Raw genomic sequence first — 72,089 nt, forward strand, 5'->3', positions numbered from 1 at the left:
ATGTATTTATTATATAAATAATTCGTGTTTATTGTATTGTAGGCAACTAACTTACCAGCTATTAACTTTCCTATAGGTCAGACAAGTGGTCTCCATGAGGCTAAAAAATAACACCCAGGGTCTGTAGATTAAACCACTGTGTGCCAGATAAGCTCTATGTTTCCTTAGTTCCTGAGTTGTTTTGTCCTACTCATGTCTCTATTGCTAGAACTGAAGGCCTGTGAGTTATATATCCCAGACTCTCTTGCCAGTGCTGCCTTGTGTGGTGCTCCAATGGAAGGCACTGATGGGAGTTTAAAGGTAGGAAGAAGGCAGAAGTCATGTTCAGATTTTGATGTCACCTCTTGACGTGTGTGTAGAAGTAGTGTCTCCATGACTCACAGAAGCCCAGCAAGGGCAGTGCTTTACGAATTCTGGAAGCATGGAAAATGACCACCTAGCCAGAGGACATTCAGGGAGGCTTCCTGAGGGGTATGACATGAAGATAATAAAGTACCTATGCTAGAGCAACAGTCAACCTTCAACAACTTCACAAAGGATCAAAACATGAAGACCTGATCTCACTGCATCCTGGAAACTGAACAACATGAACAACATGGACTTCTGGGTAGGGGTGAAACTGCTACCAGGTGAAACTCAGGATGGCTGAAGCTATTTGTAGGGGCTCTGGACCAGTTTCTTCCATCCAACCCCTGGGTTTCTTCAGCCCATGAACAAGAATCCTCTCTGGAAGTGACCTCAAAGTGTCTTTGGGGATTTTTTTTATTCCATTCCTCTTTTATCTCATTCCCTGGGTAGGAGATGCAGGGAGCAGAGCTCCAGTTTTTATTGAATGTTTAGGAATAATGATTAGTCACTGAGAGAGATGTACCATCTCCAGTTAGAGCATTCAACTCCCCAATTTCTACCAGCAGAACTGATTTTGCAAATTGATTCTATTAATTTATCATGATTGAGCACATAATCTATGCTTACGTGGGTCAAGAAAAAGAGCAATGAAAATATGAAGCATCCTCCACTCAAGATGTATAGAGCAGGATGATTTAAAGAGACATAGAGAGGAGCTTATGAAAATTAGATCCATTTTAGTAACATAAATGACATTTAAACTAGCACTAAGTCATGCTTTTGGAATGGAGGGGTGACAGGGCCTTTAAAAAAACGTTTTCCCTCTCAGCTAGGCAAACACACTTGGAATTGGAGAGAATGTCCAATGAATGCTTTGCTGAGGCTCTAGTGTGGTGATGATTAGGTGGTTTCTTTGGTTCATTCAATTTCTCCAAGCACAGCCTTGGCGCATCTCCCATGGACCCTGCGGTCTTAGAGTAAACACTGTGAAAACAATCATAACTCTCCTCCTTTAACCTCCTGTTGTTTCATTTCTTGAGTGCTTTGAAACCAAAATTGTGTCTCCTGCCTCCTCTACCTGTCACATTCTCTAGTAGACACCAGGATTCAGCAAGAAGAGGGAGTTGGAAAGAAAGTGTGACTGTACTAATGTTTGCAGGAAGGTCAAGCTCGGGTTTCTAAACCGGGTGTCAAGTGATCAATTGAGACTTGAAGGATCAACAGGAGTTGTCCAGGTGATCGAGGTGGATGCAATTATCAGAACAAGGATGTGGAGCTGAGGTCATTGCCACTGGGAGGGAGACATCTTGTGGTCCTCTCTAGGAATCACATCTATTCCGTGAAAGCTGAGCATCCACATTTGCCCTACTCGTCGTCAGTGCCCATAACCCTAAACCTCAGGAAACACTTGCTTGTCTGTGTTCCCGTGAGTATGCTCATTTATATGCCAACTGATGAACAGGGCTCTCTTCATCGGTTGGCAGATTCATCTGTTTCATCCCTTTGACACCCCCACATCTATCACATCTCCACCCTTGTATCTTTTTTTTTAATTTGGTTAAATTTTTTATTTGGCCTTTCAAAAGCACAGAATATTATACTTTTTAAAAATAAATTTTATTCTTTTTTTAAAAAAGATTTTATTTATTTATTTGACAGAGAGAGAGACAGCGAGAGAGGGAATACAAGAAGGGGGAGTGGGAGAGGGAGAAGCAGGCTTCCCGCTGAGCAGGGAGCCCAATGTGGGGCTTGATCCCAGGACCCTGGGATCATGTCCTGAGCTGAAGGCAGACACTTAACGACCGAGCCACACAGGTGTCCCAAAATAAATTTTATTCTATGGTGTAAGGTGAGGTACTAAAATAATATATCACAATTGTATCATATCATGACAAAATAACATACACTTCTTAATTTACAATAATTAATCACCAGATTTAATGTTGAGTGAATCCCTCCTTTTTTAGGCTTGAAAAAGGTACAGATTACAAAGTAGATATAATAACTCTAGTTGGCTTTTTTAAAAAATAGATTTTATTTATTTATTTGTGAGAGAGGGAGAGAGAGAGAGAGGGAGATCACAGAGGGAGAGGGAGAGGGAGAAGCAGATTCCCTGGAGAACAGAGACCCTGATGTGGGACTTGATCCCAGGATCCTGAGATCGTGACCTGAGTTGAAGGCAGAAGCTTAACCGACTGAACCACCCAGGCATCCCCACCCACGTTGGCTTTAAGTGAAATTCCATAATTCCTTCCTTTATCATAAGCCATGGAGAATCTCCATCTCCCGCGGGACACAAGTTTTTCTTGACGTGATATTGCTTATAGCCTCAGTGTCGGTGGGATTGTTAGGTCCCTACATAGAAAGGGCTTACTGATCCATTGAAGAGAATCATTTACATGCTCACAGCCAGTGTGTTCCCGATTGCCACCGTCACCTCCACATTTAACAGTACTCTCCAGTATCCAAGAGAGTGAAAACATGATGCAATTCAAGTCAGATCAAGTTGGAGCTCCCATTACTTTGTCAATGGCACCTTTTTGTACTGTTGTCTGGAATGTCTTTTTTTCTTCAATTCCTTTGCCATTTCCTTATCATCTCTGATCTGGACTTGCTTGGGAACCAGTTTCTCTCATTGAGTGTCTCTTGACTGCATCTGCCCACTGGCTGATTCTTACATGAGGGTCATTCAGTCACAAAACTCTTGTTGAACTTGCATTTTGTAGGAGCCAAAGGCAGGCTGCCCCCAAATGTGCCATTTTGGCAAGTGGATTATTTTTTTTCAATAAAAGTGACTTAAGAAGGAATCAGAAGGATACTCAGACCATCTTCTGTTGCCCTGAAAGCAGGAAATAAATCTCCCCGTGTAAGGTACCTGCCCTCTACCAGGAGATAGACATCCTTATCACCAGATATAGAAAATGTCAAGCCATGAAGGTTGTATAAACAATCCTTGTTACTTTTTACTAATTTACTACCCCAGCCCAATCCTGTTTAGAATTCCTTACTAATTGTAACCCCCAAAGTTAAATTTTCTCTGTCCTGTCAATTCCTCACTGATTTATTGTCTCTCTGTCTAAAAAATATAAAAACTGCCTGCCTTGGTTATTTCTTTAGGTCTCAGTTTAATATTGGGCTTTATTTATTATGCATATATTATAAAATTTTGTGTTTTTTTTCTCTTGTTAATCTGTCTTAAGTAAATTTAATTATCAGTCCAGGTAAAAGACCTTGAAGGGTAGAGGGAAAACTATTCCTTCCCTTCAATTTCATGTCAAGCACAGTTCTTGGCACTGGGGATACATCAGTAAAGAAAACAGGCAAGGGGAAGAACAAGATGGTGGAGGAGTAGGAGACCTAAATTTCGTCTGGTCCCAGGAATTCAGCTAGATAGGTATCAAACCATTCTGAACACCTACAAACTCAACAGGAGATCGAAGAAAAGAATAGCAGCAACTTTATGAACAGAAAAGCTACCATTTCTGGAAGGTAGGACGTGTGGAAAAGTGAATCCGAGGCGATATATGGGAAGATAGACCGAGGGGAGAGGGAGCCTCGGTCAGCCAGCTACCGGCAAGTGATAGAGCAGTGGAGCACAAAATTAGAACTTTTTAGAAGTCTGCTCTGCTGAGGGACATTGCTCCAGTGGCTAAGCATGGGGGTGGAATCCTTGCTGGGACAGTGTGGTCTCAGGACCCTCAGGGTCACAGAAAGAATGAGGGTGCTTGAGTGTGGCAGAGCTCCCATGTGTCAGAGCAGGGAAGCCAGCTGCAAAGACAGAGCTGAGGAGTGGGCTCTCAGCTTGGGTTTGCAATAAACCTGATCCACAGGACAGTCAGACCACTACTCTTCCAGCAGGGACCCAACAAGTGGCAGATCCGGGGAGACTCCCCTTCTTCCCCCGGGAGGAGCAGTGTGGGAGTGCACCACAGGAATCTGCTGGGTTTGGAGACTCCAAATGGGGTCGTGTGCCAGAAATAGAAATGCTTGGTCACAGGCCGGGTGAGCATGGAGTGCGGCAAGAGACTGGGGAGACGGGAGTGATTGACTGCTTTTCTCTGGGGGCTCACTGAGGAGTGGGGCCTTAAGTTCTTGGCTCCTCTGGGGAGGAGATTGGGAGGCCGCCATTTTCTTTCTCGTCCTCCAAAGCTATATGGAAAGCTTTCAGGGGACAAAAGCTACCGAGAGCAAACCCGAGCAGATTACCTAGCCTGGTCCCTGATGAGGGCAGTGCAAAGACATCTGAGAACAACTGTGACAGGCCCCTCCCCCAGAAGATCAGCAAGAACAGCCAGCCAAGGCCAAGTTACTGATCAATGAGAACTGCAGACTCCAGCGCTAGGGGAATACAGCACAATCTATTCTCCTCTGGACAAAATGACAAGATGGAAAAAAATCACCTCAAAAAAAAAAAAAAAAAAAAGAGGCAGTACTGACTGCCAGAGACCTAATCAATATGGACATTAGTAAAATGTTGGAACTAGAGTTCAGAATGACGATTATAAAGATACTAGCTGGGCTTGAAAAAAGCACGGAAGATACTAAAGAGTTCCTTTCTGGAGAAATAAAAGAGCTAAAATCTAACCAAGTCAAAATCAAAAAGGCAATTAATGAGGTGCAATCAAAAATGGAGGCTTTAACTGCTAAGATAAATGAGGCAGAAGAAAGAATTAGTGATACAGAAGACCAAATGATGGAGAATAAAGAAGCTGAGAAAAAGAGATAAACAACTACTGGATCATGAGGGCAGATTTGAGAGATAAGTGATACAATAAGATGAAACAGTATTAGAATAACTGAGATCCCAGAAGAAGAAGAAGAAAGAGAGAGAGGGGCAGAAGGTATATTGGAGCAAATTATAGCAGAGAACTTCCCTAATTTGGGAAAGGAAACAGGCATCAAAATCCAGGAGGCACAGAGAACCCCCCTCAAAATCAGTAAAAACAGGTCAACACCCTGACATCTAAGAGTAAAACTCACAAATCCCAGAAACAAAGAAAAAATCCTGAAAGCAGCTCAGGACGAGAGGTCTGTAAACTACAAGGGTAGAAACATTAGATTGGCAACAGACCTATCCACAGAGACCTGGCAGTCCAGAAAGGATTGGCATGATATATTCAGAACACCAAATGAGAAAAATATGCAGCCAAGAATACTATATCCAGCTAGGCTGTCATTGAAAATAGAAGGAGAGATAAAAAGCTTCCAGGACAAACAAAAACTAAAAGAATTTGCAAACACCAAACCAGCCCTACAAGAAATATTGAAAGGGGTCCTCTAAGCAAAGAGATAGCCTAAAAGTAACATAGGCCAGAAAGGAACACAGACAATATACAGTAACAGTCACCTTACAGGCAATACAATGCCACTAAATTCTTATCTTTCAATAGCTACCCTGAATGTAAATGGGATGAGTGCCCCAGTCAAAGGACACAGGGTATCAGATTGGATTAAAAAAAAGACCTATCAGGGCGCCTGGGTGGCTCAGATGGTTAAGCATCTGCCTTCGGCTCAGGTCATGATCCCGGGGTCCTGGGATTGAGTCCCGCATCGGGCTCCCTGCTCCTTGGGAGCCTGCTTCTCCCTCTGCCTCTCTCTCTCTCTCTCTCTCTCTCTCTGTCTCTCATGAATAAATAAATAAAAAGTTTAAAAAAAAAAAGAATAAGAGAAAAACTCGGATCTCTCTGAAAAAATTATAAAAAAAAAAAAAAAGACCCATCAATATGCTTCCTGCAAGAGACTCATTTTACACCCAAAGACACCTCCAGATTGAAAGTGAGGGGGGGGGAAACATTTACCATGCTAATGGACACCAAAAAAAAGCTGGGGTGGCAATCCTTCTATCAGACAAATTGGATTTTAAACCAAAGACTATATAATAAGAGATGAGGAAGGACACTATATCCTACTTAAAGGGTCTATCCAACAAGAAGATCTAACAATTGTAAATATCTATGCCCCTAACATGGGAGCAGCCAATTAATAACAAAAGCAAAGAAACACATTGACAATAATATAATAATAGTGGGGGACTTTAACACCTCCCTCAATGAAATGGAGAGATCATCTAAGCAAAAGATCAACAAGGAAATAAGACTTTAAATACACACTGGACCAAATGGACTTCACAGATATATTCAGAACATTCCATCCCAAAGCAACAGAATACACATTCTTCTCTAGTGCCCATGGAACATTCTCCAGAATAGATCATACCCTGGGTCACAAATCAGGTCTCAATTGGTACCAAAAGATCGGGATCATTCTGTGCATATTTTCAGACCACAATGCTTTGAAATGAGAGCTCAATAACAAGAGGAAAGTCGGAAGGAACTCAAATACATGGAGGCTAAAGAGCTTCTTACTAATGAATGAAAGGGTCAACCAGGAATTAAAGGAGAATTAAAAAATTCATAGAAACAAATGAAAATGAAAACACAACTGTTCAAAATCTTTGGGATGCAGTAAAACCGGTCCTAAGAGGAAAGAATACAGGAATACAAGCCTTTCTCAAGAAACAAGAAAGGTCTCAAATGAGCAACCTAACCCTACACCTAAAGGAGCTGGAGAAAGAACAGCAAATAAAGCCTAAACCCAGCAGGAGAAGAGAAATAATAAAGATCAGAGCAGAAATCAATGAAATAGAAACCAAAAGAACAGTAAAACAGATCAACAAAACTAGGAGCTGGTTCTTTGAAAGAATAAATAAGATTGATAAACCCCTGGTCAGACTTCTCAAAAAGAAAAGAGAACGGACTCAAATAAAATCATGAATGAAAGAGGAGAGATCACAACCAACACCAAAGAAATACAAACAATTATAAGAACATATTATGAGCAACTATCTGCCAGCAAATTAGATAATCTGGAAGAAATGGATGCATTCCTAGCGATGTATCAACTACCAAAACTGAACCAAGAAGAAATAGAAAACCTGAAGAGACCCATAACCACTAAGGAAATGGAAGCAGTCATCAAAAATCTCCCAACAAACAAGAGCCCAGGGCCAGATGGTTTCCCAGGGAATTCCAACAAACATTCAAAGAAGAATTAATACCTATCCTTCTGAAACTGTTTCAAAGAATAGAAATGGAAGGAAAACTTCCAAGCTCATTATATGAGGCCAGCATTACCTTGATCCCAAAACCAGACATAAGACCCCATCAAAAAGGAGAACTACAAACCAATATCCCTGATGAACATGGATGCAAAAATTCGCACTAAATACTAGCCAATAGGATCCAACAGTACATTAAAAGGATTATTCACCACGACCAAGTGGATTTTATTCCTGGGCTGCAAGTTTCATTCAATATCTGCAAATCAATCGATGTGATACAATACATTAATAAAAGAAAGAACAAGAACCATATGATCCTCTCAATAGATGCAGAAAAAGCATTTGACAAAGTACATCATCCTTTCTTGATTAAAACTCTTCACAGTGTAGAGATAGAGGGTAAAGGGTACACACCTCAATATCATAAAAGCCATCTATGAAAAACCCACAGTGAATATCATACTCAATGGGGAAAAAATGAGAGCTTTTCCCCTAAGGTCAGGAACACAGCAGGGATGTCCACTACACCACTGCTGTTCAACATAGTACTAGAAGTCCGAGCCTAAGCAATCAGACAACAAAAAGAAATAAAAGGCATCAGAATCAGCAAAGAAGAAGTGAAACCCTCACTTTTTGCAAATGATATGATACTTTATGTGGAAAACCCAAGACTCCACCCCAAAACTGCTAGAACTCATACAGGAATTCAGTAAAGTGGCAAGATATAAAATCAATGCACAGAAATCAGTTGCATTTCTATACACCAACAATAAGACTGAAGAAAGAGAAATTAGGGAGTTGATCCCATTTCCAATTGCACCCAAAACCCTAAGACACCTAGGAATAAATCTAACCAAAAAGGCAAAGGATCTGTACTCAGAAAACTATAGAATACTCATGAAAGAAATTGAGGAAGACACAAAGAAATGGAAAAACGTTCCATGCTCATGGATTGGAAGAACAAATATTGTGAAGATGTCAATGCTATCTAAAGTAATCTACACATTCAATGCAATCCCTATCAAAATACCATCAACTTTTTCAAAGAAATGGGACAAATAATCCTAAAATTTGAATGGAACCAGAAAAGATCCCAAATAGCAGAGGAATGTTGAAAAAGAAAAGCAAAGCTGGTGGCATCACAATTCCAGACTTCAAGATCTATTACAAAGCTGTAATCATCAAGACAATATGGTACTGGCATAAAAACAGACACATAGATCAATGGAACAGAATCAAGAGCCCAGAAATGGACCCTCAACTCTATGGTCAACTAATCCTCAACAAAGCAGGAAAGAATGTCCAGTGGAGAAAAGACAGTCTCTTCAACAAATGGTGTTGGGAAAATTGGAAAGCCACATGCAGAAGAATGAAACTGGACGATTTCCTTACACCACACATAAAAATAGACTCAAAATGGATGAAAGACCTCAATGTGAGACAGGAATACATCAAAGTCCTTGAGGAGAACACAGGCAGCAACCTCTTCGACCTCAGCCACAGCAACTTCTTCCTAGACACATCGCCAAAGGCAAGAGAAGCAAAGGCAAAAATGAACTATTGGGACTTCATCAAGATAAAAAGCTTTTGCACAGCAAAGGAAACAGTCGACAAAACCAAAAGACAACCAACAGAATGGGAGAAGATATTTGCAAATGACATATCAGATAAAGGGCTAGTATCCAAAATCTATAAAGAACTTATCAAACTCAACACCCAAAGAACAAATAATCCAATCAAGAAATGGGTAGAAGACATGAACAGACATTTCTGCAAAGAAGACATCCAAATGGCCAACAGACACATGAAAAAGTGCTCAACATCGCTCGGCATCAGAGAAATCCAAATCAAAACCTCAATGAGATACCCCCTCACACCAGTCAGAATGGCTAAAATTAACAAGTCAGGAAACAAAAGATGTTGTCGAGGATGCTGACCATCCAAACACTGTTGGTGGGAATGCAAGCTGGTGCAGTCACTCTGGAAAACAATATGGAGGTTTCTCAAAAAGTTGAAAATAGAGCTACCCTGAGACCCAGCAATTGCACTACTGGGAATTTACCCCAAAGATACAAATCTAGTGATTTGAAGGGGCACATGCCCCTCAATGTTCATAGCTGCATTGTCCAAAATAACCAAACTATGGAAAGAGCCCAGATGTCCATCGACAGATGAATGGATAAAGAAGATGTGGTATATATAGACAATGGAATATTATTCAGCCATCAAAAAATTAAATCATTTCATTTGCAAAGACATGGATGGAACTGGAGGGTATTATGCTAAGCAAAATAAGTCAATCAGAGAAAGACAATTATCATATGATCTCACTGATTTGTGGAATTTAAGAGTCAAGGTGGAGGATCACAGGGGAAGAGAGGGAAAAAATGAAACAAGACGAAACCAGAGATGGAGACAAACCATAAGAGATTCTTAATCTCAGGAAATAAACTGAGGGTTGCTGGAGAGGAGGGGTGTGGGGGGAAAGTTGGCTGGGTAATGGACATTGGGGAAGGTATGTGTTGTGGTGAGTGCTGTGTGTTTTGTAAGATTGATGAATCACAGACCTGTACCCCTGAAACAAATAATAAATTATATTTAATAATAATAAAAAACAGTAATATTTTCTGGTACACATTTTTTTCCATAGGAAGTGGTTTCTGAATCCTTGCTTTTGATAACATCAAATGACCTAATTTAGCTGGGGATGATAAATCATTCAGAGTAATTTGGGGGCGGGGAAGATGGCAGAGGAGTAGGGGACCCTTTTCCATCCAGTCCCCGGAATTGAGCTGGCTATCTACCAGGCCACTCTGAACACCCACGAAATCACCCTGAGATGTAAGAAGATAGATCTGGATCTCTACAAACAGAATATCACAAGCAGTTGGTTTTGAGGTAGGAAGCAGGGAGCCATGATTCCAGGGGCAGATATCAGAGGGTAAACAGAAGGGAGAGGGAGCCAGTCGACGGGATCCTACACCGCCAGTGAGTGATAGCCTCCTGTGCTGGGGACAGGGCACAGAGTCACAGACCAGTAGCGTTGGGGAAAGGACTTTAGGGCAGCCCCTTAGTTGGAAACCGGGACTGGCCGGGCAGTGCGTGCAAACTGGGGGCGGCTGGCGGTTTTAGAAGCACAAAGGGCAGAGACGTGCCCCGACCTGGAGGCGAGGACTGGGACTGCTGCTGAGAGGCGCACAAGCCAGGGTGCTGCAGTTTATAGCAGCACAAACAAAACAGAGACAGTGTGGCCTAGAGAGCTCACTAAAGAACAGACTGCTCTCTGCTCTGAGGCAGAGGGTTGGAAATGGTCTCTTCTGCTCTGACTCTCAGAAGAGAAGCAAAAAGCCACCAGGGAAAGCTGCCAGAGAACAAAAGCCCCCCAAAACAGGTTTTCTGTTCTTTTTTCTTTTTTAAATTTTATTTTATTATGTTATGTTAGTCACCATACAATACATCATTAATTTTTGATGTAGTGATCCACAATTCATTGTTTTCATATAACATCCAGTGCTCCATGTAGTACATGCCCTCCTTAATACCCACCACCATGAGAGACTATGGACTCTGAGAAAAAAGCCGACTTTCACTGAGCCCATCCTCCGCCACAGGGCCTAGGACAACTCTGTCCAAACAGGGTTCCCTAAATAACAGTGCAGCAGGTCCCTCCCCCAGAAGACAAGCTGGGAAAACAAGAGGCCAGCAACCCTAAGGTCCCTAGAAAACAGTGCATCTTGCTTGGGTTGTGGTCAATAATTTGGACTCTATACATTCCCTCAACCACCCCTCAACAGAATGACTAAGAGGAGGAAGCCCCAAAATAGGAAAGACTCAGAGATTATGACTTATGCCACAGATTTACAAATGGATTCAGATATAACCAAAATGTTGGAGAGGGAATTCAGGCTAGCAATTGTGAAGACAATATCTAGAATGCAGAAATCAATTAATGGCAACATAGAGTCTCTAAGGGCAGAAATGAAAGGTGAATTGGCAGAATTTAAAAATGATATCAATGAGATCCAATCTAATCTAGATAATCTAACAGCTACGGTAAGTGAGGCAGAAGAATGAATTAGTGATCTAGAAGACCAATTAATAGGCAAGAAGGGAAAAGAGGAGGCTAGGGAAAAACAACACAAAATCCATGAAAATAGCACCAGAGAAATAAGTGACACCATGAAACATTCCAATGTCAGAATTATTGGGATCCCTGAGGGAGTGGAGAGAGAGAGAGGACTAGAAGATATATTTGAGCAAATCATAGCTGAGAACTTCCCTAATTTGGGGCATGAAACAAACATTTGTGTCCTAGAGGCAGAGAGGACCCCTCCTAAGATCAAGGAAAAGAGAACAACACCCCAGCATGTAATAGTAAAACTGGCAAATCTTAGAACCAAGGACACCACCTTAAGGGCAGTTAGGGGGAAGAGATTCCTTACATAGAGAGGGAGGAACATCAGAATAACGTCAGACCCATCCACAGAGGGCTGGCAAGACATATTCAGGGTATTAAAGGAAAAGAACACGCAGCCAAGAGTACTTTATCTGGCAAGGCTGTCATTTAGAATGGATGGAGAGATGCAGAGCTTCCAAGATCAGCAGAAACTGAAAGAATATGTGACCACTAAGCTGGTCCTGCAAGAAATATTAAGGGCTGTTCTATAAAAGGAGAAAGACCCCCAAGAGTGATATGCAACAATTATTTACAGGGACAATCTATAAAAACAAGGTCTTCACGGGCAACATGATGACAATAAATTCATATCTTTCAATAATCACTCTCAATGTGAACAGCCCAAATGCTCCTATATAATGGCACAGAGTTGCAGATTGGATAAAAAGACAGGACCCATCCATATGCTGTCTACAAGAGACTCATTTGGAACCTAAAGATACATCCAGACTGAAAGTGAAGGGATGGAGATCCATCTTCCATGCCAACGGACCTCAAAAGAAAGCTGAGGTAGCAATTCTTATATCAGACAAATTAGATTTTAAACTAAAGACTGTAGTTAGAGACACAGAAGGACACTATATCATTCTTAAAGGGTCTATCCAACAAGAAGATCTAATAATTGTAAATATCTATGCCTCCAACATGGGAGCAGCCATCTACATAAGCCAACTGTTAACCAAAATAGTCATATTGATAAGAATAAGTTAATTGTAGGAGACCTCAACACTACATTCTCAGCAATAGACAGATCATCTAGGCAGAAAATCAACAAAGGAACAAGAGCTTTGAATGACACAAGGGACCAGATGGACCTCATAGATATATATACAGAACATTCCACCATGAAACAACAGAATACTCATTCTCGACACACATGGAACTTTCTCCAGAATAGACCACATACTGGGTCACAAATCAGGTCTCAACCGATACCAAAAGATTGAGATTATTCCCTGCACATTTTCAGACCATAATGCTTTAAAACTGGAACTCAATCACAAGAAAAAATTTGGAAGAAATTCAAGCACTTGGAAGCTAAAGACCACTCTGCTCAAGAATGTTTGGGTCAACCAGGAAATCAAAGAACTTAAACAATTCATGGAAACCAATGAGAATGAAAACACATTGGTCCAAAACCTATGGGATCCTGCAAAGGTGATCCTAGGGGGAACTACATAGCCATCCAAGCCTCACTCAAAAAAATAGAAACATCCCGAATTCACCATCTAAATCTACACCTTAAAGAACTAGAGAAAAAGCAACAAACAATGCCTAAGCCACGCATTAGAAGAGAAATAATTAAGATTAGAGCAGAGATCAATGAATTAGAAACCAGAAACACAGTAGATCAAATCAATGAAACTAGAAGCTGGTTCTTTGAAAGAATTAATAAGATCAATAAACCACTGGCCAGACTTATCCACAAGAAGAGAGAAAGGACCCAAATTAATAAAATTATGAATGAAAGGGGAGAGATCACGACTAACACCAAGGAAATAGAAACAATTATTAGAAATTATTATCAACAACTATATGCCAGTAAGCTGAGCAACCTGGATGAAATGGATGCCTTCCTGGAAACCTACAAATTCCCAAGACTCAAACAGGAAGAAATTGACAGGCTGAATAGGCCAATAACCAGTAACGAAATTGAAGCAGTGATCCAAAACCTCCCAAAAAACAAGAGTCCAGGGCCTGATAGATTCCCTGGGGACTTCTACCAAACATTCAAGGAAGAAATAATACCTATTCTCCTGAAGCTGTTTCCAAAAATAGAAACAGAGGGAAAGCTTCCAGACTCATTTTATGAGGCCAGCATTACCTTAATCCCTAAACCAGGCAAAGACTCCATCAGAAAGGAAAATTTTAGACTGATATCCCTGATGAATATGAATTCCAAAATCCTCAACAAAATCCCAGCTAATAGTATCCAACAATACATTAAAAGGATCATCCACCACGACCAAGTGGGATTTATCCCCAGGATGCCAGGACGGTTCAACATTCGCAAATCAATCAATGTGATAGAACACATAAATAAGAGGAGAGAGAAGAACCATATGGTCCTCTCAATTGATGCAGAAAAAGCATTTGACAAAATACAGCATCCTTTCCTGATTAAAACTCTTAAGAGTATAGGGATAGAGGGAACATCCTTCAAGTTCATAAAATCCATCTATGAAACACCCACAGCGAATATCATCCTCAATGGGGAAAAGGTGAGAGCCTTTCCCTTAAGATCAGGAACACGACAAGGATACCCACTCTCACCACTATTGTTCTACATAGTACTAGAAGTCCTAGCAACAGCAATCAGGCAACAAAAAGAAATAAAAAGTATTCAAATTGGCAAAGAAGATGTCAAACTCTCTCCGCAGATGACATGATACTTTATGTGGAAAACCCCAAAAACTCCACCCCGAAATTACTAGAACTCATACAGTAATTCAGTAATGTGGCAGGATACAAAATCAATGCACAGAAATCAGTTGCTTTCTTATACACTAACAATGCAACAGTAGAAAGAGAAATTAGAGAAACGATTCTATTTACAATAGCACCAAAAACCATAAGATACCTCGGAATAAACCTAACCAAAGAGGTAAAGGATCTATACTCTAGGAACTACAGAACACTCATGAAAGAAATTGAAGACACAAAAAGATGGAAAAACATTCCATGTTCATGGGTCGGAAGAATAAACATTGTTAAAATGTCTATGCTGCCCAGAGCAATCTATACCTTCAATGTCATCCCATTCAAAATTCCAACGACACTTTTCAAAGTGCTGGAACAAACAATCCTAAAATTTGTATGGAATCAGAAAAGACCCCGAATCCTCAAGGAAATGTTGAAAAACAAAACCAAAGCTGGAGGCATCACGTTGCCCAATCTTAAGCTATATTACAAAGCAGTGATCACCAAGACACCATGGTACTGGCACAAAAACAGACATATAGACCAATGGAACAGAATAGAGAGCCCAGATATGGGCCCTCAACTCTATGGTCAAATAATCTTTGACAAAGCAGGAAAAAATATACAATGGAAAAGACAGTCTCTTCAATAAATGGTGCTGGGAAAATTGGACAGCTATATACAGAAGAATGAAACTCGACCATTCTCTAACACCATACAGAAAGTTAAACTCAAAATGGATGGAAGACCTCAATGTGAGACAGGAATCCATCAAAATCCTAGAGGAGAACATAGGCTGTAACGTCTTTGACATCGGCCACAGCAACTTCTTTCAAGATACATCTCCAAAGGCTAGTGAAACAAAAGCAAAAATGAACTTTTGGGACTTCATCAAGATAAAAAGCTTCTGGGGGTGCCTGGGTGGCTCAGTCATTAAGTGTCTGCCTTCAGCTCAGGTCATGATCCCAAGGTCCTGGGATTGAGCCCCGCATTGGGTTCCCTGCTTGGCAGGGGGCCTGCTTCTCCCTCTCCCACTCCCACTCCCCCTGCTTGTGTTCCCTCTCTCACTGTGTCTCTCTGTCAAATAAATAAACAAAATCTTTAAAAAAAAAAGATAAAAAACTTCTGCACAGCAATGGAAACAGTCAACAAAACTAAGAGGCAACCCACAGAATGGGCGAAGATATTTGCAAATGACACTAAAGATAAAGGGCTGGTATCTAAAACCTATAAAGAACTTCTCAAACTCAACACCCAAAAAACAAATAATCAAGTCAAAAAATGGGCAGAAGACATGAACAGGCACTTCTCAAAAGAAGACATACAAATGGCTAACAGACACATGAAAAAATGTTCATCATCATTAGCCATCAGGGAAATTCAAATCAAAACCACATTGAGATACCACCTTACACCAGTTAGAATGGCAAAAATTGACAAGGCAAGAAACAACAAATGTTGGAGAGGTTGTAGAGAAGGTGGAACCTTCTTACACTGTTGGTGGTAATTCACGTTGGTACAGCCACTTTGGAAAACAGTGTGGAGGTGCCTCAGAAAGTTAAAAATAGAGCTACCGCATGACCCAGCAATTGCACTACTGGGTATTTACCCAGTAGTTCATAGCAGCAATGTCCGCAATAGCCAAACTGTGGAAAAAGCCGAGATGCCCTTCAACAGATGAATGGATAAAGAAGATGTGGTCCATATATACAATGGAATATTACTCAGCCATGAGAAAGGACGAATACCCAACTTTTACATCAACATGGATGGGACTGGGGGAGATTATGCCAAGTGAAATAAGTCAAGCAGAGAAAGTCAATTATGATATGGTTTCACTTGTTTGTGGAACATAAGGAATAGCATGGAGGACATTAGGAGAAGGAAGGAAAAATGAAGGTGGGGAAATCGGAGGGAGAGATGAACCATGAGAGACTATGGACCCTGAGAAACAAACTGAGGATTTTAGAGGGGAGGGGCATGGGGAGGTGGGTTAGTCTGGTGATGGGTATTAAGGAGGGCACATACTGCATGGAGCACTGGGTGTTATATGAAAACAATGAATCGTGGATCACGACATGAAAAACTAATGATGTATTGTATGGTGACTAACATAATGTAATAAAATAAAGTTTTAAAAAAAGAGTAATTTGGAGTGACAGATCATTATGTCATTTTTAGGTGTTACCTAGGGGAATTCAAAGAATTGAGTGACATCACTGCCATACACTCACTCTTTTCCCATCTGCACATTCAGATGACCAGTATTTTCAGGGTTTACGTCTATAGAAAAAAAACCCATCATAAACCTGCCTCATTTTGGCAATAAATGATATACATGATATGCAAAACTAAAAAGGGCCTCATTCAGCTCCTTAAGAGATGTTTTTATCAATAACATTTTACATCTTATATTTTGATGTAAGTATTCTGAAGTATCAAAAACTGGGTTTTATATGCAAACAATGAATCATGGAACACTACCCCCAAAACTAATGATGTACTGTATGGTGACTAACATAACATAATAAAAAAATTGAAATATATATGTCTTTATCCAAAATTCCAAGCATCTTTGATGGCACCCAAATTACCCAAATTACCACTGTGCCTTATCTTACACACTCCATTAAGCCATTTTATTATTACCTCTCTTGTCATTGTGTACTGTTGAGCCTCTGAGACTTTTGCCCTGAGGCTCCTCAGGGAAATGTGTAGGCTGACCAAGCCATCCACTACCCCCACACATCATCTGCCACAAACCTCATACCCCTAACGCATGCTCAAACTTCTCGCTATAAGCTGTGAGCTACAAAAGAAGACCACGACTTGGAAAAGCCCACTGCACATCACAGATTGTTTCCTTCACCTGTTTGCCAACTGTTGCCACAACTTAACGGTGCTATTGTGTCTAAATCTCTTCCCTGTGTCATATATAGGGAAAAAAAATGAAGAAAAAATTTAGGAATGCTTGGTATGCTCCAGAATTTTCCATAACAGTTTCTCATTGTGTGCACTGCCCTACTCGTGCATTTCATAATGCTGGAAATCCAGTCTAGGTGCGATTTCAGACACAACCTGGAATTTGAGGTCCTTTCATCCAACTGCACATTGACTCATACGGCATCACCCATCACTGGGGTCCTCCCATGACCCAGCTGTATCATGTACTCTCCTCACATGATCTGACCCTTCCTTGCCGAAAAGGCGAAAGTTTATTCAGCCTATTTTGCCTCAGCAATACAATTTTTAACTTTGTCTTTGAAATGACTAGAACTTCATAGGAATTATGCAATGTTATGTACCCTATAGGAACACATGTTCGCATTTACCCAGATTCACTTATTATGGATGAGTTACTCTATTTGCTTCCAAACACAGACTCTTTGTTGGAATTCTGTTCAAAAGTAGAATAAGAAAGAGTCTCAACTTATGAGACATATTTTCCTGCAGATTTGCAATATCTTAAACATAAGATTACAACCACATATCATACCCCAATCCCAGAGCTCTGGCAAGGTCATTCCCAAATCAAGGCACATTATAGACTAAATAAATCATACCTAACAAGCCTATAGTGACCTAAAGCCCTCTCGATGATACAAGAAATGTACAGCCTGCATTAGAATGAGCTGTGAAGCACCGCACATATGAAACTGTCATGGGCCCAGGAAATTTCCAGGTAGAACTCCAGCAATTTTCTTCTGCTATGAGAAGACACTTGAATGTCAAGGACTCTCTTTTCATTTCAAGCTCATTTTAAGCTGGAGTCAAGGCTACCTGACCAAGGTGAGATTCTGTCACAATACATGTGTTCTATCTGAGTAACAAATGTTAGAGAGAGCAATTCCAGAGGGGGCCCCTTGTAGCAGTCAAGGCCAGGTGCTAACAATTCCTCTTGACCATCCCCACAGTCAGGTATGTGTGCTGGTCCAACCCTGAGGTACATGCATCTCATTGTAAGTCAGGCCCACATATGAAGGAGAGCCTTGAGGACAGCAAGTCTCACCTCATCAGAGGTACCTCCCAAACAGGGGGGAGCTTGAATCCTCTGCAAACACTTAAGTAAATGGTACTCAGATGCCACTTAAGATGACAAAACTAAGCAGATTTTCTTCATCTTTAGCCTAGGGAGATAAGTAGTTACTGGGTGGCATCAACAACAGGTTGAGTAAAGTTGTTTCTAAATTTTGGACAAGCTGCATAAAGAAGAGGCCAAATAATCTCCGGACTTGTGAGGTGTGCCAGGAAACTGATGAAATCATACTCACTGCAGGATTCTCAAGACTATTTACTTAGCTTACCTTTACATTTTGCTTACCATAAAGACCGTTCTTCTTGAATAGTCTTTTGTAGTGAAATAGACAGTAAAGTAATTTCTGCCCTGTGGGCATTGATCCTATTTAATCTCCATTCTACTCTAATATTTATGTGCCCATAGCTTTAGTATCTTCCTCAAATCTCTCATGGTAGATCTGCCACTCTGGGAGTAAGACATAAGACATGAGACATCAAGGGACTTTTCTTATGCCAGCATTTCCTAGTACACAGGTATTGACCAATAAAGCTTATGGGTATGTTAGTTGATGTATTTATTATGCAAGTAAGTCATGCTTATTATGTTGTAGGCAACAAACTTACCAGCTATTAACTTTTCCATAGACCAGACAAGTGGTCTCCATCAGGCTGAAAATAATACCCAGGGTCTGTAGATTAAATCACTGTGTGACAGATAAGCTCTATGTTTTCTTAGTTCCAGAGTTGCTTCGTCCTACTCATGTCCCTACCACTAGAACTGAAGGCCTGTGAGTTACATATCCCAGCACTTGCCAGTGCTGCCTTGTGTGGTTCTCCAATGGAAGGCACTCACGGGAGTTTAAAGGTGGGAAGAAAGCAGAGGTCATGTCAAGCTTTTGACATCACCTCTTGCAGTGGTTGTAGAACTGGTGTCTCCATGACTCACAGAAGCCCAGGAAGGACAGTTCTTTATGAATTAGGGGAGCATGGCAAATGACCACCTAACCAGAGGAAATTCAGGGAGCCTTCTTGGGGGGTGTGACATGAAGATAAAGAAAGTACCTATGCTAGAGCAATAGTCAGCGTTCAACAACTTTGCACGGGGTCGAACATGAAGACCTGATCTCACTGCATGCTAGAAACTGAACAACACAAACAACATGGACTTCTGGGGCAAAAGGGGTGAAATTGAAACCAGCTGAAACCAGGTTGGCTGAAGCTATTTGCAGGGGCTCTGGACCAGTTCTTTCCACTCGAATGCCTGGGTTCTTTCAAGCCATGAACAGGAACCCTCTCTGGAAGTGACCTCAAATTGTCTTTCAGGACTTTTCATTCCATCCCTCTTTTGTCTCATTCCCTGGGTAGGAGTTGCAGGGTTCAGAGTCCCAGTTGTTATTGAATGCCTCGGAACAATGAGAAGTCAGTGAGAAAGACAAACCATCCCCCAGTTAGATAATGCAACTCTCCAATTCCTACCACCAGAACAAATTCTGCAAATTGATTCTATTAATTTATCATGATTGAGCACATAATCTATGCTGACTTGGGTCAAGAAAAACAGCGATGAAAATGTTAGCATCCTCCACTCAAGATGTGCAGAGTGAGCTGACTTAAACAGACAAAGGCAAGGAGCTTGTGAATATTAGAAATATTTTAGTAACATAAATGAGATTTAAACCAGCATTAAGTTATCTGTTTGCAAGGGAGGGATGACAGGACTTTTTATAAAACCTCTTCCCTCTAGGCTGGCTAAACACTCTTGGAATGGGAGAGAATTTCGATGAATGCTTTGCTGAGGTTGAAATGTGGTGATGATTTAGGTGGTTCTTTGGTCCATTCAATTTCTCCAAGTACAGCCTTAGAGCATCTCCTATAAGTCCTGAGGGCTTAGAGTAAACACTGTGAAAGCCATCATAACTGTCCTCATTTAACCTCCCATTGCTTCATTTCATGATTGCTTTGATACCAAAATTGTGTCTGCCTCCTCTTCCACTTGTCACATTCCCTAGTAAACACCAATATTCAGCAAAGAGAGGGAGTTGGAGAGAGAGTGACTGTACTAATGTTTTCTGGAATGTCAATCCTGGGTTCCTAAACAAGGTGTCCAGTGGTCCATTGAGACTTGAAGGATCAATAGGAGTTGTCCTGGTGATCAAGGTGGGTGCAGAGTAATCCAAAACAAGGATGTGGAGCTTAGGTCATTGCCCCTGGGAGGGAGACATCTTGTGGTCCTCCCTAGGAATCACATCTATTCCATGAAAGCTGAGCATCCGTATCACCCTACTCTTCTTTGCCTAAACCCTAAACCTCAGGAAAACACTTGCTTATTTGTGTTCCCATGAGTATGCTCATTTAAATGCCAACCAATGAACAGGATTCATAGTATCTGTTTCATCCCTGTGACACCTCCACATCTATCACATCTCCACCCATGTTGGCTTTTTTTTTTATTCAATTAGCCAACATATAGTACCTCTTTAGTTTCAGATGTAGTGCTCAATGTTTCATCAGTTGCGTATAACACCCAGTGCTAATCACATCAACGTGCCCATGTTGGCTTTTAAGTGAAATTCCATAATTCCTTCCTTTATCATAAGCCATGGAGAATCTCCATCCCCAGTGGGATGCAAGTTCTTGGAGTGATACTGCTTAGTGCTTCAGGTTCAGTGGGATTGTTAGGTCCCCATATAGAGAGGGCTGCCTGCCCCATTGAAGGGAATAATTTACATGCTTCCATCCTCAGTGCTTCTGGTTGCCACCCCCACCCCCATAGTTTACAGTAATCTCCAGTACCCAAGACAGTAAATATACGATGCAAAGCAAGTCAGATCGCGTTGGAGCTCCCATTTCTTTGCTGATGGTTCTTTTTTTGTACTGTCATCTGGAAAGGTCTTTTCTTCAATTCCATTGCCACTTCCTCATCATCTCCGATCTGGACTTGCCTGGGAACCCATTTCTCTCATTGATCGTCCTTAGACTGGGTCCTCCCATGGACCAATTCTTACATCAGAGTCATTCACCAACAAACCTCTTGTTGAACTTGCCTTTTGTAGGGGCCAAGGGCAGACTGCCCCCAAATGTGCTACTTTGGCATGTTGATTATTTTAGACTTTTTAGATTTATATATATTTATATATATACATGTATATATATATGTGTATACACATATATATGTATATACATATATATGATGGAATATTACTCAGCCATCAAAAAGAATGAAATATTGTAATTTGCGATGACATGGGTGGAGATAGTGTGTATTATGCTAAGTGAAATAAGTCAGAGAAAGACAAATACCATACGATTTCACTTTGTGGAATTTAAGAAACAAAACAGATGAACATATGGGAAGGGAAGGAAAAATAAAATAAGATGAAAATTGAGAGGGAGGTAAACATAAGAGATTTTGAACTATAAGAAAGAAAGTGAGAAGGGCGCCTGGGTGGCTCAGTTGTTAAGTGTCTGCTTTCGGCTCAGGTCATGGTCGTAGGGTCCTGGGATCAAGCCCCACATCGGGCTCCCTGCTCTGCGGGAAGCCTGCTTCTTCCTCTCCCACTCCCCCTGCTTGTGTTCCCTCTCTCACGGGGTCTCTCTCTGTCAAAATAAAATAAAGTAAAATCTAAAAAAAAAGAAAGAAACAGTGTTGTTGGAGGGAAGGTGGGTGGGGGGATGGGTAAGTGGGTGATGGGCATTAAGGAGAGCACTTGATGTAATGAGCACTGGGTGTTATACGCAAGTAATGAATCACTAAGTTCTACCTCTGAAACTAATAATACACTATATGTTAATTAAACAGAATTTAAATAAAAAAAAAGACTGCGGACAGATATGTAACACCTGCTGTCTTCTGTTGAGGTAGACACTGAGACTTGTAAAGATCTAAAAACTCTACTCTTCTCTGTGAGAAAGAGACATTTGAGTAGAGACCAAAGAGGTGAGAGAAACTGAAGAGAGGAAAACCAGATTTAAGAATTACTACACACTGTATATTCCAATGTGTTAAAAATGCTATTAAAATAATTCTTTAAAAACCATTATTCAAGGTGCGTGGGGGTGCTCAGTCAGTTAAGCATCAGCCTTCGGCTCAGGTCATGATCCTGGAGTCCCAGTATCAAACCCTGCATCAGGCTCCCTACTCATGGAGAACATGCTTCTCCCTCCCGTAATAATGGCTTATTATTAGCACATCTCAGTGCAATGCAGTTGGCCAGGAGAAGGGAGATGCTCCTTGATGTGCTGGAGGTTGAGGGTATAGTGTGGGGAGTGTTCCCATGGGGTATGGACAATGAATTTGTGCACTGTTTGTGGAGGATTTAAAAATGACAACGAAATGAAATAAAAATCAACTGCTTTGAATGATCACCATGAGCTAGTTTTTCTAGACAATATCATGGATAACATGCCCCTCTTTGCTGGACATTGTAAATAATGTGACACTGACCTGGAGCAGGGTGTTCCCAGTGCCTGTCCATGACATATCCAGACTGAATCCAATCATTCAGGAGCCCAGGCTTCTCCCATTGAGTGGCTCTGGAGTCTCAATGGGACTTAGGGCTCTACAGGATTGCTGCATTCAATGGCAGCCATTCTGGAAAAATCAAAACAATGGGGACATTAAAAAGGGCAATTGCTGTCAGAGGTGGGGGGAGGAAGGAACCAATAAGCAGAGCTCGGATGATTTTAAGGGCAGTGAAACTCTTCAGTACTCTAAGGTGGGTGTTTATCACATACATTTCACAAAAGGCATAGCCTGTAAAACACCAAGAGTGAACCCTAAGATAAAGTATGGACTTTGGGTGATAAGGATGTGTCCACAGAGGTTCATCAGCTGTAACCAATGTACAACCAGGTGGGGGATATTGATAGTGGGGGAAGCTGTGCGTGTGTGTGATTTTAGGAGATGTGTGGAAACTCTCTGCACTTTCTGCTCAATTACGCTGTGAGCCAAATCTACTCTAAAAAAAACCCCAAAAAACTCTATTGAAGACAAAAAGAAGGAAAACTCATTGTTGAGAATATTCTCTTGGACACCATAAAAATCAAATAATCCAATTAAAAACTGGGCAGAAGACATCTAGATGACCAACAGACACATGAAAAGATGTTCGACAGGGATGCCTGGGTGTCTCAGTCTGTTAAGCATCTGCCTTTGGCTCAGGTCGTAGTCCCAGGGTCCTGGGATTGAGTCCAGCATCAGGCTCCTTGCTCAGTGGGGAGCCTGCTTCTCCTTCTGCCTGCCTTTCTTTCTCTGACAAATAAATAAATAAAATCTTTTAAAAGTAAATTTAAAAAAAAAGAAAAGATGCTCAACATCACTCATTATCAGGAACCTGAATGAAGAAGCTGTGTTCAGCATAATCCATCTTTGCCTCAGGAATACAGTTTTTAACTTTGTACTTGGAAATAACTTCACAATCACAGAAATGGATGGAACTAGGGTGTATTATGCTAAGCAAAATAAGTCAATCAGAGAAAGACAAATACCATATGATTTCACTCATATAGGGAATTTAAGAAAGAAAACAGATGAACATAGGGGAAGAGAAGGAAAAATAAGGTAAAAACAGAGAGGGAGGCAAATCATAAGAGACTCTGAACTTTAGAGAACAAACTGAGGGTTGCTGGAGGGGAGGGGAGTGGGGGATGGGCTAAATGGATGCTGAGCATTAAGGAAGGCACTTGTGATGAGCACTGGGTGTTATATGTAAGTGATGAATCACTCAATTCTATCCCTGAAAATAATACTACACTATATGTTAAGTATCTTGAATTTTAATAAAATCTTGAAAGAAAAAATTGCAAAATACCCCACAAAGTTACAGAAATGTTGCAATGATATGTGTAGTAGAACATCCGTATAGTTTTACTCATAGACACTTTTGCTGATGTGCTACTCCATTTACTTTACAATCTTCTCCTTTTTTCTTATTTTCCCAGTTCTAGAGTTAGTATTGTCTTTTCAAATGATCACTCATTGGGCATCCTTCATCTTCCCTTTATACTATTCTAGTCATTCAATAACCTATATTACCAATTCTTGCATGATATTTGCTCTGTTCAATATGTAGACACCTTCATCAAATGGGCCAGGATTCATCTCAACAGAAGCAAATTTCTGCATATCTGTATGCCCATCTCCAGTTCCTACAGCTGAATCTCTTCTTTTTCCTCTCCTCTGATGGTCCGAAAGAGAGAGAGGGTGGACTGAGGTCCCCATTTTTGAGAGGCAGAGAGGGATTTTGCAGCTTCCCTCCCCAGTGAGGGTGCACCCAGAGCACTGAGAACTGTGTATGGTCCATGAGTTAATAAATGTGTGTGTGTGTGTGTGTGTGTGTGTGTGTGTGTGTCTGTTTAATAGGGGGAATCTTTTAAGTTGTGGGTCCTGGGAAGGGTCCTTCTGCCTGGGTCTAATGGCATCACAGATCCTGAGGTGTTTGGGAGAAGGAAGAGGGGAGGGACTCATTATGACATTTGTAAGTCCTAGATACTTTGGGCCAGTTTCAGTAAAAAGCATATTAGTACCATATCTTACAACTACATCAGGATAGGGGCGCCTGGGTGGCTCAGTTGTTAAGTGTCTGCCTTCAGCTCAGGTCGTGATCCCAGGACCCTGGGATCAAGCCCCACGTCGGGCTCCCTGCTCCGTGGGAAACCTGCTTCTCCTACTCCCCCTGCTTGTGTTCCCTCTCTCTCTGTGTCCCTCTCTGTCAAATAAATAAATAAAATCTTTAAAAAAAAAAACTACATCAGTATAAAGATAATATACTCCACTCTGGTTTATTGGTATATATTCTTTATTACTACAGTCACTTTCGGTTAATATTTTTAAAGAAATTATAAATTTTTGTGGAATCTTAAAAGTACCATGTGACTAATGCTCTACATGTGTTATGCCTGGTGGAAGTCAGCCCTGGTTGAAGTTGAGAAAGTCTTGAGTTAGGGTCAAGGCTCTTTCGGGGTGACAGGATAGTCCATGAAGGAAGAGAAGAGGGACCCCGTGAGTAGTGAGCAGAAGAGGTGGCAATATCTTATCCCTGATGACCGGAATGTGGGGGTGGATAAAAGCAAGGAGAGCTATGGTTCAGTATAAAAACTACTGGCTTTGCCTTATTCCTACAAAACACACACATTTTCCTCAACCTACCTGGCTTTGTAGGTTATCATGGTGGAGAGACTGGACCACATTGTCACTTACACAGAGAGGACTAGGGGTGCCCACACAATTTCAGGGAGGCCCCCAATCTCAGTAAGTAGGGCAAATCACATTTTAATGAAATATTTCAAGAATCAAAATGAATGCCACATATTTAAAATTTAAAATCAAGACAGGATTCGCCCCTGCTTTGTATGAGTCATGTCTCTCCCTGGCTCTAGTCCTGGCCCTGCACTCTTGGATCCGGGGCAGGAGCTGAGAGAGGCCTAGCCACGGCGAGCTGGGCTCACAACACAGACGAAGACTGCAGTGTCTCAGGGAACTGCACAGGGCCCAAACACCAGAACCTAAGTCTGGAGATCTTCCCACAAGGTCCCAAGGGAAATGGCGGCCAAGAGTGTGGAAGAGCACATTTTCAGAGAGAGGACCCTGTAGGGCTACACATGGGGACAAACAAAGTGCTTTTCAGATTCCTCAGTCCTTCACCCATGTGTTCTCCAATGAAAAATTAGGCATGAGCTTCTCTGTGCGTGAGCGTGTGGGCACACGTACGTGTGATAGAAGAGGCTCTCTAAAGCCTCCATTTTGATCAGATCACATAAGCAGAGCTTTCCATTTGCAGATACTTTACTGAAATGAAAATGTACTCAAGGTTTCAACAATTGTCTTGCAGTTTATAGATCAAAAGACAAAAAGGAAAGGAAACTCGTGGTTCATAGGAATCCATAGTTTCTGACCATTCTCTGTAGTCCTCGGTGCCTCAGGTCATGTGGAAGGTTAAAACTTCAGCACACCACCTACTTTGATATATTGTGTTCTGGAAAACAAAAACAGAGACATCGATCAGATTTTCAGCTCTCTGTTAGAAAGGAAAGTTGAAAAAGAAACACTTCTTCTCCTTGGGTGTTCTGGGTTTGTCCACACACATCTGGTATCCAAGAAAGTCAGTGTTTGAATTAAGATTGGAATGATCTTGTTTCTCATTCTAACGATCCAGAGACTTTATTGATTCCAGAGAGGTGCTGCTGTTGCCAGATCTCTGCCCATCAGGGGTCTCGGTAATACTTTTTTCTTCATGTTTCCTACTCCATGAAATATCATATCCTGTAAATATGCTGTGTGTATTATCAGTTTTCAACAAAGAATTGTTAAGTTTCAGCTCATATACAAAAAAATGTGAAGTTTTTGAGCTCTGGTGTGGCCTTACATGTTAGAAATACCGAAAACAGTCTGAAACTGAAACCATTACCTTTGAGACCCAGAAAATAATGGAGATGTGCACTCCAAGTGGTCAGTCTAATCAGGTTTTTAAAGAAAAAATTCCACTATCTTTGGTTGCAGGGTTTTTCAGGCTTTAAAATGTTTTCTGATGGTAAATACACATAACGTAAGATTGGCCATTTTCATCATCTTAAGTATATAGTTCAGCAGTGTTAAGTGTATTGACATTGTGGTGCGACCAATCTCCAGAACGTTTTCATCTTGCTATGGTGAAACTCTATACCCACTGAACATCCCCATTTCCCATACCACCCAGCCGCTGAAAGCACTATTCTACATTCTGTTTATAGGAGATTGGCTACTCTAGAAAATGGATGTAAATGAACTCATGCAATAGTTGTCTTTTTTTACTGGCTTATTTCCTTTATCATAATGTGCTCAAGGTTCATCCAAGTTGTGCCCTGTGTTAGCATCTTCTCAGTGGGGGACACTATTACCTTTTGCTTTGGCAATATTTCTACATTGTCTACTCTGGAAGGTTTTCAATGGCATATTAGGATAGGGAATGAAATACAGAGAACAAACACAGTACTGACTGTTCTTTTATGCAATTCCACCCCCCATGGCAGATTCATACCCATGATCTCTACTTGCCATCATGGGGTCTTAAATTTATGGTCAAGGAATCTGATCATGTATACTAACACATTGTGATTGCTTGAAAGTGCATTCTAAATTCTTTTAATAAGATGTACAGAGTCTTCTTCAAGTGGGTTCTTCTGGATTCTATTAAAAAATACTTGTCATCAGGGATATGACTTTTTTTGACTTCAAAACCACAATGAGATACCACCTGACACCAGTTAGAATGGTTAAAATTGACAAAACAGCAAACAACAAACATTGGAGAGGATGTTGGAGAAAGAGGAACCCTCTTACACTGTTGGTGGGAACGCAAGCTGGTACAGCCACTCTGGAAAACAGTATGGAGGTTCCTCAAAAAGTTAAAAATAAAGCTACCTTATGACCCAGCAATTGCACTACTAGGTATTTACCCAAAAGATACAAATGTACTGAAAAGAAGGGTCACATGCACCCCAATGTTCATAGCAGCAATGTCCACAATAGCCAAACTGGGGAAGGAGCCGAGATGCCCTTCAACAGATGAATGGATAAAGAAGATGTGGTCCATATATACAATGGACTATTACTCAGCCATCAGAAAGGATGAATACCCACCATTTGCATGGACATGGATGGAACTGGAGGGGATTATGCTAAGTGAAATAAGTCAGGCAGAGAAAGACAATTATCATACGGCTTCACTCATATGTGGAATATAAGCAATAGCACAGAGGACCACAGGGGGAGGGAGGGAAAACTGAAGGGGGTGGAAATCAGAGAGGGAGACAAACCATAAGAGACTCTGGACTCTGGACTCCAGGAAACAAACTGAGGGTTACGGAGAGGAGGGTGGTGAGGGGATGGGTTAGCCTGGTGATGGGTAATAAGGAGGGCACGTGATGTGAGGAGCACTGGGTGGTATACACAGCTAATGAATCATTGAGCACTACACCAAAAACTAATCATGTACTATATGTTGGCTAATTGAATTTAAATAAAAAACATTCTTATGAACATTTTCCTCTTTGTTTCTATGAAGAAGGGGATCTTTTTTGCTGATCACTTCTACAAGTGAGGAACTTCTTGAGAATCAGATGTTTTAAACCTTGATAGAAAGTGTGTGTGTGAGTTTGTGTGTGTGTTCTTTTCCCACCTTGACCTTTTTATTTCCATTCCCTAAAGATTCCACAAAGTGAAGAGGCAAGTCAGTACTGGAACCTTGGCTGGCTTTCTGGATGTCAAAGGATTCACATGCACCCACAATTAAATTCACTGAAATAAAAGAAGGCATGTGTAACACTTGATGTGGCATAATGAGTGACAAACTTAGAGTTTGCTTGTCCCTGATCAGTGGTTTGAAAGCTCATTAGAAGAAATCATAGTTACCATCATCACTCCAACATTGCTCAGAGTTTCGTTTGACTGGCTGAGAAAACATTGCTTCAGTTGTGCTAGGGCTTGGTCAGTTGCAGGACCAGATGAGAAGGGCTCAAGTAAGTTTTGGTATTCATCCATGCTCACTTGAGAATTGATTGTTTTGTTAACCACCACTTCTAGAAACTAGCATCCAGAACCTGGAAGAAAACATGTGAAAGTGGTCTCAGTTACGTAGGTATGAAGCCCTTTGTTGGTGTCCTTAGGATGTTGGTCATCTTCTCACATTCCAGTAGACACACATATTCAGAGAGATTATGGTGAATGATCTTGAGTTCTCAATTCTAGCAGAGTAAGTTCAGGATCTAGGATTTCCTTTAAGCCTGAAACCATGTGTGCCCCCTCCCCACCCCTATGCTACCTCCATAGCCCAGAGAAGCCAAACACTAGAAACCATGAAACACGAAGACGCTGGAGAAATGAGATGCTTTGCACTGGAGTTTGGGGAACAGGAGGTCTTCCAGAGGGCTGTGACACAATCTTCAGCCCAAAGCCTGTCCTCCCTGCATAGAAATCACCTGCAAAGCAGTAAAGGGGGCGGGCAATCAGCACAAGGACTCTCAGCAGCTTCACGTTTGAGGGCAGCTCTGGCTGGCCGGTCTGTCAGGGAGGAAAGAACTTTGGCGGTGAGCCCCTAGGAGTCCTCCTTTTATTCTTCTGCTCACTACCTTAATCCCTCCCATAAATGAAGGAATGAATCACACGATGACCCTGGCTTTGGACCAGGAAATGGCAGCAAGAATCAACTGCAACCCAGCCAGCCTGTGCTCCATTTGTAGAAACCAAGGAGACAGAGCTTGTTGGACCCAAAACAATCTTGGAACTCAGTAACGATACATGACTGTAGATGAAATTAATGCGAAAGTGCTTGCTAACTAATCAGATTACAGCAAAGTGAGCCTGTGTTGTCCTCTTGGTTGTTTTATTATTATTGTGGGCTTCATATCCCCCTCATACCCATCCTCCTTCCTCAAGGTCCATAAAGGTTCCTATCACGTGTTCTGCTCCTGTTGGCTTAGGGCACATCTGGGCTCAGTGCAATTCCACATATGTCCTTTGGAGGGCAGACTTCCCTAGCCCATAGACAGTTTAGGAAGGTGCTTGTGTTTGGGAAACACAATGTCTTATTCTCCTTGAAGGCTCTTTTCTACAAAGAATATCTCATTTAATTAACTCAATTTCATAAATTCAGTCTATCGTAAATCCATAAGTTTTTTAGCTGTTTTTTCCCCCACCAATTCAAAGAATGGTGTGAAGCAGTAGAGCAAGAGGTTGCTCAGCAGAGACAGTGCTGAGTGGAAGAATGGTGACCAGGTCTGGGTTCAAGCAGAAGTGGAATTAAATCTTGGATGCAACACCTAATCACAAAGTGTCCTTGGGCAAGTGAAACTGCTGGTCATTTCAAGCTTCCTTTTCCTCGTTTCTAAAATGAGCAGGAATAATACCACCTCTGGTTTTGCAAGAACGACAGATACTCTGTAAAGAGCTTATCCAGGGGCACCTGGGTGGCTCAGTTGGTTAAGCGTTTGCCTTCGGTTCGGGTCATGTTGTCGGGGTCCTGAGATCAGGCTCTACTTCAGGCTCCCTGCTCAGGGAGAAGCCTGCTTCTCCCTCTCCCGATCCCCATGCCTGTGCTCTCTGTCTCTGTCTCTCTCTGTCAAATAAATGAATAAAATGTTAAACAAAACAAAACAAAAGCTTATTCAAACAAGGTAATTATGAATAAATGGGAGGTTTCTTCCATCTAACCACCTATCCACCCACCCACTGCTCAACAGTAACCATGAGCTTCCCCCATGACCGGCGTCTGTGCTGTGTGCCCCAGATTCAGGTGTTCCACCAGGACTTTGACCCTGTGGGACTTCTCACAAGGGAGACAAAAACAAGCCTATAGCTGAATGAGTGACATCAGAAAGTGATTGCTGTACAGAACAACAAGATAACCATGAGGGGCAGCGTCCTGTACAGATGTCCAGGCCAGCTACAGGAGGATGGACCTTAAAGCCTGGATGAGTGGACGATGATATCAAGGGGAAGATCTGGGAAAGTATGTTCTTGGCAGAGGGAACAGCATGTACAGAGGCTCTGGAGCACTTGGTATTTGGCAGGATAAGGAAAGCAAACAGTGTGTCTCTTGGTGTCAAGAGAGACACAGGACAGCCTCATACAACAGAAATAGAGAAACCACATAAGTTGAAACAGGGACAATAGGAAGCTAATAGAAACAAGAGAAAAAAAAAGTAGGCTCAAGTTAACAAAATGAAAAAGAAATTGATAAGAGAGACAAAGAGATGAATTAAATACTCACAAATGTAGTATTTCCTGTTTGGATTATTTGGGACTCATTTCTTCCCATCATTCAGCTGGAGCACAGGTTGCCAAGATCAATACTAACTTAGAGAGAGACCAGAAATAGGGAAGAAGGTGATGTTCTTATGTGTGTGCTTTCCCCCAGTGGACCATTGCTGCCAATCTCCTTTCAAAAGGCAAATGAAGGACTTTAGTGATGAAAGCAGGGACTTTTTGGATAGGTCTTTTTTTTTTTTTTTAAGATTTTACTTTTATTTATTTGAGAGAGAAAGAACCACAGAGAGAGCGCATGCACAGCTGGGGGAGGGACAAAGGACAGGGGAAGGGAGAAGCAGGCTCCCCGCTGAGTAGGGAGCCTGACAAGGGGCTCCTTCCCAGGACCCGGGGGTCATGACCGGGCCAAAAGCAGATGCTTAACCTACTGAGCCACCCATGTTCTTCTGGATAGTTTTTTTTTTTTTTTAATGTTCAGTTAGCCACCATATAGTACACCATTAGTTTTGGATGTAATGTTCAACGATTCATTGCATATAATACCCAGTTGTGTATAACACCCAGTGCTCATCACAACACGTGCCCTCCTTAATACCCATCACCTGGCTACCCCCCATACCTCTCCCCTCTGAAACCCTGCTTGTTTCCTGGAGTCCAGAGTCTCTCATGTTTTGTCTCCCTCTCTGATTTCCCCCCCTTCAGTTTTCCCTCCCTCCCCCTGTGGTCCTCCGTGCTATTGCTTATGTTCCACATATGAGTGAAACCGTATGATAATTGTCTTTCTCTGCCTGACTTATTTCACTTAGCATAATACCCTCCAGTTCCATCCATGTCCATGCAAATGGTGGGTATTCATCCTTTCTGATGGCTGAGTAATAGTCCATTGTATATATGGACCACATCTTCTTTATCCATTCATCTGTTGAAGGGCATCTTGGCTCCTTCCCCAGTTTGGCTACTGCGGACATTGCTGCTATGAACATTGGGATGCATGTGACCCTTCTTTTCAGTACATTTGTATCTTTTGGGTAAATACCTAGTAGTGCAATTGCTGGGTCATAGGGTAGCTTTATTTTTAACTTTTTGAGGAACCTCCATACTGTTTTCCAGAGTGGCTGTACCAGCTTGCGTTCCCACCAACAGTGTAAGAGGGTTCCTCTTTCTCCAACATCCTCTCCAATGTTTGTTGTTTGCTGTTTTGTCAATTTTAACCATTCTAACCGGTGTCAGGTGGTATCTCATTGTGGTTTTGATTTGAATTTCCCTGATGGCTAATGATGATGAACATTTTTTCATGTGTCTGTTAGCCATTTGTATGTCTTCTTTGGAGAAGTGTCTGTTCATGTCTTCTGCTCATTTTTTGACTTGATTATTTGTTTTTTGGGGGTTGAGTTTGAGAAGTTCTTTATAAATCTTGGATATCAGCCCTTTGTCTGTAGTGTCATTTGCAAAAATCTTTTCCCATTCTGTGGGTCGCCTCTTTGTTTTGTTGACTGTTTCATTTGCTGTGCAGAAGCTTTTTGTCTTGATGAAGTCCCAAAAGTTCATTTTTGCTTTTGTTTCACTTGCCTTTGGAGATGTATCTTGAAAGAAGTTGCTGTGGCCGATGTCAAAGAGGTAACTGCCTATGTTCTCTTCTAGGATTTTGACGGATTCCTATCTCACATTGAGGTCTTTCATCCATTTTGAGTTTATCTTTGTGTCTGGTGTAAGAGAATGGTCAAGTTTCATTCTTCTGTATGTAGCTGTCCAACCTCCCTGCACCTTTTACTGAAGAGACTGTATTTTTTCCATTGAACGTTCTTTTCTGGTTTGTCAAAGATTAGTTGACCGTAGAGTTGAGGGTCCATTTCTGGAGTCTCTATTCTGTTCCATTGACCTGTGTGTCTGTTTTTGTGCCAGTACCATGCTGTCTTGATGATCACAGCTTTGTAATATAGCATGAAGTCAGGCAACGTGATGCCTCCAGCTTTGGTTTTCTTTTTCTTTTTTTTTTTAAAGATTTTATTTATTTATTTGAGAGAGATAGAATGAGAGATAGAGAGCACGAGAGGGAAGAGGGTCAGAGGGAGAAGCAGACTCCCTGCTGAGCAGGGAGCCCGATGTGGGACTCAATCCTGGGACTCCAGGATCATGACCTGAGCTGAAGGCAGTCGCTCAACCAACTGAGCCACCCAGGCGCCCCTGGTTTTCTTTTTCAACATTCCCCCGGTGATTCGAGGTCTTTTCTTGTTCTATACAAATTTTAGGATTGTTTGTTTCATCTCTGTGAAAAATGATGATGGTATTTTGATAGGGATTGCTTTGAAAGTGTAGATTGCTCTGGTCAGCATAGACATTTTCACAATGTCTATTCTTCCAATACGTGAGCATGGAATGTTTTTCCATCTCTTTGTATCTTCCTCAATTTATTTCATAGGTGTTCTGTAGTTTCTAGAGTATAGATCCTTTACCACTTTGGTTAGGTTTATTCCTAGGTATCTTACGGTTTTGGGTGCTATTGTAAATGGAATCAATTCCTTAATTTCTCTTTCTTCAGTTCCATTGTTAATGTATAGAAATGCAACTGATTTCTGTGCATTGATTTTGTATCCTGCCACGTTGATGAATTGCTGTGTGAGTTCTAGTAGTTTTGGGGTAGAGTCTTTTGGGTTTTCCACATAAAGTATCATGTCATCTGCAAAGAGAGAGAGTTTGACTTCTTCTTTTCCCAATTTGAATACATTTGATTTCTTTTTATTGTCTGATTGCTTTTGCTAGGACTTCTAGTACTATGTTGAACAAAAGCGGTGAGTGTGGGCATCCCTGTCATATTCCTGACCTTAAGGGAAAAGCTCTCATTTTTTCCTCATTGATAATGATATTTGCTGTGGGCTTTTCATAGATGGCTTTTATGCTATTGAGGTATGTTCCCTCTATCCCTATATTTTGAAGAGTTTTAATCAGGAAAGGATGTTGTATTTTATCAAATGCTTTTCTGCATCAATTGAGAGAATCATATGGTTCTTTTCTTTTCTTTTATTAATGTGATCTATCACGTTGATTGATTTGCGAATGTTGAACCACCCTCGCATCCCAGGAATAAATCCCACCTGGTCTTGGTGGATAATCCTTTTAATGTACTGTGGATACTATTGGCTAGGATCTTGGTCAGTATTTGGGCATCCATGTTCATCAGGGATATTGGTCTGTAATTCTCCTTTTTGATGAGGTCTTTCTCTGGTTTGGGGATGAGGGTAATGCTGGCCTCAAAGGACGAGTTTGGAAGTATTCCTTCTGTTTCTATTTTTTGGAACAGCTTCAGTAGAATAGGTAAGATTTCTTCTTTAAATGTTTGGTAGAATTTCCCTGGGAAGACATCTGGCCTTGGACTCTTGTTTTTTGAGAGGTTTTTGATTACTGTTTCAATTTCCCTGGCGATTGGCCATTCAGATCATCTATTTCTTCCTGATCCAGTCTTGGTAGTTTGTAAGTTTCCAGAAAGGCATCCATTTATTCCAGGTTGTTTAATTTGTTGGCATGTAGTTGCTGCTAATAATTTCTAATAAGTGTTTCTATTTCTTTGGTATTAGTCATGATTTCTCCCCTTTCATTCATGATTTTATTAATTTGGGTCCTTTCTCTTTTCTTTTTGATAAGTCTGGCCAAAGGTTTATCAATCTTATTAATTCTTTCAAAAAACCAGCTTCTAGTTTTGTTGCTCTGTTATACTGTTCTTCTAGTTTCTATTTCATTGATGTCTGCTCTAATCTTTATCATTTCTCTTATCTTGCTTGATTTAGGCTTTGTTTGCTGTTCTTTCTCTAGATCCTTTAGGTGTAAGGTTAGTTTGTGCATTTGGGATTTTTCTAGTTTTTTGAGAGAGTCTTGGATGGCTATGTACTTCCCTCTAAGGACTACGTTTACAGTATCCCATAGGTTCTGAACCGATGTGTTTTCATTCTCATTCGTTTCCATGAATTGTTTAAGTTCTTCTTTAATTTCCTGGTAGACCCAATCATTCTTTAGCAGGATGCTCTTTAACTTCCAAGTGTTGAATCCCTTCCAAATTTTTTCTTGTGATTGAGTTCTAGTTTCAAGGCGTTGTGGTCTGATAACATGCAGGGAATAATCTCAATCTTTTGGTATCGGTTGAGAACTGATTTGTGACCCAGTATGTGGTTTGTTCTGGAGAAAGTTCCATGTGTACTCAAGAAGAATGAGTATTCTGTTGTTTTAGGATGGAATGCTCTGTATATACAGAATGATGTATATGGACTATGAAGTCCATCTGGTTCAATGTGTTATTGAAAGCTCTTGTTTCTTTGTTGATCTTCTGCTTAGATGATTTGTTCATTGCTGAGAGTGGAGTATTAAGGTCCACTATTCATGTATTATTATCACTATGATTCTTTATTTTGGTTAACAGTTGGCTTATGTAGTTGCCTGCTCCCGTGCTGGTGTCATAGATATTTACAATTGTTGGATCTTATTGTTGGATAGACCCTTTAAGTATGATATAGTGTCCCTCTACATCTCTTACTACAGTCTTTGGTTTAAAATCTAATTTGTCTGATATGAGAATTGCTACCCCTGCTTTGTTTTGAGGTCCTTTTGGCATGATAAATGGTTCTCCTGCTTTGTTTTGAGGTCCTTTTGGCATGATAAATGGTTCTCCATCTCCTCACTTTCAATCTGGAGGTGTCTTTAGGTTAAAAATATGTCCCTTGGAGACAGCATATGGATGGGCCCTGTCTTTTTATCCAATCTGCAACCCTATGCCATTTCATGGGAGCATTTAGCCCATTCACATAGAGTAACTATTGAAAGATATGAATTTAGTTCTGTCATATTGCCTGTAAAGTCCCTGTTTCTATAGACTGTCTCTGTAAATTCCTGGTCTATGTTACTCTTGGGGTCTTTCCTCTTTTATAGAATCCCCCTTAATATTTCTTGCAGGGCTGGCTTGGTGGTCACATATTCTTTCAGTTTCTGTTGGTCCTGGAAGCACATTATCTCCCCATCCATTCCGAATGACAGCATTGCTGGATAAAGTATTCTTGGCTGCATGTTCTTCTCATTTAGTACCCTGAATCTGTCTTGCCAGCCCTTTCTGTCTTGCCAGGTCTCTGTGGACAGGTCTGACGTTATTCTGATGTTCCTCCCTCTGTGCATAAGAAATCTCTTAACCCTAGTGGCTCTCAAGACAGCTTCCTTCGCTCTAAGATTTGCAAGTTTCACTATTATATGCCAGGGTGTTGGTCTATTTTTATTGATCTTGGGAGTTCTCTTTGCCTCTTGGACATGAATGCTTATTTCCTTCCCTAGATTAGGGAAGTTCTCAGTTATGATTTGCTCAAATATACCTTCTAGTCCACTCTCTCTCTCCACCTCATCAGGGATCCCAATAATTGTGACATTGGAAGGTTTCATGGCACCATTGATCTCTCAATGTCTGATCCCAGGGGCTTCTAACTGCCTATCCCTATTCTCATCGACTTCCGTCCTTTCTATCATCTTATCTTCTTGATCACTAATTTGTCCTTCTGCCACATTTACCCTGATTGTTAGAGTATCCAGTTTAGACTGCATCTCATTCATAGTATTTTTAAGTTCAGACTGATTAGATCTCATTTCTGCCCTTAAAGATTCTATATTGCTGCTAATCGTTTTCTCAAGCCTAGCTATTGACCTCATAATTGCTACCCTGAAGTCTATCTCTGACATCTTGCTTATATTCATATCCATTAGATCTGTGGCAGAGGCCCTTGTCTCTGGTTCTTTTCTTTGTTGGGAGGTCCTCCTCTTAGTCATTCTTTTAAGGGATATTTGAGGGACTGTACAGAGTTCAAAATATCAATCACAGCCCCAAGCAAAATGCACCTACAAAAAAAAAAATCAGAAGTGTTCAAAAGCTATCACAGATACGCCATCAAAGCCAAGATGATCCAAAACAATAAAAAAGAAAGAAAAGACAAAAAAAAAAAAAGAAGGGGAGCAGGGAGAGAGATTATAAAATCTCTCAGGGTGGACACAGCAGGGTGATCTGCCTGTTCCTCCTGATTTTTGCTCTGTGTGTTAGAAGACACTATATCCCATAATTGCAAAAAAATCAGAACTTACATATATAGTAAGATGAAATTGAATAGAGTTAAAAATGGGCTAGTGTGGGGCATAAATCTATAAAACATATATGTGAAAAAGAAAATAAAAGTTAAGAAGCAACTTAAAAACAGGTTGGGAAATATGAATCTATTTGGAACTGGATGGAGCAGGGGAAAAGAAAAAAGAAAGAAAGAAAGAAAGAAAGAAAGAAAGAAAGAAAGAAAGAAAGAAAGAAAGAAAGAAAGAAAGAGAAAAGAAACGCAAAATTTTAGCCTGAAGTATAAGGGAGTCATGAGGAAACACCTGGAGGTCCCTATATCATTTTTCCCTGGCACTGGAGTTTTACAGTCCTGTGGGATATAAGCTTATCATTCACGTGTTCTTCCAGTCTGTCTTCTGGGGTAGGGGCCTGTTTCTTGGCTACTCAGCCTTCTTTGTTTGGATGGAGTTGCCCCACCCCTTTCAGGGGGATGGGCTTAAGGTGAGCTGGTTGGCTGCACTGCTTTTGTTCCCCGTGGTCTTTCCACTTCGCTTTAGAGGGTCAGAGCAAACATGGCCCTGTGGGAATCTCTGGCACAGAGCCGCAATGTCGCAGTCCCTCAGCAAATCCTCCAGGTCAATCCATCTCCACCTCTGTGCATACCAAACTCTACAGACTCGTGCAATTCATGCAGGTCACACCTCTCGCAGAGGGGGTCACAGGGACCTGTGAGCATCTCTGCACTTTATGACTTTGCAATTGCTAGCCACCATGGTCTCATGCGTGCACCCTCTTCCACAGCTCCCAGGTCACAATGAGTGCTGCCCCAGTGTCCCTTGGGGGATCACACCACCCTGAGAGCTGTTACCAAGTTGTTGGCACAGGCTCTTTATGTGCCAAACTGCCAAATCTCGGGGCCCCGCTGGCTGGACTTCTCCCTGGGGAGCCACAGGAACCCATGTGGGCCTCTGTGCCTTGTGACTCAGCAACTGCCAGCAGCCGTGGGCTCGCATGTGCATCCTCCTTCACAGCTCCCTGGTCATGCTGGGTGCTGCCCCGGTGTCTCCTCGTGGGCCACACCATCCCTAGAGCTGTCCCTGTCATGGGCACAAGCAGTTCTATATCTCCCCTAGGTTGTTAGACAGGCTGCACCTTCTAGTCCTTTTCAGGGTGGTCTAGCAGAAGGTGATCTCCCTACCAGCTCGGCTCATGGTTTATGGTGTCCAGAGCTGAAAGTCCCCTCTGGGCTTGCTGATCATAACCAGTCTCTCCTGCTCCACAGCTTGGGCACCCTATCTGTTCGGGTTCCCCCATTCTTTCTGAATCTCCTGGAATCCTGAGACCAAATGATCCCCCTAGAGTTCTACCTTACTTGCCCCCTGTGCCATTTTCAGAAGGGGTGCCTCTTGCTAGAGTAGATTTCCAAGGGTACTCTGAATGTCCTTAAGCCATGAGGTGATGAAGGGATCTTGGTCATCTGGGCTTTATGAAGACCCATGAAATGATCCACAGAGGAAAGAGTGGCCTGACTCAGAGAATCTGGACTAATTGCAAAAGAATATGAGTCAGTTAAGAACTTTCTTGTCTTCTTGTCTCTCTTCATTTTAGGCCCTAACTCTGCAAGAAACTATGGATAGTAGCCAGGAGAGAAAAAGTAGTAGTAAAGGAGAGAAAGAAAAAAGTCTTAAGTTTGAAACAACGTGAGGTTTTGATTATTATACAGGCCTGAATATGCTAATATCAGAAGGGAGAAATTAGACTTCATATCCTAGGATATGGAGCACCATTGAAGGTTTGCTTGAAATAAGCCATGGGAAAAGGAGAACTTTGAGTTAGGAGTGTTGACCTTGTCATAGAAAGTAAGATGAATGCAGGGAGAAGCCATCGGAGGAGGAGTCCCTGGGCAGAGAGTGGTAATCTGTGTCCAGGGGAACAACTAGAGGCCTCAAAGACAAAGTCAAAAGACTCTGCATACATTCATCCTTCCTACTTGGTATACAGGATTGTCATTTGAGCCAAAGTTTATAGAAAATTAGGCCTATGTCAACAAAGAAAAATCTAGGTGGCAAAACAAACAAAAAGTGAGTTGACAGCAGATGTGATTTGACTTTGAGATGTAACAACTCTGGGCGAGTATGGCCAGTGGAGATTGAATTACAGTCCCTGCTCCCATGTAGTTATCTTTCTGCTGTCTCAGAGAGCTATAGCCTGTGGAATCACTGTGTGTGTGTGTGTGTGTGTGTGTGTGTGTGTGTGTGTGTGTGTGTTTGGTAAAATATATATAAGATAAAATTTTATCTTTAAATTTAAACCATATTTAAATGTACAATTCCACTTCATTAAGTACATTTACAATGTTGTCACAACTACCCATTTCCAGAAATCATCTCAAACAGAAACTGCACCCAGTAAACAGTAGCTCTTTAAACTTCTCTCCTCCCAGCCCCCGCCCTTACGGTCTTGCTTTATCTCACCTCACACTCTCTAACAGCAGCTCATGAAGGAAAATGTTCCTGTATGAGACCCTAAGTTTATTAGTTTTATAACAGTGAAATACCAGTCTTAAAGGGTTACAGAAGTAGCTAAGGAAAGGTCTCAAGGCAGGGGGTGCCTGGTGGACTCAGTGGGAAGAGCATTGTGACTCTTGAAACTGGGTCAGGAGTTTGAGACCCATATTGGGTACAGAGATTACTTAAATAAAAATAAAACATTAAAAAAAGGAAATGTCTCAAAGCGACCACCATGGTGATGCTGGGGGCGGGGGGATGGTTCTCTGAGTCTCATAGAGAGTCTTGCCCTCCTCCTACCATCAACGGGTGGCACCTGCCTCCCCAGTCACTGGGCTGATAGCACCTAAAGGAGATGGAGACGAAGAAATGGGGACTGAATGGATTCTCTCTGCAGAGATATCCATATGTTGGTCCTGGCAGGGGTGGGGGACAGTCTGGGCATCAGTTGCTTTTGAAATCTTCACAGTTGATTCCAACATAGAGCCAGGGTTGAGGAACACTGGAGGAAGACATTCTTTATCTCCACATTCAATGGTGGTATTAATCTTTTACCTTCCTGGCTATTAGTAGGGATGAAGTGAGACAGAACATGTAAACCTTCCAGGATAAGGACCAGCCTATAAGAGTGCTCAATGAATGTAAATGCTTAGTATTTTAGAAACAATTAAAGTGACTGATAAAATTTGTTGTTCTATATTATTAATTTATCCAAAAGTGCTCTGTGATATGAATATTCTATCACAGAAAGGCAAAGTGATAACAGAAGGATGTGTGTGTGTGTGTGTGTGTGTGTGTGTGTTTGTCTTTGTATGGTGTGATATTGTGTGTTTTTGGGTTTGTCTGTGTGTGATTGTAAAACTGTATATCTGTGTGCATGTTGTTGAGGGTGAGATGTGTGTCTTTGTATAAAGATTTATTTTAGGGTGTGTGACTCAGAAAGAGCTTCACAAAGGAGGAGACGGGAAATGGACCTTACAGATGAGGCTGTAGACTGTCCTATTCAGGGAGGATGTAGAGGCAAAGAGAACCCCACCTGCCCTGGTACAATGGTATGACTCAGCACAATACATAAGTGAATGGCATGTAAACAAGTATGGCTGAGCATAGAGTCCTGGGTGATCAGGGATAGAGGCTAAGGGGTGCCCAGGGATGGAGCCATGGATGCCCTTGTGTGCAATGCAAATGGTGGTCCTTGGTCCTCCCAGCAGTGTCTGCAGTCTGGGTTTCTTAGAGTTTGCAAGAGCTCCATGATCCTTGTGTCCACTTAGCAGAGTACATAGGCTGAATACAGAATGCATTCCACAAAAGGGGACCGATTTGATTGTACATATTTCCTGATGTGTTAAAAATACACATTTATTATAAAAGCATTGCTAAAAATTGATAATAGTAGATAGCTGTTACCTTCTATGTCTCAGTCATGAGGTAGTATCAATTTCTGACTACAATATCAGCGTTAGGATTACGAATCAAAAATTCCTCTTATTCAAAAGCCTTGGAAACATATAACTGTATTAGTTCATGTTTCTAGGAGTGAGATCAGATTCACAGTTGGATGGGAAGGTCACTTTGGCATTGATGAAGAAGATGTATTGCACAAAAAAAGAGCCCAGGGAAACATGTAGGAGACTTTGACCCAAGCCAGGCATGATGGGACTGGTGTGTGATGATGGCTATGGGGATGGCAGGAGGGAAAGCTCAGAAGTGAGGCTGTGGGAGTGGAGGTGGCAGAACTCAGTGAACTTTGGATGTCAGGGGGAAGGTGTAGGGAACTGATTGTAAGCTGACTCGGTCCTTGCAGTCAGGGAGCCCAACCAGGGGCTAGCTTCCACAATCCCTGCATGCAACCCAGTATTTGATTTGACCTACATAAGTGCTCTGGAACTTGAGGGGCAAACCCAATAGTTCCTCTGTAAAAATGCTTGATTAAGCTTTCTTGTTATTTTGCAAAGCAGCCGGGAGGAACTTGTGGTTGTCTGTTCTATTTAGAGGTTTCTTACTAATGTGCAGTTTCTGGATAAACATCCTTGTTATTGAACTATAAAATAAAGCTTCTCAAGCACACTGGGGCTCCATTGAGTTATCAGCTCATGAGACCTCCCGATCCCAGCTTTCTTGACTCTTGTTTTTCTTCATTCCCCACCGTTCTCTCTCGGGTTGTCCTGGTCTTTTCATGCTGGCTCACGACAGGAAGGTGAATGTAGTAAACTCCTAAAACTCCCCAAAGATACCCACATCTTAAGCCCTGCTACTTGCCATGTTCCCCTTCATGGTTAAAAAAAAGGGGGGGACTTTGTAGATATAATAAATCTAGATTCTGATATGGAAATATTATCCTGAATTTTTGGGATTGTCCTCTAAATACAACCCCATACATTTTATATGAAGGCGAAAGAGGGAGATTGACAGACACAGAAAAGCAGAAGGCAGTGTGACCTCATAGGGCAGAGATCAGAGTGATGGGACAGAAGACAAGGAATGATGGTTTCCAGCCATCAAAGCTGGAAGCAGCCATGAACAGATTTTCACCTCAACCTTCCAGACAGGCCCTCCTGATACAGTGATTTCTGTTAAGTGTTACAGATTTTGGACCTCTGTTATCCAAACGTTAAGAAAATAATAGGTGTAGGGCGCCTGGGTGGCTCAGTTGGTTAAGTGACTGCCTTCAGCTCAGGTCATGATCCTGGAGTCCCGGGATCGAGTCCCACATCGGGCTCCCTGCTCAACAGGGAGTCTGCTTCTCCCTCTGACCCTCTTCCCTCTCGTGCTTTCTATCTCTCATTCTCTCTCTCTCTCAAATAAATAAATAAAATCTTAAAAAAAAAAAGAAAATAATAGGTGTAAGCCACCAAATGTATGGTAGTGCTTTGCAGCAGTCAGTGGAAACTCTTCCAAATTGTCTGCATCAGGTGCCTCATGGCTTGGGGCATTAGCCAGAAAGGGAGGCCCATGGAAGGAAGAGTAGGTTGCAGGCAGGCAGTGCGTACAGTTTTCTACATTTCTCTTGAAATAACAATGGAGGCCTGAATGGAGTTTTCCAGAGGGCACCTGGAAGCTATTTCTGGAGCTCTCAGGAGAATGTGTGGGAGAAAGCATTAGCCTGAGGTGTTGATGAGTGTTCTAGAGGTCAATGAGCATGTGCATGTGCAGAATCAAAATGATTTAACTGAAGGGTGAACCCTAGAAGTTCATTAAATTTGAGAAGTAGGTAGAAAACAAATTACACTGGAGAAGTCATAGGATCGAAACCAGAGTGAGGTGTGAGAACCAAGCAAGTTTGTTTTGATTGTGATGGGGACAAAATACTAGTGACAGTGCTCGTTGGGAACCACATGACTGCCCAGATAGATAGGCTGTGGGTATCCTTCATACAAAACCATCCCAGGAACGTTAACTGTGCATTACCCTGAAACTTCATTTTCATTCATGCCCATGCGTATGGGAAATCTAGAAAGTGATTTTCTAGATGATTTCTGCGCAAATATTTCCTCTTGTGGTCCCTGCTGTTCAGGCTGCTATGGGTGACTGGACACTAGGTCTCTAAAATTTACTATTGACAACACCCAATGGCCACTGCATGACAAAGAGCACCCCAACTCAAGGCCAGAGACTGTGGGATAATAATAAGACAAATAGAGGAATGCAGGGAAACTGATTTATTAAAGCAAGATGATGAAATCTTTACATTTTCCAGAAGATCAGGTGGTCATTTGGAGACTGAGATACTAGCATATAAGATTTGTTATGTACAATACAACACAATGTTCTCCTGAAATAGATAAAGAAAGAGAGAGAAGGTCAGTCATGCTTCTCCTGGGGATGACACCTTAACCACAGGCTGTCACTTACAAGAAGTTGTCTGTGAAGTTTCAATCAACAAAAGGCAAGTAGAATGGGCACAGGACAGGAAGCCAGGGAGGATGGTAAACTAAATACACCCGACATAATTACAACAAATGATGCAAGTCAGGAAAAATCCATTTCCATATTCTGGCAAGTAAAGCCTGAGGTGACCCAAGAGTAAGACTCAGGTTTCTAATGGAAAGAGGAGCAGCCAGGATTTTTTTCTTGGTATCTCGAGTGAAAGACTCTAATTTTTCACTGCAGTGGGGATATGGGAGTGAGAGACTAGAATAGGGATGGGAGGGGACTTTGGGAATACTGCTTTCAGGAGAGTCCCAGGTTCATGGTGTGGAAATTCAACCAGATGGCACGTGTCTTCTCAGCACTGAAACCCCAGCCCCCATGAGCATTTATGACTGAACCTTATGACCTAAATCCAGCAGTGGATGGGCTGAGAGACACCTTTAAGTATCTTATTTCTAGACAAAGATGTAATTTAAGTGTTTCACCCTCACATGTGATTACAGGAGATAGAGGAGAGTCTCTGGACATGGGTATGATAAGGGAGAGCGTTGTAGGCAGGGAGTGGTGAAGTGGGCTGAGGTATGGGGGGTAGGTCTTGGCTGTGCAGAAGCTGGCAGAGTGCCCAGGCAGCTGCCCTCCATGCTGACAGAGGACCAGTTTCCCTCCCTTCCAGCTGTCTCCCCATTCAACACTCCCAACAGCCCCATGGGACTCTGCTGTGACTGTGTCCACTTGGAGGGGGAGAACTCACTCTCAGGAAAGTTCCCAGGCAAGGGCATAGCCTCACTTTGGCCCTACGACACCCCTGCATGGGGCCCCAATTGTTCTCTTCCTCAGGACACTATGGGGAACTTGGTGCCTGTAAAGGAGGAACACGTCATGACACTCTGTGCAAGCTTAGTGTAGGTCCCCAGGTGTAATGTTATCCACCCTGTGGCCACCTTTCACCCTATCAGGGGCGAGCAGGGAGGCAGGGACCTCCACCCCCTATGCCATTGACAGAACAGCATCCTGACAGCCTAACTGGCTTCTCAACAAGCAGAAGCCTTTATGCACAAAGAAGAAATGAATTACCAATGCCTCTCCAATGCATTTTTTGTTCTCAGGGAAGATGTGATCCAAACATTTCTTCACTTTCAGATAGTCCTCAATGACTCCTTGAGGTGGGTTATATTTTCCCTGAAGGGTGGTCTTGAAGCTAGCTGAATCTTGAAAGAGGAAATCTTTCAAAATGTTTACCAAGTCTGGACAGGCGCTCTCATTGGCTGGAGAAGAGAAAGGAATACAACTGATATAAGGAAATTCACATTTTTCCCTTGGCTCCCTAATGTTAGAATTAGACACAAACCCTAAAGGTTTTAGGATTTCATCCCACCATAGTGCCAGTGACAACGCCCGGCCATGGAAGCTGTGACTTCCTCATTTTGCAGAGCAATCAGAGGAGCCAGAACTAGAATATAGGCTTGCTGATCACTGTTTCAGTTTTTATCCTTTTTAAGGCACATCACCTTTTTAACTAGACTTTCCTGGTTTGCTGAAATTACTTTCATTACATTTCAAGCAATTAAGCTTTGCCTGAACACAGTGACACCTTGGTTTTGTCTTGGATATCAGAGAAAGAGAGGTTTGAGTAATCAATTTTTAAGTGAATGGCAGAGTGAGATCTTTCCAGAGAGCAGAGAAGTGGGGGGTCAAACTGGAGAAGAAAAGTCACACTATTTATATGTTGGAAGATGCTCCTTTGAGACTGAAGAATGACATTATGTCACTGGATGCAGACATGGTTAAAAAGCTAAACACACACATGCAAACACAATCCCCCAGGTAATCAGTGTGAACACATTTGAAGTTTATCCACAAAGTTATGACTGGCTCTTTTATTCCTGCAGAATCCCTTAGAGAGGGTGAGAGGCAGGGACTGGGGCTCTGTCCTGACCCCCTGGACCTGTGTGGCAGCCTGAAGAAACCACTTTTCCTAGTGTAGATTCTCTATCCCCCGAAGTCTTTGTAACCACGCTGTAGACTTGAGGTACCCTACCAGGCTTGATCTCACCCTTGATCAGATGTCAAACTATGCAAAGAACATGAGAGGTTCAAATCAGAGGAAAGTGAGGGAAAGATGAGGACATTTAGAAAGTCAGATGAGGTAGAACAACTGTAGAAGACTTGGGTCGATACCATGGGTAAGAAGATATGTAAAAATACTGTTGAATGAATGACAAGAATTTATCTAGATAAACAAGAATCTTGCCCCTAAAAATGTAGTAATTCTACTACAATTACTGGTAACACTCCTAGAAAACCAGGAGGACTGGTAGATACAGTGAGATCTACTCACTAGTAGACATAGTGAGTGCTGTTTATTCCCAGAGCCACCTTGAAAATTTATTATTAAGAGACTCAGACAACACTGGATCTTCTGGAAGTGGGAACTCTCCACAAAACTTTCCAGCTATAACATTTTATGAGACTGAATCCAAGAGTTAAAAGCTGAGAACTCAACTGTCACCTGAAAAACTATGGGAAGGAGAATATCTGGGAACTGCTAGAAATCAGCTTGAGAGCCAAAGCTGGACCCTTGATACAGTTAATCTCACTTCTTGCTATAGCTATTCTTGTGGTATCTGTCAAACCCAAGGATGAGAAGAGACTTGGAGAGATTAAGCATTTTGTCCAAGGTCAAAGCACTGGTAAGTTGCCGAGCCATGATTCATACCTAAATCTTATGTCCTCTTGCTTCTGAAGCACAGATCACAGATAAGGAGAGAGGTTTCAGTGGAAAACTCTTAAAATTTGTCTGCATTAATTTGCTGCACAACTTCCAGGGTGTTGGGAACTCACAAAATTAGCCCTGGGGTTGGGAGTGGGGGTGGGAGGCTAGTTCACAAGTACAGGAAAAAGAGGAAAGCCACCTAAGTTCACCTGGTTCTGAGAAGTGTACTCACCAGGGCTGATGCCTGTCTGATGAGAAATGATACTCACCCTCATAGTAGTAAGAGCCAGAGTGACCAGAAGGACACTCAGAGACAACCTCATCGTTTATTTTGCTTTGAGTTTTCAGCTTGAGTGAAAGGTGAGCTGAACTCAGGAGCCTGGGGATCCCAGGACTATTTATACCTAGAGAGCCTCCCTGGTGCTGCCCAAATAAATATGTGGTCAGGACATGGGCCTGGCTTCCAGCCCTCCATTCCTCTCTCAGGTCTCATGCCATTCATCGGTGTCGCAGACCCCAACGCCACAGTCAACATTCCTATTCATAGGCATTGCTGTCAGCATGCACCTCTCCTTTGTAGCAAAAACTGAGGTTGTAGTTTTAAAAATGTATAGTCAGTTAATTTGTGCAAGCCCTCCACCCACTGGACATTAGCTTCTGAACTGCAGGGGCAGCCTCTGGTTTTGCTCATCTTTACCTAGCATAGTGCCTGGCACACAGGAGAGGAAAAGCATATATTCTTGGAATAAATGAATGAATATTAACCAACAAACCACTAAACTTGGCTGGAGTGTATCTTCAGTATGAAATGATGCCTGCTGCTCTAAGTTTCCCTTTGGGCAGGTGAGGGAGAAAGATTAGTAGCGTGGTGACCCCAGTGAGAGGAATGAGTGGTTTTTGGCATCCCAAGAAAAGACAATGTCAAGGGGAAGACTACCTCCCCAACAATTAATTTCCTATTCTAAGCTAGTATTTTAAAAAATATAGAAGATATTTATAATCAAATCAGGCTCTACATGGAGAAAAGAAACTCCTCATTAGCTTTACTTGTCCACTGTCAGGGTCACACCTTCAGAGTCAACAGGGTCCAGGCAATAGAACTCCCCAAAGGGGCTTTTCCTCTACCTCTCCTCAAGTATAACTAGCATGCTCTCGGAAACACAGGGGAGGCATGGAAAATCCTTACTAAAGGCATTAGGATGTCAGTCTGGTTATCCAGAGGAGCATATGGGAGAGCCATTGAAGGGTATATAGAATTCTGACTTGAAGAAATGGCTGATGAGCACTGGGTGTTATACGCAACTAATGAATCGTTGAACACTACATCAAAAACTAATGTTGTACTATATGTTGGCTAACTGAACATAATGCAAAAAAGGAAAGAAAAAAAGAGATGGATGGAGGAGGGATCCCAAGGGAAGAGCATGAGGGGAGACAAGGCCGATGGCCTGACCACATATTTATTTGGGCAGCACCAGGGAGGCTCTCTAGGTATAAATAGTCCTGTTCCTTGGGAATATCAGGTATGCAGCTTACCCTGAAACACATAATACATACAACAGTGCATGGTGGCAGAGGGAAGGCTTTTTGACTGGAAAGACAGGATGGGCCAAATCAAGGAGAGTTTCCACTGAACTCTGTGGGATGTGGGGGCAGAATGATGGATGGGGTGAGACACATCTAAGTTTATTTGCACTAGTGCTGTCATGCTGGGTTTTAGATCTCACATCAAAATCACATACGCTTGGGGCGCCTGGGTGGCTCAGTCGTTAAGCATCTGCCTTCAGCTCAGGTCATGATCCCAGGGTCCTGGGATCGAGCCCCGCATTGGGCTCCCTGCTCCACGGGAAGCCTGCTTCTCCCTCTCCCACTCCCCCTGCTTGTGTTCCCTCTCTCGCTGTGTCTCTCTCTGTTAAATAAATAAATAAAATCTTTAAAAAAAAATCACATAGGCTTTTCATACCCATTATGGCAACTACTGGGAAAAAAAGAAATAACAAGTATTGGCAGGGATGTGGAGCAATAGGAACACTTGTGCATTTGGATGGAGTCTAAAATGGTACAGCCTCTGAGGAAAAGAGCCTGGAGTTCCCTCTAAAGAGTAAAAAGAGGGTGCCTGGGTGGCTCAGTTGGTTAAGCGACTGCCTTCGGCTCAGGTCATGATCCTGGAGTCCCGGGATCGAGTCCCACATCGGGCTCCCTGCTCGGCGGGGAGTCTGCTTCTCCCCCTGACCCTCTTCCCTCTTGTGCTTTCTATCTCTCTCATTCTCTCTCTCTCTGAAATAAATAAATAAAATTAAAAAAAAAAAAGAGTAAAAAGAAAGTTAATGTGATTAATTGAGTTCACCTCTCAGTATCTGTGCAAAAGAATTGAAAGCGGGGTCTCAAACAGATATTTGCGTACCCATGTTTATAGTAGCATTATCCACACTAGCCAAGAGGTGGAAAGAACTGTATGATCCAGCAGTTGTGTTTCTTGGTATTTATGCAAAGGAGCTGAAGACAAGTATATGAAATCTGCACATGATGTTCATGGCACTTTCATTCATGGTTGCGCAAATTTGGAAGCAATCAAGATGTCCTTCAGTAGGTCAATGGATAAAGAAACTGTGCTGCCTTCAGACAATGGAATATAATTCTATAATTCTATGGAATTGATCCCTTAAAGATGAGCTGTAAGGTATGATAAAGCATGGAAGAACCTTACATACGTATTGCTAAATAAGAGAAGCCAACCCGAAGAGCTCTGTAATGTTGATTACAACCCTGATACATCCTGGAAAGGCAACATTATGGATACAGTAAAAGATCCATGCTTTCTGTGGTTTGGGGAAGAAAGAAAAATGAATATGCAGAGTGCAGAGGATTTGCCGGCTGGGACACTATTCTGTATGAGACTATGATGCTGGATACCAGTCATTATGTATCTGTCAAAACCCATCAAATGTACGACCTGAGTGAAATCTAATGTAAATTACTGACCTTGAGTGATGAGGATGTGTCATATAGGTTCATAAACTGAAACAAATGTACCATCAGGTGTGGCCTATTCATGGTGGGGGAGGCTGTGCACCTGTGGAGGTGAGAGGCCCACCAAGACTCTGTATGCTCTGCTTGATTTTTCTGTGAACCTAACACTTCTCTAAAACAGTAAAGGCTATTATAAAGAAGAGAAACAGCTTGTTAAAAATATTGCCTTCCAGGGCGCCTGGATGGCTCAGTTGGTTAAGCGTCTGCCTTCGGCTCAGGTCATGATCCCAGGGTCCTGGGATCGAGCCCCACATTGGGCTCCTGGCTCAGCAGTGAGCCTGCTTCTCCCTCTCCCTCTGCCTCTCCCTCTGCTCATGCTCTCTCTCTCTCTGTATCTCTGTGTCTCAAATGAATAAATTAAAAAAACTTAAAAAATAAAGTGTTCGTTAAAAAATATATCTTTATATTGCCTTCCGGCAAGAAAGCAATCAGAAAAAAACAAATCAATGCTATTGTTACCACATATAGATCTAGTTGATCAACTGTCAGGAAATATTAAGATAATCTACTAAAAAAAAGTATTAGAGGTGACAAAAGTTCACTATGTAGCAGAATATAAGATCAACACATAAACATCAATTACTTTCCTATAAACCTCCTCTGACCATTCCTGACATCATGGAAAAAAGGATGTCATTGGCAACAGAACAACAGCAGCAACAAAACTATGTTGGAATATATATAAATGGAAATAGGCAAAACTTAAAGGATGAAATAATGACATTTTACTTACAGATATAAAAAGGAATCTGAAAAAATAGAGGCACACACTTTGTTCCTGAAGGAAATATTAGAACTACTAAGGAGGTCCACTCTTAAATTATTTTACAAATCCAGTCCAGCTCACATCAGAATCCTCATTGGCAAAGGATGAATACCCAACTTTTACACGAACATGGATGGGACTGGAGGAGATCATGCTAAGTGAAAAAAGTCAAGCAGAGAAAGTCAATTATCATATGGTTTCACTTATTTGTAGAACATAAGGAATAGCAGGGAGGACCATAGCGGAAGGGAGGGAAAAATGAAGGGCGGGGGGAAATTGGAGGGAGAGATGAACCATGAGAGACTACGGACTCTGAGAAACAGACAGGGTTTTAGAGGGGAGGGTGGTGGGGGGATGGGTTAGCCCGGTGATGGGTATTAAGGAGGGCACGTACTGCATGGAGCACTGGGTGTTATATGAAAACAATGGATCGTGGATCACCACATGAAAAACTAATAATGTATTGTATGGTGACTAACATAACACAATAAAATTTAAAAAAAATAAATATATGTCAACAAAGAAAAAAAAGAATCCTCATTGGGCAGTTTTACACTGTGTATTGAATTCTGAAGTGCTGGGTCTTTCAAAGTAGAATGTATTCATTCACTGAGCAGTGTGAGCAGTGTGTAAGGGCCCAATTTTAGGGTCTGACTCCTGGGTTCAAGCTCAGCTCTTGTACTTTCTACTTGAGGGCACATCTATTTACCAATAACATTTTATATCATAGATTTAAGAAGTATCAAAAATTGAAATATATCTGTCTTTATCCAAAGCTGCAAGCATCTTTGATGGCACCCAAATCACCACTGTGCCTTATCTTACACACTCCATGAAGCCATTTTATTATTACCTCTCTTGTCATTGTGTACTGTTGAGCCTCTGAGACTTTTGCCCTGAGGCTCCTCAGGGAAATGTGTAGGCTGACCAAGCCGTCCACTACCCCCACACATCATCTGCCACAACCCTTATACCCCTAACGCATGCTCAAACTTCTTGCTATAAGCTGTGAGCTACAAAAAGAAGCCCATGACTTGGAAAAGGCCATTGTACATCAGAGATTGTTTCCTTCACCTATTTGCCAACTGTTGCCACAACTTAATGGTGCTATTGTGTCTAAATCTCTTCCTGTGTCATACACAGGGAAAGGAATGAAGAAAAAATTTGGGAATGTTTGGTTTGCTCCAGAATTTTCCATAACAGTTTCTCACTGTGTGCACTGCCCTACTCGTGCATTTCATAATGCTGGGAATCCTGTCCAGGAGCCATTTCAGACACAAGCTGGAGTTTGAGGACCCTTCATCCAACTGCACATTGACTCATACAGCATCACCCATCACTGGGGTCCTCCCATGACCCAGCTCATCAGGTACTTTCCCGGGATAGTCTGACCCTTCTTTCCCGAAAAGGCAGAAGTTTGTTCAGTACATTTTGCCTCAGCAATACAATTGTTAACTTTGTCTTTGAAAATAACTAGAAATTTATAGGAATTATGCAATGTTATGTACCCTACAGAAACACATGTTCGCATTTACCCAGATTCATGTATTATGGATGAGTTACTCCATTTGCTCCCATATACAGCCTCTTTGTGGGAATTCTGTTCAAAAATAGAATAAGAGAGAGTCTCAACTTATAATACAAATTTCCCCACATTTTGCAAAGGCTTTAACATCAAATTACAACCACATATCATACCCCAATCCCAGAGCTCTGGCAAGGTTGTTCCCAAATCCAGGCGCATTAAAGACTAAATAAATCACAAGTAATAAGCCTACTGAGGCCTCAAGCCTTCTCAATGATACAAAAAGCATACAGGCTGCATTTAAATGATCTGCAAAGCACTACACATATGAAATTGTCATGGGCCCCCGAGATTTCCAGGTAGAACGCCAGCAATTTCCTTCTGCCATGAGAAGACACTTGAATGTCAGGGACTCTTTTCATTCCAAGCTCATTTTAAGCTGGAGTCAAGGCTACCTGACCAAGGTGAGACTCTGTCACAATACATTTGTTCTGTCTGAGTAACTAATGTTACAGTGAGCAATTCCAGAGGGGCTGCCTTGTAGCCATCAAAGTCAGTTGTCAACAATTCTTCTTGACGATCCCCACAATCAGGTAGGCGTGCTGCTCCATCCCTGAGGTACATGCTCCTCATTATACATCAGCCTCACACGTGAATGAGAACCTTGAGGACAGCAAGTCACAACCTCATCAGAGGTACCTCCCAAACAGGCGGGGAGTTTGAATCCTCTGCAAACACTTACAGAAATGGTACTCAGATGCCACTTAGATTTTCTCCATCTTTAGCCTAGGGAGGAAAGCAGTTACCCTGTGGCATCAACAACAGGTTGAGTAAAGTTGTTTCTAAATTTTGGAAGCACTGCATGAAGAAGGAGGCCAAATAACCTCAGGACTTGTGAAGCATGCCAGGAAATTGATGAACTCATACTCACTGTAGGATTCTCAAGGCTACTTACTTTGCTGATCTTTGTATTTTGCTTACCACAAAGTTCTTTCTTCTTGAAGAGTCTTTTGTAGTGAAATGGACAATAAAAGTAATTCGTGCCTTATGGGCATTGATCCTCATTAATCTCCATTATGTTCTAATATTTATGTACACGTAGCTTTAGGATCTTCCCCAAATCTCTGATTGTAGATCTGCTACTCTGGGTGTGAAACGTAAGACTTCAGGGGACTTTTCTTATCCCAGCATTGTCAGTACACAGGAATTGACCAATAAAGCTTATGGGTGGGTTAGTTGATATGTTTATTATGCGAATAAGTCATGTTTATTATGTTGTAGGCAACAAAACTTACCAGCTGTTAACTTTGCTACAGGTCAGACAATTGGTCTCCAGCAGGCTGAAAAATAAAACCCAGGCTCTGTAGATTAAATTACCGTGCGACAGGCTCTATGTTTTCTTAGTTCCGGGGTTGCTTTGTTCTACTCATGTCCCTATCCCCAGAACTGAAGGCCTCTAAGTTACATATCCCAGACTCTCTTGTCAGTGCTGCCTTGTGTGGTGCTCCAGTGGAAGGCACTGATGGGAGTTTAAAGGTGGGAAGAAGGCAGAGGTCGTGTTTTCTCAGCTTTTGACATCACCTCTTGTAGTGGTTGTCGAAGTGGGTCTCCACGACCCATAGAAGCCCAGGAAGGACACTGCTTTATGAATTATAGGAGCATGGCAAATGACCACCTAACCAGGGGACATTCAGAGAGGCCTCTTGCGGGGTATGACATGAAGATAAAGAAAGTACCTATGCTAGAGCAACAGTCAACCTTCACCAACTTTGCACAGGGTCAAAACAGAGGAAGACCTGGTCCCACTGCTTGCTGGGAACTGAATAACATGAACAACATGGACTTCTCGGGCAGGAGGTGAATGGAGGCCATTTTCAGGGGCTCTGGACCAGTTCCTTCCACTGCAGTGCCTGGGTTCCTTCAACCCATGAACAGGAACCCTCTCTGGAAGTGACTTCAGGTTGTCTTTGGGGATTTTTTTATTCCATTCCTCTTTTGTCTCATTCCTTGGATAGGCGATGCAGAGATCAGAATTTATTGAATGTGTAGGAACAATGAATAATCAGTGAGAGAGATGAAACATCCCCAGTTAGAGAATGCAACTCCCCAATTTCTGCCAGGAAAACTGATGCTGCAAATTGATTCTATTAATTTATCATCTTTGAGCACATAATCTGTGCTTACTTGCGGGCAATTAAAAGGGTGATGAGATATTAAGCATCCTCCTCTCCAGAGGTGCAGAGCGGGATGATTTAAAGAGACAGACAGAGAGGAGCTTGTGAAAATCAGATCCATTAGTAACATAAATGAGATTTAAACCAGCACTAAGTCATTTGTTTGGAAGGGAAGTGTGACAGGGCCTTTAATAAAATGTTCTCCCTCTCAGCTGGGCAAACACACTTGGAATAGGAGAAAATGTTTATTGAATGCTTTGCTGAGGTTCAAATATGGTGATGATTTAGGTGGTCTCTTTGGTCCATTCAATTTTCCAAGCACAGCCTTGGAGCATCTCCCATGAACCCTGAGTGCATAGAGTAAATACTGTGAAAGCAATCATAACTCTCACCATTTAACCTCCCGTTGCTTCATTTCTTAAGTGCTTTGATACCAAAATTGTGTCTGCTTCCTTCTCCACCTGTCAAATTCTCTAGTAAACACCAGGATTCATCAAGGAGAAGGACGTGGAGGCAAGAGACAGTGACTGTACTAATGTTTGCAGGAAGGTCAACCCTGGGTTTCTAAACAAGGTGTCAGGTGATCGATTGAGGCTTGAAGGATCAACAGAAGTTGCCCAGTGATCAAGGTGCATGCAGTTATCCGGAACAAGGATGCAGAGCCTAAGTCCTTTCCACTGGAAGGGAGACATCTTGTGGTCCTCTCCCGGAATCACACCTATTCCATGAAAGCTGAGCATCCACATCTGCCCTACTCCTTTGTGCCCATAACCCTAAACGTCAGGAAAAACACTTGCTTGTCTGTGTCCCATGAGTATGCTCATTTATATGCCAACTGATGAACAGGATTCGTAAGCATCTGTTTCATCCCTTTGACATTCTCCACATCTATTGCTTCTCCACCCATGTTGGCTTTTAAGTGAAATTTCATAATTCCTTCCTTTATCATAAGCCATGGAGAATCTCCATCCCCAGTGGGACACAAATTTTTTTTAGAGTGATATTGCTTAGAGCTTCAGGTTCAGTGGGATTGTTAGGCCCCCACACTGAGAGGGCTCGCTGCCCCATTGAAGAAAATCATTTACATGCTGCCAGGCTCAGTACTTCTGGTTGCCACCCCCACCCCCACATTTCACAGTAATCTTCAGTGCCCAAGAGAATAAATACATGATGCAATGCAAGTCAGATCATGCTGGAGCTCCCATTTCTTTGCTGATGGTTCTTTTTTTGTACTGTCATCTATAATTGTCTTTTCTTCAATTCCATTGCCACTTCCTCATCATCTCTGATCTGGACTTGCCTGCGAACCTGTGTCTCTCTTTGATTGTCCCTTGACTGGGTCCTTCCACTGACCGATTCTTACATCAGGGTCACTCACTCACAAACCTCTTGTTGAACTTGCCTTTGTAGGGGCCAAGGCCAACCTGCCCCCAAATGTGACACTTTGGCATAATGATTATTTTCTTTTTTTTTTCCTGTAAAGAAAGTTCTTTTCAGCTTTATTGAGCTTTGACAAATAAATTTGTCATATACTTAAAGTGTGCAACATGATGATTTGATAGATTATTTTCAATAAATTTACCTGAGAGACAATCAGTGCATAAGGACACTCAGACCTCACTCTGTTGCCCTGAAAGCAGGAAATAAATCTCCCCATGTAAGGCAATATCCCTGTACCAGCAGTGGATATCCTTATCACCAAAGATAGAAGATGTGGAGCTGGAAGGCTGTAGAAAGAATCCTTGCTACTTTTTACTAATTTACTACCGCAGAGTAATTCTATTTAGAATTCCTTACAATTTGTAGCTCCCAAAGTTAAGTTATCTTTGTCCTGTCAATTCCTCAGTGATTTATTGTCTCTTTGTTTAAAAAGTATAAAAACTGCCTGCCTTGGTTATTCCTCTAGGTCTCAGTTTTATTACTGGGTGTAATTTATTACACATATATAATAAAACTTTGTTGTTTTTTTCTCCTGTTAATCTGTCTTAAGTAAATTCAACTATCAGCCCAGCTAAAAGATCTAAAGGGTAAAGGAAAAATTTTCCTTTCCTTCAGTTTCATGTCAGCACTGTTTTTGGCACTGGGGTTACATCAGTAAAGGAAACAGGCAAAAATCTGTGCCCTCATGAAGCTTTTATTATATTGAGGATAGAGAAACAATTAACCAAATAAAGAGATAAAATAGATGGTAATATTAGAAGGGAGTAAGTGTCGTGGAGAAAAATTAAAGTAGTGGTAGGGGTCATGATTTTAATTAGGGTGACAGGAGAGGACGCACTGAGGAGATACCTTTCATCCCAGATCTGCAGGAGGTGAGAGAGAGGGTGAGGTGTCTAGGAGGTGAGGATTCCTAGATGAATGACTCTCCATGGTCTGGCAGACAATTCTCTTAGCTCTTATATAAACACACATTGTCCTTAATTATTCTAGGGAACAATATTCCAGGTAAAAACAGAACTGTTCTGCTCTGTTGACCAACGTATGAAACAACTATCACAAGACCCTGGAGAGTGACTGTTCACTTTTTCACCTTCCATTCACTTCTCATCCAGAAGCATTCTGACTTCCATTCCAACTATTTAATTGAAACTCCTAATTTTTTACATTTTAATCTTAAACCAGTTTCATTTTTTTTATATCATAAGAGGTAGAAGTCATGTTTTCTTTCTCACAGATGGATATTAGCAGTGTCTGCCCAAAAGATAGTTTTTGAACTACTTAATACAACTGTTTATGTTATATATTCAGTTCCCTGTATAAGCGGGTCTATTTTGTTTGCACGTTGATCCAACTATAAATTCAGTGGGTTGACGTTTTATCTACATTTCTGTTTGTATTTCACAAAATGACACAAAGTTCACCAAGAAAATTAACAAATGAAAAATACCATGACATTTTGCAAAAAGAAGAATGAATGAGGTAGAAGCAGCCTTATCTAGTATGAAAACAACTAACGGAACTGCATTCACTGAAACAGCTTGAAAATAGAGAACCAACAGGTTATAAGAGAATGTCCCCAAATTCTCCAGATCAGAGATAATGGTGATATTCAAATCATTGGGAAAAGAGAGCTTATTCACTAAGTGATGTTGGGAATATGTGGATCCAATTTTGAGCTCTCCATTATGTTCTGCATTATGGTTGTCTATTCCCGTACCAACACTAACCTGGATCAAGGTGAGCTCTTTTTCAGTAAGTTTCAGTATCTGATACAGCAAATCACCACAGTGTTCTTCCTAATCTTCTTGGCCATTTGCAGACACATATTCTTCCACATGAATGTTAACATAATTTTATCCAATTCCTGCTAAAATTCCAATAGGATCCAGATTTAAATTACATTACTTTGCATATCAATTTTGGAAAGATTGACATTTTTATAACCTTGTCCAAAGACATGGTATGTATTTACTTATTAGATTTGTTCTTAGGTATTTTATGATTTTGTTACTTTTGCAAATGGGGTATCTTATTCCATGTACGATTCTCATTGGCTCTCTCATACAGCATACAAGCAGTTGTATTTTTATACACTGAGCAAGTATCCAGCTGTTTACAAAGTATCTCATCTTATTATTTTAATACTTCCAGTGGTACTTTGTGAGCATGTGTCCTGTCTCCTGGTGAAAGAATTGTGCTGTCTGCAAATGAAAGTATTTTTATCTCAACTTTGGAAATATTTATGATCATTTTGTCTTCTTATTTTAATGACACTTCAGACTTACAAATCAATGTTGACTAACAATGACTATAATCAGGCATTTTTGTTTCCTTACTTTTCATGGAAGTTATCTTTAGAACTCATTATTTTGGAGTGATGTTTGCTCTTGACTTTGAAAATAGATTTTTTTGGGTCTCATAGTTTTCTTCTATTCTTTCTTTACTTAGAATTTTTACTAAGAGTTCACCAGATTTTATCAAATAACTTTATTCATGTAACTATGAGGTTTTCTCTATTCATTTGCTGAGTGATAATAACAAGGTTAAGTAACACTTTTGTGTTCTTTCTGGCATCCCCTACATGTGCTTAACTTTTGAAGTTAAGAGTCCTCTCTGGCTTTCATCTTTTTGGTAGGCAGGGGAGAAATTTTATTATATATACACACACATTTACATACTGCAGTAATTTCAGGGACTGCTGAGGGGACCCCAGGACTCTTCCAGGGGCCCTGGGGGGAAAACCTATTTTAATAATAATATTAAGATTTCTTTTCCTGGGTTACTCTCATTCTCTCACAAATGTACAGTGGAATTTTTCAAAGGTTCCATGACATGGATGTTGCAACGTTTAAGACTGAAACAATTATGTAAAACCAGCTGTCTTCTATTGAGCCAAACATTAAGACTTGGAAAAAATCTAAAAACTCTACTCTTCTCCCTGAGAAAGAGATATTTGAGTAGAAATGAAAGCGGTGAGGGAAACAGAAGAGACAGGAAAACCAGATTTAAGAATTGCTGCACACTGCATATTCCTATGTGTTAAAATGCAATTAAAAGTAATTCTTAAAAACCATTATTCAGTTGTTGGACTGTGTATTTTTGGAAAATACCCTGCTCAGAGACAGGGCCAAGTGACAATCTATTCCATTTGGTTGCAGAAGTCATTTCTGAGTCTCCGATCTTCTTCCTTTACCTCCAAAATACAAATATATCTCCATTTTCTAATTTTTCATTATCTCATTAAAATATAATGGTTTATTATTAGTATATCTCAGTGCAATGCAGTTGGCCAGGACATGGGAGAAGCTCGGTGACATTCTGGAGGTGGAGGATGATACGGGGGAGTGTGCCCATGAGGTATGGGCAATAAATGGGTACGCTTTTTGTGGAGAATTTCAAAATGACAATGAAATGGAATAAAAGTCAACTGCTTTTAATGATCACCATGAGCTAGTTTTTCTGGATGCTATCACGGATAACATGTCCCTCCTTGCTGGACATTCTAAATAATTGTTACACTGACCTGGAGCAGGGTTGCTCCCAGTGGTCTGTCCATGACATATCTTGACCACATCTAGTCATTCAGGAGCCCAGGTTTCTCCCACTGAGTGGCTCTGTCATCTCTAAGGGACTTACGAGTTCTACTGGATTTCTGTGTTCAGTGTCAGAAATTCTGGAAGAGTCAAAACAATGGGGACATAAAAAAAAGTAGTTGTTGGGGCAACTGGGTGGCTCAGTCAGAGTCTGCTTGTCCCTCTTCCTCTGCTCCTCCCCCTGCTCTTTCTCTCTCAAATAATAAATATTTTTTAAAGATTTTATTTATTTATTCGACAGAGAGAGACACAACGAGAGAGGGAACACAAGCAGGGGGAGTGGGAGAGGGAGAAGCAGGCTTCCCACGGAGCAGGGAGCCCGATGCGGGGCTCGATCCCAGGACCCTGGGATCATGACCCTGAGCCGAAGGCAGATATTTAACGACTGAGCCACCCAAGTGCCCCGGTAAAATCTTTTTTTAAAAAAAAGAGCAGCGGTTGTCAGGGGTTGGGGAGAGAAAGGGAATGAATAGGCAGAGCTCAGATGATTTCAAGTATAATGAAACTCCTCGGTACTATAAGGGGGGTGTTCATCACATACAGCTCACAAAAGGCGTAGACTGTACAACACCAAGAATGAACCCTAATATAAACTATGGACTTTGGGTGATAAGGATGTGTCCATAGATGTTCATCCAGTGTAACTAAAGTACCATCTGGTGGGGATTGTTGAATGTGGGGGAGGCCGGGCATATGTGTGAGTAGGGGATATGTGGGAATTCTCTGCACTTTCTGCTCATTTTTGCTGTGAACCTAAAACTACTCTAAAAATAAACTCTATTAAAGACAGAAAATGAGGAAAACATCCATATAAGAAAGGCAAATCAATGAACAGGTCACTATTTATAGATAGTTGATCAACTGTCAGGGAAATCTAAGAGAATCTATGGAATAAAACTGGTAGAACTGGTAAGAATTCATAACATTAACTGAATATATGATCAGCTGTAAAAATCTACTCCTTTCCTACTATTTCCTCCCAGCTATTACCATTCTGTGACATTATGGAAAAAATTATGCCACTGGCAACAGGAACAGTAGTAGCAACATAATATGGACATGTACCTATCAGAAACATGCAAGCTCTTTTCAGGATAAAAATCAGACTTAACTCACAGGTGTCTGAAAGGAAATATTTTAAAATGTAAAGATGTCAACTATTTTTAAATTATTTTAAAAATTCAATGCTGTCCCAACCAGAATCATAATATGATAGTTTTATGCTCTGTTTTGAATCTAAAGTACTGTTTGAATCTTTCTAAATTAGAATGTTTTAATTTATTGAGTCATGGGGAGGAGCTCGACTTTCAGCCCAGACTACCTGGTTCAAGCTCAGCTCTGGCACTTTCTACTTATGGGGACATCAGCAAGGTGATCTGTGTGAGGATAAACAAATTAATACAAGAAAAATGCTCAGCACAGTGTCTGGCAGTAAATGTCAGCCACTACACTTGTGTAAAGAAAGGTGAAAATATAAATAGAATGCCAAACAAAATAAATCACCTCATTCCCAAAATCAAATATGAAACTGAATCTAACTGATTCTGCCAATAAGGAACATTTATTTATTCCAAATGGTAACAGAGGAGTGTGCATCAGATTAAAACTCCAGTTCAACCAGAATGTCTCTCACTTAGGATCATTACTTTTTTTTTTTAAGATTTTATTTATTTATTTGACAGAGAGAGAGAGACAGCGAGAGCAGGAACACAAGCAGGGGGCGTGGCAGAGGGAGAAGCAGGCTTCCCGCTGAGCAGGGAGCCCGATGTGGGGCTCGGTCCCAGGACCCTGGGATCATGACCTGAGCCGAAGGCAGACGCTTAACCGACTGAGCCACCCAGGCGCCCAGGATCATTGCTTTTTTTTTTTAAATTCAGTTAGCCAATGTATAGTACATCATTAGTTTTTGATATAATGTTCAATGATTCATTAGTTGCGTATAACACCCAGTGATCATCACATCACGAGCCCTCCTTAATGCCCCCATCCCCCCACCCACCTCCCTTTCCACAACCTTCAGTTTGTTTCCTGGAGTCAAGAGTCTCATATGGTTTGCCTCCTCCCTTATTGCTTCCCCTTCAGCTTTCCCTCCCTTCCCCTATTGTCCTTTGTACGATTCCTTATGTTCCACACATGAGTGAAACCATATAATAACTGTCTTTCTCTGATTGACTTATTTCATACTTTTCAATCACTTAATTCATTGCTTTATGGTCATGTCTAAGTGGTTGTTATTATGATTTTAAAATCCTAAATGGTAACTATTAGAACTAAGGGTACAGGGGTGTGGTGGGTGGGGTTAGATATTAGTTATCTACAAGCCCCACGGAGTCCCTGGTCTCCTGTCCTCAGCAGGATGTCCTGGTCACACATGTCCCTTCCGGCCCAGGTTGAAATCCCAGGGATTCTCTAGGACTTCGGTCTTCAACTGGCAAACACATACCAGGGGGATGAGACTTGTAAGGGGTCACTTCTAGATCATAATGTCCATATATACTGTTACCATACACACACACGTAGTCACCCAGACCCTCCTTCCCACATCTACTTACAGGATCCCTCCTGTTCCAATTACCAGAGACAGAAAACATATCTTTATCCATCAGAATCTTCACACAAAGGGGCGCCTGGGTGGCTCAGTCGTTAGGCGTCTGCCTTCGGCTCAGGTCATGATCCCAGGGTCCTGGGATCGAGCCCCGCATCGGGCTCCCTGCTCAGTGGGGAGCATGCTTCTCCCTCTCCCACTCCCCCTGCTTGTGTTCCTTCTCTCGCGTGTCTCTCCCTCTCAAATAAATAAATAAAATCTTAAAAAAAAAAAAGAATCTTCACACAAAGCCTGGACTGTGCATGTGCAAATCTGCAGACTTAAAAAAGCCCAAACAATTTAAAGTATTTTGTGAACACAAAAATTTATATACATATACAAAAATATTTTATATATATAAAATTTTTCTAATTCTCTGTTTTTATAAAATCAAACCTAATTTAGCTGGGACTGGAAAATCATTAAAAACAATTTTGAGTGATATATTACAATGGCATGTTTAATTAAAAGAATTCATAGGAATTCAAAGGCTAGAATGCCATCATTACCACAAACTCATTCTTTTCACATCTGCGAAAAGTGATGAGTATTTTCAGAATTTACATTTATAGGGGCGCCTGAGTGGCTCAGTCGTTAAGCGTCTGCCTTCGGCTCGGGTCGTGATCCTAGGGTCCTGGGATCGAGCCCCATGTCAGCCTCCCTGCTCTGCGGGAAGCCTGCTTCTCCCTCTCCCACTCCCCCTGCTTGTGTTCCCTCTCTCGCGGTGTCTGTTTCTGTCAAATAAATAAAATCTTTAAAAAAAAAAGAATTTACATTTATAAAGATGGAAAACATGAATAGAACTACCTCATTTTAACAATAAATGATATTATCTATAGTTCTATAATATCAAAGTGGGATTTTTCTGCTAAGAGAAGCACTTATAGATAATATTTATATCATGTATTTAAGAATAAAAAACTTATGTTGGATCTTTATCCAAAGGTGTAAGCATCTCTACTGGCACACAATGTACTCTATGTTATAAACTCCTCAGAACCATTTTGTTACCTTTTCCCTTGCCATTGTGCATGGAGGACCCTACAAGATTTACGGGTTGAAGTTCATCAAGGAAATGTGTGATTTGACGTACCACTACTTACTTCTTACTGCAGACCACGTAACTGTAATGCATGCTCAGACTTCCGCTACAAGCTGTGACCAGCAAAGGGAGGTCCACACCATGGGAAAGGCCACTGGGCATCAGAGACTTTTTTTTCCACCTTATTCACCAACTCTTGCCATGAAGAGGTAGTCCTGTGATATCTCCATCTCTTTTCTGTGTCCTAACCTAGAAAGAAGGTAGGAAAATATCAGAAATGCTTGGTTTGCTTGTGAATTTTCTCATTGTGTGCACTGCCCTACTTGCACAGCTTATAATGCTGGGAATCCAGCTCAGGTGTCATTTGGGACACAAGAGTTTGGGGAAGCTTTGTCCCCCTGTAAATTGACTTCATACATCATCTCCCATCAGCAGGTACTCCCATGACCGAGCTATATCATGTGCATTCTCTGGATGGCCTAAGGCCTCCTTTCCTGAAAAGGCAGAAGCGGTGTTCAACACAACACATTTTGCCTCGGGAGCAGTTTCCATTTTGTATTTAGAAATAACTTCAAACTTGTAGAAACATTGCAATGACATATCCACTAGAAGAAGACCTTACACCTTTTCCCAGATCCTCTTATTGTTATATGTTGATCCATTTATTTTGGTATACAGTCTCTTTTGGAGAATTCTACTCAACAATGACTCAGGCTGGTCTCAATTTATGGGACAAATTTTCCAATAGATACCCAAAGTCCTAAACATCAATTTACAACCACATATTCCACCCCAACTCCAGAGCTCTGACAAGGTCATACACAAATCAATGGCAAACAAAAACTAAGAAAACTGCAGTGACCAGGCCTAGTGTGGCCTAAAGCCCTCTCAGTGTCATGATGGCATGCAGGTTTCATTCAAGTGACTGCAGGGCTCTGTCCATATGATATTGTCATGGGCCCATGAGACATCCCTCCAGGCATTTTCTTCCATGAGAAGACACTTAAATGTCAGGGACTATTCTTTCATTCCAAGCTCCTTTTAAGCTAGAGTCAAGGCTACCAGACCAAGGTGAGACTCTTGTCAATGCATCTGTTCTTTCTCGGGAACTTGTTCCCACATAAAGCAATTCCAGAGGGGCTACCTTGCAGCACTCAAGGCCAGGTGCTAACAACTCTTCTTGACCATCCCCACAGTCAAGCAAGTGTGCAGCTCCATCCCTGAGGTACGTGCTCCTCATTGTAAGTCAGGCCCACATATGAACAAGAAACTTGAGGACAGCAAGTCACAACCCTACCAAAGGTACCTCTCAATCAGGTGTTTGAGTCCTCTGCAAACACTCAGGTAAATGGCACCCAGATGCCACTTAGGATGATGAAAATAAGCAGACTTTCTCCATCTTTGGCCTAGGGAGAAAAGTAGTTACCCTGTGGTATAAGTTGTTTCTAAATTTTGGAATTGCTGCATGAAGAAGGAGGCCAAATAACCTCAGGACTTGTGATGTGTGCCAGGAAGCTGATGAGCTAATACTCACCATAATGTCCCCAAGACTCTTTGTTTATTAAGGTGATTAAGTTTGTTTATCATCTGTGGGCAGCAAACTATCAACTATTAACTCTTCCAAGGATCAGACAAATGGCTTCCAACCGGCTGGAGATAATGACTCTGTAGATTAAATCGCTGTGCGCCAGATAGGCTCTATGTTTTCTTAGTTCCAGAGTTGCTTCGTCCTACTCATGTCTCTATTGCTAGAACTGAAGGTGAGTTATATATCCCAGTCTCTCTTGCCGGTGCTGCCTTGTGTGGTCCTCCAATGGAGGGCACTGATGGGGGTCTGAAGGTGGGAAGAAGGCAGAAGCCATGATTCCCAGGCTTTGATGACACTTCTTGCAGTAATTGTAGAAGCAGTGTCCAAAGTACCCACAACAGCTTGGCAACCGCAGCGTCTGCAATGATGATTGTCACGTATGGGCTTCTGAGTTCTCACCCAGGCAGCTTGGTACCAGCAAAAGCAGCGTACACTTCACCTGAAGTCATAAGGTCTGGGCAACACCATTTTTTTTTTTCTCTTCCAATTCTAGGGGCGGAAGTGTCTTCCTGCAATTTTCAATCAATGGATACACTTTGTATTCCCTTTCTTCTTTTTTAATTTTATTTAAGTTTTTAATTTTAACTCCAGCATAGTTAATATAGGGTGCTAGATTAGTTTCAGGTGTACAATATAATGATTTAACAGTTCTATGCATTTCTCAGGGTTCATTGTGATAAGTGTACTCTTAATCCCCTTCACCTATTTCACCCATCCCCCACCCACCTCCCTCTGGTAACCAGCAGTTCGTTTTCTATAGTTGAGTCTGTTTTTTGGTTTCTCCCTCTCTCTCTCTCTCTCTCCCTCTCTTTTCCTTTGCTCATTTATTTTGTTTCTTAAATTCCACATATCAATGAAAATGAATGAAATCATACGGTGTTCGTCTTTCTTTGACTTATTTTGCTTATTCAGCATTATACTCTCTAGCTGTAGCCATGTTGTTGCAAATAGCAAGATTTCATTCTTTTTATGGCTGAATCATATTCTATTGTATACATATATACCACATCTTCCTTGGACATTCATCTATTGATGGACACCTGAGCAGCTTGCGTAATTTGGCTAGAGTAAGTAATGCTGCCATAAGCATAGGGGTGCATGTCTCCCTTCGAATTAGTGTTTTTATATTTTTTGGGTAATGTATTCCCTTCCTTACTAGTCCTTCAAACACCTTTATTACCAACTCCTGGATGAAATTCTCCTCGTCCAATATACGTAGAGTGATTTCTATTTCCTTTATTGGACACTGAAAAACACTAGAGTAGTCTATTTGTAGCTAAGTGATTGTATGTGGGAAAATGTGTAACCTGCAGAATTACAAAGGGAAGAGAGAAGCCCCATCCTGGACAGGACTATGGGTCATATTGAGAAAAGATTAAAGTGTCAACAAACTCTAAGGCCCCAGTGTTCTACATTTTCTTCATGAATACTCTCGATGTCTTCAAAAGCATGTGATCAACACCATTACCAGCGGTCAGAAATTCTGCTAATTCATGGCTCATTGGAGATTGATCCTACACAATATTGTGTGATGTTATATCACTTCAGCCTCCTCAGCTGCCCTTGTAATTAATGTACCGAAAGAAAATCTTTACCTAAAGAAAGCTGTACAACTTTTCTTTCTGTCTTCTATGGTGAAACACCACATGCCGGGCAAAGACAGAGAGAATGTTAGTGAGGTTGTCCCATTCTGGTCATGTGTCTCTGTTCTCATCCTTTCTTATTTTCAGCTCTAATAATTATTCAAATCCTACTTAAGTCTCAATTCTTCTTTTGTACAAAAAGCACCTCACTCTACAGGGTCTTTCTCCAGCACGTGCTTGGACTTCAGTTTCCTCTGATTTCATTTCTCTGTAGACATTATCTTATCTGCTCTTTATTGACCAGGACATCTTAAAAACTTGTAATCAGGGCGCCTGGGTGGCTCAGTTGGTTAAGTGACTGCCTTCGGCTCAGGTCATGATCCTGGAGTCCCGGGATCGAGTCCCCCGTCGGGCTCCCTGCTCGGCAGGGAGTCTGCTTCTTCCTCCGTCCCTCCCCCCTCTCATGTGCTCTCTCTCTCATTCTTTCTCTCTCAAATAAGTAAAATCTTAAAAAAAAAAAACTTGTAAGTAAATGTTGTCACTCCCCTCACCCACACTGTTGAGTTTACTGCTTTGTTATTTTAATATCATTTTTGTTAATTGGGGGGATTGTAAAGGATAGGCAGTGATTAAATTCATGCTCAGTCTGTGTGCTTGATCCAATCTCAGATGATGTATTTCATTTTCATTATGGACAGTGCTTTGACTGACAGATGAACTGGGATGACCATAGGCCTGTGGTGACAAACAGAGTTGTTTTTTTTTTTTTTAAGATTTTATTTATTTACATGACAGAGAAAGACACAGCAAGAGAGGGAACACAAGCAGGGGGAGTGGGAGAGGGAGAAGCAGGCTTCCCACCGAGCAGGGAGCCCGATGCGGGGCTCGATCCCAGGACCCTGGGATCATGACCTGAGCCGAAGGCAGACGCTTAGCGACTGAGCCACCCAGGTGCCCCAGAGTGTTGTTTTTTTTTTAAACCAATGTAACTCCTTGACATCTGACATTTGTTTCTGTACTGAGAAATCCTAATTTCCCATATCTGATAGTGACAAAAATAAAGATAATTCCAAGGAAGGGAGTTGTAGCAACAACAGGGAAATAGTTTGGTATCATTGAAGGGAAAAAACTGGTCTGTCATTCCAGTTTTGAATCTGTCTACCTGTGGGACAGCCTGAGCTGGGTGTCCTGATGCCTTCCCAACATCAATGGGGAAGAGACAGGGAGACTGGTGAGTAAATCAAGGATTTGAAGCATGGATCTACTTCTCCAGCTCTGGGGCTTATGGACTATGTCACCTTGGGACAGTCTTTTAATCTTTCTAAATTTCAGTATGTGGAGACCACTCTTTCTTTAAAAGAAAATTATAGAAATTAAATAATAGTATGTATGTAAAACATGAAGTACAGTGTCTTATTCAGATCACCTGTTTAACGGGAACCATAGATCCAGACAGTGTCCTTCCCCTCCAGAAAAGGCACTTTGGGTCATCTTCACCTCCTCCCTATCTTTATCCGCTGAATCTTCCACACTTTTCCTTCCACACACCATCAACATGATTATTTATCTATTACATCTGCCCTCAAAAGTCAACCCTCAACTTAGGATCTACTCTGGGGCTCATAATTTCATCAGCCTATGTTGCCCTCAATTTTTCATGTCCTGCTCCATGGGTGTGAAATCTGAAGAGATGATCATTAAATACACCTGGCATGACTGTGCAGAGCCCTCTTTTACCAAAAAAAAGAAGAGTTGCTTAGTTGTCATGAACTAGCACAAATCCGAGAGCAACTCATTTTTTAGTCACTTGGACCATTGCATCCAGGAATCGCAGGAAGGTCTCTTCCTGGTGGCCAACGGTATTTTGCAAATGTTCCGGGAGACCCCAGCCTGGACATGAAATGGTGCCATGTGGAGTTTCAAACCTTAAGAGTTGTGTTCAGTTATCTCACTGAACATTTCCTATTATATGGAAGTCCCGCTAGTTGACCTGGTTGTGCCACTCCTTGCTCTGTGATCAACTTAAAAGGTTTAACATATGAATATTTATAACCCACAAGGTAAATGAGTGAAAATAATGGCATAATAAATATTTGAAGTGATAATCCGTGAGAAATTTCCCAAAATTATGAACGACATCAAGTGCCAGAAGAAAAGTCCTTCGAACTTCCACTCCTGCCTATGATGGTATAGCTTTTGGAGACCAACACTTCCCCCAAGAACAAGTAGGAAATCTAGATAAAATACAGAAATCAGATGTTTGAAGGGGTTGGTGAGTAACCAAAGCAGTATGACCTGAGGGTCAAGATTCTAGAAAAGGGGGAGCTACAGAGAAATGAGCATAAAATTCTGCACAATGTTTCCCCTTCAAGCTCTCGGCAGTCTCCGTGGTATAGGATGTTGAAAAGCAAAGCAACACCATACGAGGAAAGTCATTTGAAGGCAAAAGTGACATTGGCAATTCCCACCGAGCAGATTTACAGACTCAGACTTGCGTGGTGAATTTAAAAATTTAGGGAGATCTACACTGACACCTTATTAGTAAAATTGTGTGGGCTTCCGCTTGAAGATTCATTGACTCTACACCCTTTTTGAGTGTGCTTTCGACCACATCTTCAACCAGACCTTCGGCTTCCTCTGCAGCAAGGTGTAGTCAAGTTTTTATTCCATACATTATTTTTCTATTGAAATTCAATTTAGTTAACATACAGTGTATTATTAGTTTCAGGGGTAGAATTTAGGGATTTATCAGTTTCGTATAACACCCAGTGATCATTACGTTAAGTGCCCTCCTTAATGCCCATCACCCAATTACCCAACCCCCCACCCACCTCCCCCAGCAACCCTCAGTCTGTTCCTTAGAGTTTAGCATCCTTTATGGTTTGCCTCCCTCTCTATTTTCATCTTATTTATTTTTCCTTCCCTTCCCTTATGTTCATCTGTTTTGTTTCTTAAATTCCACATATGAGTGCAATCATATGATATTTGTCTTTCTCTGACTGACTTATTTTGCTTAGCATAATACCCTCTAGTTCTATCCACATCATTGCAAATGACAAGATTTCATTCTTTTTGATGGCTGAGTAATATTCCTTTATCTTCATTCATCTGTCAATGGACATCTGGGCTCTTTCCATATTTTGGCTATTGGGGACATTGCTGCACTATTAATCATCAACCCTAATTTAAAAAGTTGGGTTGGTCTTTTTTTTTTTTTTTTTGACTGATTTGCCAATATGCTGTTCCTCCGTTTTTCCCATTTTTGGCGGTGGTTACCTACCTACACACTGAGTGGTCAGGTGACCAAAAAATTAACATCTGGAAATGTGTATGGTAATTAATAAGATAGCAAATGTTGGCTGTAGCTAATATTAGAAATAATGAATATTTCCAGGTATTTTGTGGACAGTATGAATGCCTGCCAATATAATAATGTAACTTTCAAAAATAGTTTGATTCTGATAGGAGGCTCTGTTCCACTGGTAAAGATGCTCAGTGACAGGTCAACTTTTTTGCGCAGTAGAAGTGCTGACCATGTTTTTTTAGGTTCTGGTTGCCATGCTTTCAAACATGTGCCAGTCTTGTATCTAATCTCTAAGCCATTGTTCCTACAGTCAAGCTCTGAATTGCACTGAAACTTCATCCACCACCCCAAACAAAAATTAACATGTGTTTAAAAACACAACCAACAATTAAAATCAGCAATTAAAGGGCTAAAAACCTAAGGGATCCTTTGGCATTCTCACGGTGTTTGTGGATAAATGTTTGAGTTCACTTTTTCCAAAGGAGCAGATAATCTGAGAAACCTAACCTTCAGCTGAGACCCATGAATAGCCATAGCGTTGGAGAAAGGAGAGAGGCCAGCAATAACAAAGCCTGAAGCCCAGGAATCATTGTGTGCAAGTTCAAGCAGGGCTCCATTCTTTCAATAATGAACAATTTACATGCTTTCCTAGAGAACAGACAGATATTTTTAGTGTTTTATTCTTAATGATCATGTACTGTTCTATGCATTAGGTCACATGTAAAAACTTCAACTAACTTGTAGGAATATCTCAGTAAAGTCACTGCAAATAATTCTTGGTGAATCTATTTTGTCTGCAAATGAGCCTGCCCAGCCAGTCTGGAGATGACTGATGGGCCAGAGGTATACCAACCAATGATTGTTGTTATGTGAGAGAAAATACCATCTAACATGCACTTAGTTCTTAGACCTTAAGAGCTGTCTACCTGGGAGAAATAACAAGAGGAGAAGCAAAGAAACTAAAAATTCCTGTGGCCATGCACCGTGTTGGGAACATCCCAATATATTTTTTTCATTGACCCTCACAACAAATAAGTATCAATATGGACAAATGACTTGTCTAGCGTCATAGAACAGGGCAGAGGCACAATCAGGATTCTGACCCAGGCATGTCTGATTTCAATCTTAGGGTGAATACCTCCAGACTTAGCTGGTAAAGATTCTTGCCTCCTGACAACAACATCAGGCTTCTGGCCATGAAGCAGAGGAGGAGGGACACATTTCACACTCAGCCTAGCCTGGGATTGGAGGTTAGGGGTAGGATGAGCATGTCCTGAGGCTCTGGCATCCTAAAGACCAGACCCTGCTGGCTTCTTAACAGTGTTGTGCGATGTTTTGCTAAAACAGACGTAGAAAATAAGAGATGATCCCATGGCAGTAAATTCCTACCATGTCAGGACCAAGGCTATGGAGACATCCATGCAGGTCCATCTAACTTCTTTAAGATGACATCCCTGTTTATAGAGCATTGCCAAGGGCATCAGAAGGGGTGTTAGGTTTCCCTGAACATCAGCTGAGATCAGTGATCACTGCCTCTGAGAGGACAGGATGTCAAGCTGATTGAAGCTATTTGCAGGTGCTCTAGACCAGTGCCTTCCACCCTAGGGCCTGGGTTCCTTGAACCCACATGCAGGAATCCTCTGCAGAGGTGAACTCAGATTATCCATTCTATTATTCCATTCCTTGTTTGTCTCCTTTCCCTGGAAAGGGGGAACAGGGAACAGAGCCCCATTATTTTGTTTGTTTGTTTTTCATCTCTGGGGAAAATGAGTCATTTCAAGGATGAAGAGTTCCAGTTAGAAAATGCAACTTCTTCATCCCTCCCAGCAGAACCGATGAGTCTGCAATTTCATTCTATTAATTTACCAACGATTTAGCGTATAAAGTGTGCTAGTGCAGGGCAACAAGGAAAGGGATAGAAATATCAACCTTATTGTTCTCACAATGTGCAGATTAGAGAAACGTTAAAGCAAGTTAAAAGAGGTGAATTTGTTAAAATTGGGTACATTTTAGTAAAATAAATGAGGTTTAAGCCAGCACTAAGCCTTATATTTGGAAGGAAGGGGTGAGAGTCTTTAATAAAATGGACTCCCTCTAGGCTGGGCTAACACACTCAGGATGGACGAGAGCGTTCAATCTGTGCTTTGCTGAGGTTCAAATATGTTGATAAGTAGGAGTGGTTTATTTAGTCCATTCAAATCACCTAAGTACCAGGAGTGGTCATGGAGCCAAACCCTAAGATTCCCAGAGCATGTTTAGGGAGATCCGCAGGTTGCCTTAGGGGAGTGCTTCTCAAAATATGGTCCCCGACATCAGTAATATCCGCATCACCTGGGAACTTGTTTGAAATGCAATTTCTTGGGCTTCACCTCAGATATACTGATGAGAAACTCAAGGGCTGTTTCATCAAAACCTCTAGGCGAGGGAAGGGAAAAATGAAGGGAGGGAAATCGGAGGGAGAGATGAACCATGAGAGACTATGGACTCTGAGAAACAAACTGAGGGTTCTAGAGGGGAGGGGGGTGGGGGGATGGGTTAGCCCGGTGATGGGTAGGTATTAAGGAGGGCACGTACTGCATGGAGCACTGGGTGTTATATGAAAACAATGGATCGTGGATCACCACATCAAAAACTAACGATGTGCTGTATGGTGACTAACATAACATAATAAAATAAAACAAAAAACAAAAAACAACAAAAAAATACCTCTAGGTGATTCTGATGCACGCTCTATTTGAGAACCACAGCCTGGCAGCATCTCTTATATGTTGGCCAACAGGACCTTAATTTGTTGTTTCCTGAAATATTGGTTGCTAGAATAATTTAAGACAACACATACTTATATAAAAACTGAAAAGAGCTCTATGACCAGATCCTAAGAGCCCCTCCTCCTGGAATACCCATCCCTCAGACACCTCACACTCTCTCTCACTTCGTTCAGATCGGGGCTGAAGTATTACCTCTCCAGTGAGGCCTTTCCTGTCCATTCAAATTAAAATCAATACCTCATGCTACCTCTGCCTTTGTTTTTCTCTGTGGTGTTTATCATCTAATATATTCTTTTTTCAAATTTTTATTTAAATTCTATTCAGTTAACATATAGTGGAATACTGGTTTTGGGAGTAGAATTTAGTGATTCATCACTTACATACAACATCGAGTGCTCATCCCAAGAGCCCTCCTTAATGCCCATCACCCATTTAGCCCATCCCCCACCACCTCCCTCCATCAACCCTCAGTTTGTTCTCTATCCTTAAGAGTCTTT

General features: G+C 41.5%; 1 pseudogene across 1 annotated transcript; it reads right to left on the reverse strand.

The window, feature by feature from the left end:
* Positions 1–25,157: 25,157 nt before the first annotated feature.
* Positions 25,158–46,518, reverse strand: LOC148162596 (uncharacterized; annotated as a pseudogene). The gene is made up of 5 exons (XR_015766599.1): positions 46,428–46,518; positions 44,557–44,747; positions 29,256–29,337; positions 28,690–28,877; positions 25,158–26,275 (listed from the first exon to the last, which is right to left on the reverse strand). The product of XR_015766599.1 is annotated as an uncharacterized LOC148162596 (transcript).
* Between the last annotated feature and the right edge of the window lie 25,571 nt (positions 46,519–72,089).

Source organism: Eumetopias jubatus, unplaced genomic scaffold, assembly GCF_037043125.1.
Source record: "Eumetopias jubatus isolate StellerSeaLion01/CBP00866 unplaced genomic scaffold, mEumJub1_p1.0 scaffold_13, whole genome shotgun sequence".
Taxonomy (NCBI): domain Eukaryota; kingdom Metazoa; phylum Chordata; class Mammalia; order Carnivora; family Otariidae; genus Eumetopias; species Eumetopias jubatus.